Here is a 72089-nt window from a genome sequence, read left to right on the forward strand (position 1 = left end):
AGCTGTGAAGAAGTTCAGGTCTGTTCCTTGTTCAGCTCAGGCTTATTGCTAATGGCTAATAGGCAGTCTACTGTCAGCATTGGATTTTTACCTGCCAGAGAATATCTAACTCTGGAATGAGAACAAGCACTGCTACCCTTAAAAGGACACCTTTTGCTTACCTAAAAATAGATGTGGTATAGCTCCTCCACATTTGTTAATTCCTGTTGTTGACTGAAAAAACTGACATTCAAGAAATAACATGCCCACTTTTCTGTACATTAATAGGCTATTATGAACAAAGATGAGTTTAAATTCTTGAATTACCAGTCTACACAGAGGTCCCTATGTGCAGAAAGAAATCAGTGCTGGAAATCCTGTAGAATCTTTTTTTTATTTCATGTTTGTTTCTTTACTCAGAAGATGAACAACTTTAGCATAGGCAAAAAAAAACAAACCCCATCATGTTCTAACACAGAAGGATTTTCAAAGCAAAACAGCTGTTATTTATCCTTATTTTTTAATGTAAAAACTATTATGTTTAGTTTCTTCAATACGGGTGTGGAAGTCTTAATCCAGATCATTCATTTGAGAACAAGAATTCCACCTTAAATAATTTTTTCAAGAACTTTCTGAACAACCAACCATATGAAAGCAAAGGAGGGACGTTTTTATCGTTATTGAATTCTGTAACCTGAAGCAGAGAAATTACAGGTTGGTACTAATAACAGACAACAGTTTTGAGTCTTTCTGAGATGTTTTTGCATTTTCCAGCTATCTAGGAAGTCCACAGTGAGTATCCATGTAGAGCAGGCATATGCCAGAAATACTGCAATGCACTATTTCCAATTGTAACGTTTCTAATACAGTAAAAAAAAATCAGGAAAACTTCTTGATCTTGAACTTTTCCATTTTGGATAAACTAAATTCTTCCATTAAAATACTAAAAATCAATTTCTGCTTTTGATTCTTCAGAATTACTTCACTGGTCACCAGAGATCCTCTAACCATGTAACCAGGAACAGTATATAACCCAGACAAACTGTAAACCTGACGCCTCACAAACATGGTTAGCCCTGAAAGTCCTTTTTCTTTTCTCTATTGTTAGCTGAATCTGTTTTAAGATGTACATATCTACAGTCTGTAGCAAATTTCAGGCTGTTGGTGTATTTTAAACTTTCATTAACAGTAAGGAAAACAATAATGTTTTGACCTTACCAGCACATTTCATACTTAAGAAAGAAAAACTGCAAAGACTGCATATCTGTTTTGCTACTCTTTATTAATCCACCTGTGTGGTTAGCTAAATAACTACATTTGAGTCTAAGCATTGGCCAGATTGAGTCCAATAGCACAACTGATTTGTTACAAGGATAGTTTAAAAGTAATTCTTGGGCTTTTAGTAAAGTCATGAAGCATTAATGTAGCACAAGGTCTTGTTTAGAGATATGTTCTCTTTTGTCAGATAACACTGTTTCTGTTTCCAGCTGATGTTGGAAATTCTGCACTGACTTCTCACCTCCACCCACCAGCAAAGTGTGCCCATCTTTTAGAAATGGGAGGGATGAAGGAGATGAAGTCCCACTCTGAGACTTTTGACCACAACCACAACAACAGTAGTAATAATGTTTGGCAGAGTGAAAGGCAGGAATGAATTCAGTATTTGAGGACTGCTATTTCAACAGCACTTAGAGAAAATCAAAAGGTTTGTGAAGAATTCTGAACATGTTATGTTTAGTTTTCACTATGAAGTTTGTTCTGAAATTGTTCAGATGAAGTCATTAAAATATTGCTTCTTGGGTTTTTGGAGAGGATGGGCATTTCTTTTTCTAATATCCTCAAGGAGACTAAAAATTATCCTTAGCTTACCTTGAAATACAGAAAATTTGACTGCCAGGAGCTTCCAAGGAAGCCTGTTGGAGGCTCTACATTTAGTTAAAAAACCATGGTGGTTGTTGATGAAACACTACAAAATGCAAACATTTCAGTTTATTTTTATTGTGTAAGGACCTAGTGAAATCTTTTTTTGAATGAATGGAAAGTCCTCAGGTTATTTAATAGATTTTACTACACAGAAATTTTCTATTCTGTGTTTAAAGTCATCATCTGCAGATTTTGGCAATTGCACAGGCAATTTATCTGTACTGAAACATAGACCAGAGGTTTGTAACTGCCACAGTAGGCAAAGGTGCTTCTTTCTCTGAAATCAATTCAAAATCATAGTTGAATCAACAGTTTTGATAAATTATCTGCTTTTTGTTAGATTTGTGCCTTAAATTCCATTTGACCTGTTGATATACCATAATAAAAAATACTTTGATCAGTACTTACTTTACTTTTATAAATTAATGGAAAGATATAATTGTGGAAATGGATGTAATATCTGAAGTGTTTTTCACAATAGTGGAAGACTCTAAGGGGATCTAGGATTAAAATCTTCCTGGCACAGAGGCCTGTGCATAGTCACGAGAACAGTGACTGTAAAAATAATTTAGTTTCTGACTGCAGTCTTGTTGTTGATGTGTTTCTAATGCTTGGGAATAATATACAGAATTCAACAGAAACTCTTTTCTTGGAAAGCAATTCTTGTTTCTCCAGGCTGTCATCATTTGTAAAGCCTTTAATAGTAGTTGACATCATGTGCCATTATGTGTCAGACTGGTTAGCAAAACCTTTTGATACGTAGACTTATTTGTCAGGTAGCAGATTCCCCATACTCCTTTTCACCTTTAAACTGTTATATCCTTCTTTGGTCAAAAATATCTGAAAACACTGCTTCAGCATGAATCTTGTCACATGAATTTGGTGTTTTCTTCTTCTTCTTTTTTTTTATCAAGCAATTTATTTTTAAATACTTGTCATGCTTGGCTTGTTACTGCTGCTCTACTTCACTAGGAAAAAAAATCACTAGGTGCTTGTAATTCATAGAGTGATGTAGTAACTGGTCTGGATTTTTAGAAGGAAATCAACTGCAATGATTGGTTTGTGTTGAAAAATAAATATATGATTTTTTTTTTCAGTGAAAATGATTGTCAACCATGGCATATAATTAATTCTTTGCTTTTTCTTTTTCATAGAGCTAATACAGCCTTTGTGAATAAGAACTTGTGAATAAGAACTAATTAATATGGCTAAGCATGATGCAGCACACAAAGTTTAGCCCTATATGCTCATGTTAGAAACTCAATAATATGTAAAAGATTAATTTCTAAATGCAAATAGTTCAGATTTTTCAATCACAATAGATCAAATAAGCACTTCAGTCCTATGGCCTTATGGTGAATATCCAGAATGTGGACTTGATTTTCCATATGTGGATAATCCCTGTGATTCTCTTGCTCTAATGATGTAGCATGTGTAGTATCAGGCAGAGTTAGCAGGGAGGAAAAGCAACTCGAGTCTGACAAATTGACTTTTTGTTGCATTGTGCCTTAACTTTGTAAAGTACAACTGTACAGATGTCCTGTCCAAAGAGAAACTAAGTAGTGAGACAGTTTTATTTCTAGTGCTAACATCACTCTGTATTTTCCTCAGTGTCTATATTTGGACACAAAAATACTATGTATAATTCTAAAAGTCTAAGCTAGGCTACTACCTACGGATATTTTGTCAACTCTACATGTTTTTAATGTTTATCTCCTGACTGGGACAACTTGAGTAGTTTTGTCTTGTTCTATACAAATTTTTATGGCTGTTAGAAATTTTTTTTATTTAAAGAGTACATTATAGCAGCCATTTTCATCCTGGATTTTCTTCAACTTTGACTGCCTTGGGATTTTTTGTTTGGAACATACTTCTAGCAGCAAAACTAAGAGTAACGAATTGAATTCAGAGTTAAATAGATGATAACAAATCACGAGATACTAAAATAGCAATTTAGTGACACAGAAGTAAGTATCTTCCTGTATTTTAAGATGAAAAAAATCCAAGATTTATTTATTCGTTGAGGCATAATGTATATAGGAAAGAGAAATGCTTTGTCAACAAAAGCACAAATAAATACATATCTATGAAAACTCCACTGATCTGAAAGAACTTCATCTGCTAAGCAAGAAACAGATGACTAAAATTAATGTCTTCGCTTTTTTCCATGCAGTTTCTATTGTTCACAACAAGAGCCATTTCAGTGACTTAAGAGACTGGCTGGTAAAGGGTTACTAAATCAGAGAAGTTCAGAGACAGATTAGGGTTTCCCAGCGGCACATATCTCTAGCAGCAAGTGTGGAAGCCAACTCAGAAGAAACACGTTTGAAGTGGCAGAACTAATCATGCAGAAGCAATTTGCGATTTTCTCTCTCTCAGCCTAGATAAAGCAGAGCATTATGACATTGGCTGCGTGGAACAAGGTCAATTTACTGTGAAAAGGCAGCTATAGTCTCCAACTTCAAATAAACTTTCATCCTGAATGATGAAAAAGAGGATTTTACCCTTTTGCTTATACCATAAAACAGGCAAAACCAAATGAACAATTCAATTAGGACAGCCTAGTTTGCATATTTTTTCCCACCACTGACTCCCTGATTGTTTTAGCCATTCATAATGTAATTATATCTCAAGGTATTTCTCTTGACATAACAGAAAGGGAACTGCTCAGTTGCTGATAGACTTGACCTCAACTGAAGCTGTGGACTTTACTGAAAGTAAAAGGATTAAAGTGCAAAATTTCACATGATTACTTCAAAAGAGCTTGGGTTTCTTTTTCATGTTTCAGATTTTTAAAATGTCACCAGAAGTAAACTAGCCAAGACACCATGTGAAACAGTTATTGTATATATTACTTTAATTTTCATTATTTCTCCATTGTGACCTGAAATTTTCATATGCTAAGATCAGCTCTCTGCTTGAGTGATATTGCTGCACACTCAAGTCTCAAAGCTACGTCATTGGAACAAGTTGTGATTCTTTCTCTGGGCACTCCCTGCTTTGAGCCAGTGACTGATATCCTTCAGTAGGAAAAAGGTTCAGCATACTTTCTGTAATGCATCAACTCAAATCTGCTTCCTGGGACATGGAGAAGCAAAGCCAAAAATTTTAGCCATTTCCCATTTTCTTTACCAATGACTAATCCATAGATGTAGTTTGTTCATCTCAGCTCCTTCTTAACCCACAAATATATATTTTAAGCAGTACACTTCTTCTAATTCCTCTGCATTGCAGACTTAATATCAATCATAGCTTATTTCCCAACACACAGAGAATAGATACTCACCCCAAAAAGAATATAACCTTACCTATATTGCCTATTTCATTAGTGAGACTGTCCAGTTATGATGAATAATTTTGGGAGAGAACGGTCAAAAAAGTACTTTTGGTCATGAACTCTGTGACTAAGCACAAAGTATCCTCTATGCAATGGAAAAAACACAGGCAAACTCTCTCTTACCTATTGCTGGCAGGTAACCAAGGCCAATCATTCTTGGGAAAAATTAAACAAGGCTTCATTTTATTTAGTTGTCCAGGGATTCAGCCAGCTGTGATGTACTTGTTTTTGTGCATTTATGTTTATTAGTTGAATCCAAAAGCCTTCCTCTTTCCTCCCTTGCTCTTCTGCAGTAGTTTGTAGTTATATTGATGGCAATAATTTGGATATAGAGAATTTTGTATGCATTCTGAAATCATAGTTGGAAGGTAAATGAAGATATGATTGAATGCTGCTACTGCTATAGTTCATGTTAAAAAATGCACAACCAGTCTGAGGGCAGAGAGGCTCAGTGAATTAATGCATTAGTCTATTAGTCTTCCTGTGCCAGACTAGGACTCCAGATTGAGTTCTGGTGAGCGATGAACCTCTATAGGGCTGACATTTGCTCCTGGAAAGGAGTAGAAAACAGTTCATTAACCTTCGCATTGGTATAAAATCAGCTACTGAATGCAGGAGCTGCTGGACAGCTGGGTTCAGCAGAACAGCTGTGTGGACAAGTCTGTCCTTTCACTACTAATATAGTTTCAATGAGCGTACCATCAATATGGTTGGTACTTCACAGGAGGAAAAAAAAAAAACGTTCCCTCTAGTTCAAATAACTTTTAATCAAAGGACAAATACCTTCCCCTCCACTCCCATCCTCTGCCCTGCTTGTAGTATTTCTGCATAAACTAAACAGAAATTGCAGTTTTCAGTGTTCAGATTTCTGACTGGTGTTAGACTTTTGCAGAACAATCTTTCCTCATTTTGCAGTCTTGGACAGAAGGGATGTGAGACATAAAGAGACTTATCAGAGAGAAAAGATAAAACTGCCTTTGTCTCCAGTTATTGTAGTTCCTATGGAATAAGCCTCCAGTCTTGATCCCAACACTGAAGTGGAAGAGTGTTACTGTAGATTCCTTTGGATTCTGCACAAGGAAGAACCTGAGAATGGTTGGCCACTGCTGCTCCATCTGAAAACCTGACAAATTCACAGCCCTTGCCAAGAGACTTTTGGCAAGGACTCGGAAGTGAAGTGGGAATGTGCTATAAAGGGCTTCCACCCACATTTTATGCTCACTGTGCACAGACTCATGGGGACAGAAGCTTCCACATACAAAGAACAGAAGAATATTAAGTCCTGGCTGAAAGCTTGCCCAGGCTATTAGGGTTTCTGAGGATGCTGAGTAAATTTTGACTCACCCCTTAAAAGGTGATATGAAAAATCAAATCTGCATGAAACATATATAACATTACTGAAGTAACAAAAGAATTGCAGTTGTTAAAAAAAGTAAAAGGCAACATCACAGACATGCCCTGGCTTAAGGGGGATTTAAGACTGGGATTTCTTCAGGACTAAGCCTCTCTTTTGACTGCTTTCAAGCATTTTAAATTAACATGAAACACATAAATGTTCTCTTTCAGGGGCTTACTGCAGAGCTTTTACAGCTGTATAGAAATGAGAGGCTACTTTAGATGTGTTGCAGGTTTCTTCAGTTGTTACACCAAGTGCTCTCTTTATGACATGCTCAGAGAGTGCTTTGCCTGGAGCACACTGAAGGATTCAGTAGAGGTGAGCATGCCTCTTCATTACTAAGAATTACGTATTTTTTCATTTGTTCATTGTTTGGAGCTGGAAAACTCTTGCTTGAAAACTGAGGAACTGCTAGGCAGATCTGACTTTTCACCCTAGGGTGCTGACTGCTGGCTCACACCCATTTCTTAACCATGAAGTATTGCTTTGTTCTGTTTCTGGAAATGCAACAAGATACGTCTAGGCTTCCCTTTGAAATGGAAAATTTGTGACAGATTTCTCATCCATCCAAACTGTCAAGAATAACTTGTTTGCCCCAGAAACTCCTGTACTATATGGAAGCCATATTAAATTTCTGATAAGTATGTTTCGTACATTCCAGGTGTCACTATTCTTGTCGTAAAACAGATACCACATGATAAATGGGCAGATATGCAGGCAGACATAGATGGATTCGTGTATTTTAGGTACAAAAGGAGACTAATGGAGTGTTCTAAAATTGTTGCATATAAGGGCATCAGAGTCTTTAACTTATAATTTTAGCTGATTGCTGAGGTCAGTGAGGAGTACCAACTTTCAAAGAATACAGCTTTACAGATAAAACAAAGTTATTGCCAAGTCACTCTTTTTATACATCTGAGAGAGAAAATTGCAAATTTTGAAAAATGCAAGAAAGCTAAAACTCCAGACTTTTACTTTCTGTTATATTCTCAAAGATTTAGGAACTACCATTGAAACGGCAGACTGGAACGTGAACGTGAGTCATATGGATGGTGCAAATTCATCTTTTTGTTCACAGCAGTTTTGCGCAGGGTTCTAATTCTGATAATCATGTGAAGACATTCAGGAAACAGCAATGTATTATTTGATATTTTGTGTCTAAAAGGACCTATACCCTAATTTATCAGGATTAATTTTCTAAACCCAGTGTGTACTAGGTCTGTATAAAAACTTGTACTGACTTAATGGGAGATTATTTTACTTTAATATAATTTCTTACACTGACATACTGGCTTAAACCTGATGTCTCCCGATTTTGACTGTGTCCTTACATTAAGGTTTCTGACTTTGTCAGCAGATCAGTATTAGAGGGCTGAAATTGTTCCTGTCCCAGCTGTTGATGTTCACCCTTTAATGATCCTGTAACACAGTCATCAGAATATGGACCTGCACCCCATTACCATAGCTTGTCTATATGGCGTATTTCTGCAAACCCAATGTTGTTACTGCTCTCAACTCCTACCAAGCAAATACAAACAGAGAAGGAAGCGGGAGTCTGTGAGATAGCAGCGTCTTCCGACTGCTCCATTTGGGTTCAGCAAGGCTTCTTTATTAAAACCTGAAGGCCTTCATTCCATTTTCACTTACAGGTGCACTCATCAAACAGTAAATCAGTTTAATAAATGCTACTTTGGGTTGTCACCGACAGGTGGTACTGACTGGTGAACTTGTTGTCTATCTCCCCCAGTTCGTGGATACAGAGGGAGCTGGTTGGCTCCCACATGGCTATCACCGATTACAACACAGTACTTTAAGGTAAAGTTTTGATGATCTATATGTCAGCAATTTTAAGAAAGAAATTGGCTCACCTGCCATGGTGTAGAGTGGGGGCAGACATCTGGGGAAGCAGCCCTAAGGTAAGCCATCTATATGGTCCTCACTTGGTGTAAGTTAAATATCTAGATTGTTTTCATACCAACTTGCACATGGATACTTGTCCATCAGAAGAAAACAACTCAGTTAAAGTTAAGTGTGCAGTTTGATGGAATAAAAACTAATATTTTTCATCTTAATGAATATTCACATATGTTTAAAATAACACCACTGCTTTTGGTTCACATTTTTTATTTGCAGTTTGTGTGCAGACTTGATCAAAGGAGATTGAATGTTTGCATTGTTTATTTACTTTTTCTTATGTTTTATTTAGTTTCAATATCAAAACCTTACATGTGAACACATTTTTACCTCCAGGAAAAAAATCTCTTCAGGGTCAAGCAGACTCCAAAGCTTTTCCTTGGCTACTTTGGATATTAGACTGGGAAATGGGTGCCGAAGTGCTGATAACAATCTTGCTTTAGTGTCTTTAGCAGTATTCCCAGTCAACTATATTATGGCCTGTGAATAGTCCCAGTAATTGGAGGGGAGTGAGGGTGCATTACTGGTAATAAAGCAGTATAGGCATACTTCAATTTAAACAACTTAGTATCCTTTATTGTTTTGTTGTCCTGAACTGTGTAAATCTAATCTCAATACTCAGGGTTTAGGTTTTACCACCAAAGAAATCTGAAATACAGCATCAGTTGACACCGGAATCAAAACTCTTCAAGACTCACAAAGAAGAGTTTGTAATTGCTGCCTGCTGCTAATCCTATCAGCTCATATTAGTGAAACATGCTATAGTGCTGTAGGGAAGTTGTCAGGATCTGGTTGCAAGACTCAGCCTTTAGGAGAGGATTCAGGCTAAGCTTAGGCTGTACATCGCCACCCATGAGTCAAAGTACTTCTATTCTGCTGAGTGACAGACCTCTGAGGGAGAACAATGTGCATGAAAAAGAAAATACCTCTTTCACTTCAGTGCTATTGTTACTTTGGTTTAACTTTTTAACCTCCTTCCTATTAAATCTTCTTTCAGTCATAAAAAGATACCCGTAGCTGTTTTTTTAAATGTGTTCTGAAAAAATGCATGAAATAATGCTTTATTCCAGGTGATATGATGAAGAACGAATTCTTTATCTTTGCTTTTAGACTTTTAGACTTATTTATATTAGGTCCTTTTTTAAAAGTTTTATTTAGGCTTGTTCTGAAAGTAAGTGAATGATGAAAATTAATTAGTCTTCTAACTTAATCACACTAAAAAATATGTTAATTAGATTTTGGTAACACCTCCAGCAGTTACAAATGATTGTTTTGCATACGTAATAAAGAAGAGTGCTTAATCTTTCAGTTACTTTGTGATTTACAAATTTTCTTTATTACTTTTTCCGTTTGGACCTAATAATGAAAATGTTTGTTCATCTGGGTGCTGAAGTAGACGTAGTCTTAACTTGGACCATGACAGTATTGTCTTAAGTAGAATTAAGCATTTTTTATGAAGTTCAAATATTTACTATAAGGGGAAAATTTCACGCATTTGCTAATCAGCAGAATTCTCTGATTGTGGGCATGGTCATGAGCTTAATAAATTCCCATCTGAGCTAGGCTCTGTTATATAAAGCCACAATTTTATTTTTATGGTTGATGTCTTAGGAAATATTCTTATATATAGTAATAATGTAATTTTTTCCTTTATTTCCTTTATTATTTCTTTTATAATTACAGCATGTATCGTATGGGATTCATTTCTATCTTCCAATCCTTACTGCCTTCCAAATTGTCATGAGAGGCTACTAAATGACACTGAGTCCAAGACTAAATACTTGGGGCGATGCAAATATGTGAGATTAAGATAACATCCTTATATTAATTTATCTCTCAGACTATGCTCTATAAAGTCCATTTGTTCTGTGTTGCATCAAAGAAATGGCCCAGTCCTACAATAAGCTGCTGTTCAATTGTTGTCTGAATTTGGGTGGAGGGATCTGGTGATCCTAGCATACGTATGGCCTACAAAGGCTGCATAGGAAGGGTCCTCAGAGGGCTTCAGGGATTTTGAAAGGAGATTATAAACCACATCCTGAACTTGTTAATTTGGTTTTCAATGTAAAGGAAAAATGTCTCTTTTTAATATCCTTTTTTCTTGTAAATTGTGTAATCCCACTTTGAATGGTATGAAACCAGTTTGAAGGGCTTCAAAAGAATAAGTAAGTCATTGGAAAATAAACAACTGTGCATTTTGGAAGTCTTTTTAAAAATAAAACCACTCCACTAGAGAAGTTTTATTTTAAGTTTTCCTAACTTATGTCCATGTTTCCCTTCAGTAAAGGAACAGAGTTTTTGTTATATGTTTCCATTAACGTTGAGACCGAGGCTTGGCATTTTTAATTTAGTTGCGTGAACATGAAAATGATATTTCAAAGCACTAGCTAGAGCCAGCATGAGTGCTGGCAAAGATTAACCAAGCTTCTTAAAACACTTCTACAGCACCTTGGCCATGACCTCCGATACCCAAGTGAATCCAGAGCTGCATCTATTTAGAGTTGAAAGTAGAGATAGAGACAAATTATAAGACGCATTTTGCAACAGGCTTTATTTATGGGCTACTTAAAAACTGGAATTTAGATTTTTAAAGCTTGGACTATGGTTTTTTCCTGGTCTTCCTTTTCAGATTGATACAGTATGCCTCTTGCAGTTTAGATTTGAATTAATGTACTCTTACTGCTACAGAAAGATATCTGACTGTAATATCAAAGGCAACTAGAAAATACTACTTTTCTCCAAAATATTTTTCAAGCTATAGGTAATAAAAAATCACAATTGCAGAAGATTATGTGTGTGCTTAAATTTAGGTATGCAAACTGCACCACTGCAAACAATGGACCTAATCACATGCTTGAAAGTAAGCATGTGCACAAATCTTTACAGGGTCGTGACCCAGTTCTCTATTGCTCCAGTTCACAGGAGGCCAACCTCCTTGACCTTGCAAGCCAAAATCCTCTTGTCATTGAGAGTTGTGTGATGCATAGCTCACCCCTCTGAGAGCTGATGTGTACATGCCCCCACCCAGCTCCTTTGATGGCAGTTAGTGTGAGCTGGACAAACTGCTGGTGTCTGTGAGTGAAAATGGTCTTCTACTAATCTGCACATCAGTGCAGCGTGAACATTGTCATGTTCAAGGGAGTAAGTCTTTGCCAGCTCAAATGTACCCACAGTCATCTAATATTCCCAGTAATACCTACCTGCTAGTCAGTCTTGAAAGCAGTCAGGAGTTTAGTAATTCCACACGTCTAGATGAAGTTAAGCAGCTGCTTAACCTGAGGCTCCACAAAGTACCTCTGGCACATATTTGGGATGGACCCTACTTTTTACGACATCACCAGAATAAATCTCTCTGTGTTCCTGTGTTAGATGGGAACAAGGGATTTTTAGTGAAAAAAACAAATCAGACCATCATAACTTAAATATTTCTACTAAAGCAAGTAAATGCCATATATATATATATATATATAATTTATCCATTTTCCTAAAATAGCCACCATTTATTTACTTTCTACATTACATGCTTAAATGTTTTGTTTGATGGAAGCTTATATACTTCTAAAATGAGGGTTTCGGTTTACTTAGATCACATGGCTGTTTTGACATTTATAAGTTATTTCTTACTGTTGTACTGAAAGGACTCCAGTGACAAGGAAATGACCAGATACTAAAAGGGCAATCCCTCCCACCTTTTCTTTTTAATAACATGAGTTCTGTGCTGGAAAATAAAGCAGGTTTTGCTTATATTGGGCATATTAGTATGTCCTCAAGTAACAGTCCTTTAGATTGTAAGTATTTTTGCTGATCAATAAGCTAAATCCAAATGCTAAACAGGAACACGCATATGTGTGCAAAGCCTTGAAGTGTGATGATGTTAAAAGTATACATACAAGGACATCATATAAAGCAGCTGGGTATTTTAGTTGTTTTTCCTAATTAGTATAACATTGACAAAGAAATAGATTAATAAACAAAATTGCACTCATAAATAAAAAAATAAGTTATAAGCATATTCATATAAACATGCACACTTCCATAAGTATTGGAAATAAAATACTTACAATATTTAAGCATAAATGTCATACAAATGTGTTTTCAACCAGAAATGTGGTAGTCAGCTTTATTGTACATATTTCTAAAAATAACAACAAATGATATTAGCAGAGTCCAATACTGAGGCAGATGCACTAGCTTCCATTTCATGTCTCCCATCTACAGTTTGTATTTCTGCAGTATAGTTTTTATTTGAATGGAGTAAACACAGTATAAAAAAATGAATGAAAAACCAGACTGATTTTTTAGTTACCAGGGAAAAAAATCTCCAGAAATATGTAATTGAAACGTGCAGACCCAGATTCTCCTGGTTTATATTGGTGTAGATCTAGAGAAAGGAAAAACAGTGGTATTAGTTTGGCTTTGCTCATGCAGCTTAGAACTGAATCTGGCCCATAAAATTTAACAAGCTGCATTTTGCATCAGATGGCATTATATACAGGCAAGTACTTCATGGTTTGTAAATAGCATACATATTGTAAAAGGTGATGCAAATATGGCATTTCATGTTTTTACCACTCACATTATTACCATATCCATAGTAATATTAAAGCCACTTAAACAGCTATCTTTAAGTATACACCTTTTTTAGATGCCTTTTTTATTTACTTTCATTGAAGAGCTCATTCAAGATACAACGAAATAGCTGATAAAGGCTGTGCTGGAGGAGAGACCAGTAGGGAAGGATAACGAACTCACTTTTATGAATAAGGTCTGCAATCTGTCAGTCCAGAGAGTATACAGTTTTTCAGAAACAAGAGAGAAAAGCAAAAGATCTCTGAAAGCAAGGCTGCACTGACTCTCTGTGCCTCAACCACCAGTTATACACTGAAAAGTACAGAGCTCCTTTCAGACCACAGTGCTCTGCAACCTCGTCTGGTCCAGCTGCTGAGAGCAGGGACCTTTGGTTTTCCTTCTGCTACTCACTCACTAGCTTGTAATCCATAAATCCCTCCATGGAGCTGGTCAGAGGTCATCCCTGCAACTCTCTGGGCAGTTTTCCACAGCCCAGGTTGTTGCCTGCCTCCTCTCCTCCCCATGGCTACTGATGCCAAGAGCAAAGCAAAGAGGAGGTAGAGAAAACAAGCCCAAGAAGAAAGGAAGAAACCGAGAAGAGGATAAGAATCAAAGGAATTGTGAAGAGGGGAAGAGGATGGAACTATTATTATTATTTGCAATACTATATTAATAAATATAATTTATATATTAATATAATGAATAATAGTGACAGTAACAACAGGATGAACCTCCAACAAATGGCTCCTGTCCTTTTACCATTGCATCAGAAGCTATGCTGCAGGGTGTCTGAAATGAAAACAATAGACAAAGACAGTGTTTGCTTACACCTGCATTATTTTGCACTTGAAATATTTCAAACTATTAAAAAAAATAATATTAATTAGCTACAGTAGACTTTCTAATTGACAGTCCCTGCTATGAAAATCATCATTGTCATGATTGGTTGTTCTCTTGCTATTTTTTTTCATATTCCAAGTGAAACTCATAATGCTCCTTTTGTGCTGCCCCAGACTCTAGTGGCTGTGGAAACATCTGCATTTATAAATTTTCATACAAAATTCACATCTGAAGTCCATGGATCTTTTCCCCCAAAGTCTGTGTAAAAAAACCCCATATAATTTGACCCTACAAGACAGGTCAAAGTTAGCTAACCATGTCTTAAATAAAGTTCCTTTTTGAAACAGCCACACTGGTGATTGCAGGCAGTTAAACATGTATATAGTTTCAGTGTCTCATCTCTTCTTTCTCAATTTTACACTGTATTCATTAGATTATTGATACTTTAATACTGAAATATAGCTCCACATAGAGTGCATATATTGATCCAGTGTAGTCTGTCCCAAATACAACCTTACAACGGATGTATACCTTTGTATGGATATATCATGATCACCTCAGACTCTCAGTGTTCAGATAAAAATAGTAAAGTCGCAGTACAAATCACTGTGGTTTCAGGTATTTTTATATGTACTTAGATAGTTAATGTGACTTTCTATTTCAGAATCACCTGGATTAACATTCTGTGCATTTATTTGGGTTTGGTTTTTAAGCATAAATCATGCAAGCAGCAAAAAAATCAAACACAAGGTGTATAACAAGCTCTTCCAATTTTGGTCATCGATCTCCTCAAATTAGGAAGCAACCAGTTGTGTTGAAATTGGAGATTGGAATATTTCTTAGTCTCAATAGTTCCAGGCAAAAACTTGTGCAAAGGATGTGGAACTCAGAATAAAGAAAACAAAACAAACAAAATAGTACTAAATAGACAATGGCATAGCTTTCCTTTATTTTTTTTTTTTTCCATTAGTCTGGTCTTTGGGCCTGAAACAGAAGCTTGAAGTTTTTCAGGATGGTACAGTGGCAAATGTAGGAAAACTGATTAGACCCAATGTCTACAGCTTCATTTACCTAGGCTGCTGAGTCATTGCTGCAATGTTAAAGCTGCAATTGACACAGATGAAAAGTCGTTCCTCAGACTTCAGTGGTTTTGTGGTGAAAATATGTCCATACAAAAAGTGCATCAGTGCAGACAAAGGGTTGCATTTCCAGTGTTTCCAACTCATAATTTTGTTTCTAGTCATAAAGGAATCAGTATTCTATAAAAACCTCCCACAATTAGTACGAAGCATTAGGATCTGCTCTGTCATCTCTGTCATTTACTGCTGGGAAGAAAAGGAAGAGAATGAAAAATAGTGCCCTTCAAAGGCTCAGAAATTACAAGGTAAACACACAAAAAAACTTCAAAAAAGACAAAGAAAGGAATAAGAAAACAAAATCAAACCAAACAAGTAGTGATTTTAAAGAGTTTTTTATGATCAGGAGAGGAAACTCACAATTGTTCTCAGAAGTTCTACACACTTTTCTCAGTAAACATGAACTAGAGTCCCTAATGGGACTGATACTATAATAATAAAGCTCTCATATGTTCATATCAGTAAAAAATACATGCATGGTGATTTACTAATGGGAAAAACTGCAATAAAAGAATGCTTAATGAAAAAGAAATATCTGCTTAAATTGTAATATTACATATTTAAACTTAAAGATACCTTAATTAGAACTTCTAGGATGATTTTCTTTCTATAATTTTCAGTAACTCCTCTTTTTAATAGTGCACATTTCACAGGACAGCCAAGTGACAGAAACTATTCCGAAATTTGGATCATACTTATAAACAGTTCTAGTTAAAGAGAGGAAGTAAAGGAAAAGGATTTAGAAAATACCAAATATGAAATGCTTTAAAAATTAATTTTCTTTTTTGAAAGGACAAGGATCCAGAAAATACTTACTGTGAAATGCTTTAAAAAACAATTTGCTTTTTCAAACAGCCATTTTTAATGCAAAACTGCCAACATAAGTGAATACAGATAATGTAGAAACTTAAAAAAGTAATCAAATAAAAGATTTCATTTTGAAACAACAAAGCAGTTTGTTTAACCTGGGGCTATGTATTATTTTTTTTCTCTTCCATTTTACACCCATTTTGCCTGGAAACATTTTACTTTCCTGATTAGGCAGGCAGCCTGAGAAAACAGTTATTCCTTTAATGACTGTTTTCTTCGAGCTACAATCTTTTTGATGAAAATGCAGTACACTATGTGCCTGTCTTTGCTGTGAATTGAGCATGGATTGATACCTCCGAAGGCAGTACATTGGGTTGGATTCAGGAGAGGGACTGCTGCAGCAGGAACAACTGACTGAGTTACCATACCTTGCTGACTGGGAGAAAACATAGCCTTGGAGGTGGCATCAAGCTTGCAGGGAATGCTGCTTCCTGACCTATTTGTTTGTTACAGTAACACCACATTTTTATGCCTCCAGCTCCTGGCTTGGGTAAGAGTGAGCTTGTACTTTTATGTGCATGCGCTGTCTTCTTGGATCTAGCTTGTGTCTCTTCATTGCATATTATAGATACATTTTTATGGCACACCTTGGAATATTAGCCTCTAGATATATACCTTTTGTCTTCTTTGGAGGAAGTTATTTAATTGGATTTGATGTTCTGAACTCAATTCCAATTTAATACAACTCATAGGATATCACTCTTTGAGAAAACAGAACAGTTTATATTGAATGAGCAGATTGTTCCAAGACTCTGCCAGGGTCTGCACACCTCAGCCTCTTATGTGAAAGCTAGAAAATCTCCTGCAAATGCTTACGTCCCTGGTTGGGTTTTAACTGAGATTAGTTAGTGAGAGAATTTTTCTCTTTTCTTCTCTTAAACAAGCCCAGAATAAGGTATTAATATCTGTTGGTGTCATTCTGTTGCTACTACAGTCTAGTCTAATATTTCAAACTATATCTGCATTGCATACAGCTGTGTTAAACAGCTCCAAATGCACGTGACATGCAAAAGAGATGATTCAGGAGCATGGAGGCGTCAACACGTTGCTCTGTTGGACTAAAGAACCTGATTCCTTCAGAAAGCCAGAACAGTAACATTGCTGCAGATAATAATAATGCCACTGCAGAGAGCAGCATTAATCCAACAAATGTAATTTTTAGTAGCAGAGCATGTGGCATGTGCACGGCTTGCAGTTTTGCCATCCTGTGTACTGTGCTACTTTACATATCCATTACCTGCTGTTTGCCAAACCTGAATGGGATGAGAGGAGGTGTGGGCTTATCCCTGTGCCTGGGGCTGCATCATCACGAGCACATCTTCTCTTAAGAAAAGACATTAAGTGTAAATGAGTATTATCTCATTACCTCTATGTTTATTGGTCCCTGCCTTTCCTCAGAAAAGAAAAACAAGAAGCCTCTTTCTGACAAATGTCCTGTAATTAGAGTGCTTATTATTAATATCAAAACACATTTAGATTGAAGAACATTTATCACGTTTACATATATATATACAGAACTTCTAAACAGAAAAGTAGGTCTATGGTCACTTTGCCAAAACTTTTCCAATTGAGTTGGAATCAAATGTTTAGTTTCAGGCGAGGCTGCTGAAAGGTTATAATTTGGTTTCAGTTTGATGCCTGGTGCTGTATCTTCTTGGGCTGTGAACCCTGTTGCTTGGTGGAGTACCAGAGTCAGACCCAGTGCTTCGCAGAAAGGAAAGCAGCTGCCTCCTGGGAACTCCAAAAACACACACAGCCACTTGTACTGTGTGTAGCCAGAACTAAGGAATAAAGGCCAGTTTATGCCTCCTGTTCCCCTTTATAGATATGTGAGGTCAGGTCTGTAAAGAATTACTTAAAAAAATTCATTTAGCAAAATAGGAACTTAAAATGAAGTCTGAATATACCAATAATGAAGCTGAGTGTACATGTCAATACAGACTGTGTATCTGTGGAGAGACAGATAAAGACATGAAAGAAAATGGGAAAATTCACATACAGTTTACAGCTACTCCAGGTGCTCAGCACTCAGCTGTGGTGTTGAAAAGAAAGAGAGGCAGAATTACTAAGGTTTAGTAATAAAATATTGTCATTAGGTTTTTTTTTTCTTCATCAGAACAGTTTTCAGTGATTTATAAGCAAGAGAATGATAAAATCTTTATTATAGCAGAGTACAGAATACCAGGAAATACTTTATATCAACACTAGGAAATTTTTAGTATTTAATACATTTAAATGAAATTAAACTCTTCAAATGGTAGATTGCATATTTTTCAAGAAGTCTGAATCTGAAAATTAAAGAAGATAATAGTCTGGTCTCAAATACAAGGAAATTTTTTCCTTGCAGCAGCTAAGAGGAAGAGAAAGAGATATAATGATGTAATTTAAAGTATTTTTAAATTAAAAATAAAACAAACAAACCAAACATAAAACTCCTACTAATTCCCCATAGTATTTTAATACAGATATGGTGATATTCACCAAGAACAATTGAGACCATGGTGAAAGATAACCAATCCTCCTGATCTGTGGGGTTATACACCAACATGTTTCAGAGCCAGAAGCCGTCACACCCCAGAGTGCTGAGAAACTGACGAGTAGTTCTTAAAGTAACCAGGTCTTTTCCAACCTTAACAATTCTATGATTATATGGTTCTGCTATATTATGAACAGCGCTGGCCTGAGCAACTGAATCTGATATAACGGGGCAGTGTTGGGTGCAGAAACTCTTGCTGACTTCCACTATCCTGTCAGGAGCTTTCCCGTGCTGGTCCAGGGTTGGTGGGATGCAGAGGAGCGTGTGAATTGTTTAAGAGCTGTGGACAACTCAGAGCCAAAAGCTAACCATCTCCACTAACATTTTCTCCAATCTCAACAGTCAGCAGTAAAGGAAGAGGGTATCTGCTACACTGGCAATATCAAGCTGAGTCCTCATTGTGTACAGCTTTCATCGCTGTTTCACCACGCACTCTGGGCATTCCTGAAGCACAGAAAGAAACAGACTTGTTCTTGCTGTAAATGATTGATCTCCTTGATCTCTTGAAATGTTTTATTTCTGGGGGAGGGAGAAAATTTTCTGACAGAGAATGCTCTTTAATTTTACATTTCAATATTTTTCAACATTTGTTTGAGTTATTTCTTTTGCTCCAACTTTTTAATTTCATTTCCTGTTAGCACTGGTTTTATGTTAAGTTCTCTTTTAAAATATTATTTGTGTACATGGTATATCAAGATTGTATTCAGAAATGACAGTTTTTCAGGATATTGTCACTGAGAAGCCTTTTAGTGAGGCTAAATTCAGACAAATTTAGTGTAATTTTCCTTGCACAAAAAAGTGTAAAAAATGTGGGCATTCTGTCAGTTTATTAACTGCTGTTAGTGGTGAAACTGTCTAAGCAGGTAAGGAAAGAGAAGAATCATTTATTCATAAATTACTGGCATAAGTGAGGAATAAAGTTTTCTGAAAACACTTTTTATGATAAATTCAGGAACTAACTGTGGCTTTTACAGCTGATTCTACCAAGGCAAATTGGGTTGTGCCTCAGCTTGGCCTTGTATTTGGGATAAACTAATTTCTGTCCAGAAATTGGAATGTTAAATGTAGAAATAAATCTTTATCGATGCAGCTATGCTACCAAATTGATAAACGTTATTTTAGCTTATGAGAACATGGTAGCTGATCCTTACATTGCTATTTATAACTGATGCAAGGAACTTATGTTTTTCCGTATGTATCAAAGGCTGTCATAAGTAATAAAGTTATGGAACAAAAATATGTTAAAAAATAAAAAATATGTTAAAATATAAATATAAAACAAAATAAAATATAAAACCAAAATAAAATATAAACCAAATATTTGTTAAAATATAAAAGTCTAAGTCCCCCATGGAAGGAAAGCCAAGAATAATAATAAAAAAGGATTGTAGTATGCAAACAAACATGGAATGAAATACAGCCACACACAGTTAAAAAGGGTTTAGAAGTTTTCACGGGACTTGCTGGAGAATATACATTGCTACTATGAGAAGATTTGGTTTATTAGTAATAGTCTGGGTAAAATTTCAGGGTTTAAGAGAATACTAATAAAGCGAAGATGGACATTAACCAGACCATGCTATAAATACCACACAAAGAGACCAAACAAGCTCTCTACTGAGAGACATGCTTGATGTTCTGCTTCACTACTAGCCTGTAACAATAGGAAGAAACCTGTTGTCTTTGTAGAATTAATTCAGTTAAATAAACTGCTCGAAATGCTATTGTTTAGGTCTGACAGTAGCTGCTTACTGTGGTTCCTCTTTATGCGCGATCAGCTGATGCAGCTTAGAGTCTGCTGCAGTGTGCCTGTAGCACACGTACATTTTAAACTGTGCCATTTGGCATATAGAGCCAGTCCGTGCTACTTTGCATAAATTCCTCCTGTTTTTGTTCTCATGAAGTGTTAACCATAGCCCAAGATGCTATACAATACAAGTTGCTCATTTGAGGGGGACATTTTCAGAAATTCTCTTCTATGAAGCTGAATTGGTTTATACCTGCAATTTAGTAACAGGTAACTTTTGGAGCAATTACGTGTTTTGTATTTGACTGCAACTGTAAACCTGAGTTCAGATTGTAGCATAAAATCTATACTAAAAAGATCAATTATTTTCTGAGTATCGGTAGGAAGGCATGTTTTATTTTTTTTTTCTGAATGGCAGACACAAAGATTAGGAGCAAAATTCTCTAAGAATACATTATTTTTACAATGAGACTGAGTTTCACTGTGACAAGGAATATGTCTACTGTTAATAAGTGTTCATTTTTTAAATTAACAAGACAAGTTACATTTCTGAAAGCTCTCTGCTCTAGATATGTATGTAATCACATATAAGTGTTTCATTTAGCAGTTGGTTTGTCTTTTACTACCATAGTGGTGGACATTCAAGTCTGGTAGATAACACAGCTATTGTTAAATATGTTGACTATATCATTTAGGTGAAGTCATTCAGCCATTTCAGAACTGTGACCTATAATATTTTACTAATACAAACTTTGTGCTCACTGGTAATCATGAGATAATAATTCACTAAACAGTTTAGCTAGAAGAGAGCTCAGCTCAAGCTCCACACAGACATATGTCAGAAACAGATTATAGGGTAAGAGGCAGAGAAAATTAAATTTTAACTCCCTCCCCTCATACATAAACTCAAAAGACTCTCCAAAACAAACAAACATATCCTCAGCTGTGAGGAAGGATAGAAATCAGTACTGAAAACTGGATTAACATGTTGGTTTCATGGGGACAGCAGGGACCAGAAAGCAAACTTCCTATTATCAGTTGACTTTCACTGAAAGCATGATCTTCTAATCTGATGCAGAAAAAGCTTTAGCTGAAGTCAACAAGGCTGGACCTTTTAAAGTTCCCGAAGAGTTCGCAATTCATATTAAATGAATAACTGAATAACTGAAAATTAATACCAGCATTTAGGCTGTTCTCTCTAGAATAAAAGAAAGAAAATGTGAGACCCTTATGTCTTCCAAATTATGCTAAGACATGGAAATCTATCTTCTTAACTCTAACATGTATTTATGAGTTTAGTAGCAGGAAATTGCAATAAATGTCATATTATTATGCAGAATGTATTCGTAGCTCATTTACATGCTTATAGTAAATTTGAGGGACAAGAATCAGGATTTAAAGACTAGCAGTTTTTATGAATAAAGACTGATGAATCAGGTTCTAAACTCTAAAAACTGACACAAAATAAAAGCAGTTTTTAGGTAGGTTTTCAGACTAGTAAAGATGAGATTCACAAACTGAAGAATTATATAAGTTATCTAGTAGAATAACAAATGTCAGTGTTTCCATCTTAGATTAACAAAAATAACATTTATGGTGCCACAAGTCCTTTGTGATTTATCAAGCAATAGTATTTTTGGGGATGAAGTGAATGCCACATTTGGTGCTTTTGAATCGGAAAATAGGTTGGTTTTTTTTGTTTTAGTTTATTTTTTTTCTTTAATTTAAAGATAACCCATAGTCTTCAACTGACAATAAAATGTTTCACTTAACATCAAATTAACATCAACATGCTATTCAGTAGCACAAGATATTCAGAATAAATTCTTAGTGTGATTAAAGTATTCACATGCTGAACATGACATTTAGTTGAATTTCAATTCATTAAAATACAATTAAAAGACCAGACAGTTGAAATACCAAATCAAGAAAATTTAATGGCTTTATTCTGTTTATTTGCATTCTTCTTTAAGTACTGAGTGAGATGACTGCATGTATTTGAGGATTTTTTGAATGAGATTGTTTACACCTGTAAATAAGAATATAAAATATAAATATAAATCAGAATATCCCTCAGAACTGTATTGCACCAGCATGCACTATTAGAAACAAGAGATCTCAAAGAAATTTACCAAAGAGGCTAGAGTATTAAGTCAGCTAAGGCATTATAAGGCATAGGAAAGTAGTTTAACCAATGTTCTCAAGTAAACGATCTGTAATTGCAGGATGTAGTATAGCTTGCTTTTTTTCCAGCTGCTACCAAAACACACAAAGCATTACTGCCTTTCTTCTGGACTGGGGAGAATTCATCCAGAACAAGGCCAAATTCTTATCAAGATAATCTCCATGAGCTTAGAGCAAGGAGGTTTTGGTCTATGTTTAATTAAAGCTGCATTACAGTACTTAGACATCTGTTACATTTGTACATTGTAGGTCAAGGGCTCAGCTCAAGCCTCTCTTCTGAGATTTCTATGGCCATTGCTGGGCCTTTTTTCTGCTCCAATATTTCTCATGGCTAAGTCACCACTTCCATGTCCAAGGACACTTTCTCTCATTAGGGAAAAGCATGTGATTTAGTCCTTAACTTGTAGCATTTTGAAATTTTAAGAAGAACATTTTCAGAGAAACCTCCTAAAAACTCCAAAGAAGTTTGATGAACCATACTGTGCAAACAGTAATGCAGATGGATGCAAACTTCATCTTTAAGTCTGACTCTCAGAGTGATAAGGTGGATACCTAAGTGTTGCAGTTAGGTACATCATTGTAACATCTTTAACTGAACACCTGCAAACCGTGGTTTTCCTATATTTACATAATTCTTTGCTATTTCTATCTTTTACTTTCTATCATAGGTTTTGGCACTTTCTTTCATTCCTTTCCTGCACCCATCCAAAACAACCTTATACAATAAATTCAGCTTTCTTTATGATCCCTTAGTTTCAATCAATGGAACTAATCACATGACTAAAGATTTGGACATATACTTTCTTAACAAATATCTATGACAGTTTAAGATTACCTTCTTTCCCCCTCTTAAATTACTTCTGTCATGGTTTTATTAATAGGAGAGAATATCTGAATGCCCTGCAGGCACCTCAGGGAAAAGTCCGGCAGCTTGTACCAGAAAATTTTGCTTTAGACCCATATAAAAATTGTATATGTAATGTTATGTTAAACTAGCTCCTCTCTGACAAATTTATTAGAGTTTCTGTGACTGAATCTCTTCCCTTCCACTAAGTGGAAGACTGTCACAAGTAGCTGCTTAGATCTGGAAAAATTTTAAGGAAAGATGCAGTATTCATCCTTCCACCATCTACAGAAGGTCTGGCTAAGGGCTCACCACCACTCCAGCAAGGGGGCAGCATAAGCCTCTTGAATGTAGATAGGTCTTTGGAGCTAGATGGAGCTAGTTGGGGGTTCAGGTATGCAAAAGCTCATATTATTTACTATCTGTGCCCCAAATCATCTTCTTCTAACTTACATTACCTCATGTTAGGTCTCAGTCAGGAATGGTGGCTATTTCCTACTGTCAGTCCTTTTAGAAAAGAAAATATGTGTATGAATAGATATATATTTGAATATGTGTGTGTATATGTGTATGTATCTATCTATCTATCTCTCTCTCTATAGATAGGTACTAAATGATATTGTGTGAACACAATTTTGTTAGGAAAAAAGAAGTTGTTTATCATGAAATCTTTAAGTTTTAGACCTGGTTTATTCCAAAAAAATAATGAAAAATTAATTTCTTTTGGGTATATATCAATGAAACTAATTTTCCATCTATTGTTCACACATATATGAGCTTCAAGTGATCCTGCAATGCGTTTTTATACTTGTGTCCTCATTACCCCCTGAGAAAAAGAAAAATTTCCATTCCCATTTTGGGAAATGCTTCATCTATGGTAAAGAATCCTTCAAAATAACAAGCAATCAAGGCACACCTATGCATATAAATAACTTTTCTTATAAGCAACTTCATCTGTAAAGTTTTGGGTCTTTTGACCTAATCTAAAGGAGGACCGAACTCTATATAATGACGGAACTGCTAGGAATACTCTTCAGCAGCTTTTCCCATGATTTTAGGAAAGTGATATGTTCTGGCTCAGTAAAGACAGAGTCTGAAAATTTTGTAGTGTAAGGGTTTCTATTCTAGAAGGGTATAAACCCAAAGATATATAACCTAATCAGTTTGCTGAACAGCAAGTGTATTTCTTTCAAAGTAAATAGCTTCTGCAAAATATTATTTATATAGTTCTTGCAAATTGGTTTGAAGTGTTGTTTAGACAATCTTATTATGTATAAAGATAAAAACTTCCATCAAGAAATTATGCAAAAGAAAATGGACACACCAGCTGGATAAATCTATCATACATCGGCAAAAAGCAACAAGCACTTTTAATTAGCTGAGTGAATGTAGTTTGCTGAATGTTGAAAGCACAGACTCACTCATATTAAAATGTGCCTAATTTTCTGTGAAAAAGTCCCATCTGAACAGCCCTGACCATAGTCAATCATACTAAAAGCCACTGGTGCTTTATTTGATTTACCAATATAAAATGCAAATGAGGTGATTAAGTGGAGTGGCAGACATAGTAGGGCCTCTTTTAAACCATCAAGTTAAATGCAAGCAGACAGCAAACTGGCTGTGCAAGGAAAATTTTAGCATATTCGTTTGATTAGTGCTACAAAAATTTAATTAGGTTGGCTAATTACTTGACAAATTACTCTACACTAGAGAAAAGGCAGAACATGTTTTATTCCTGCAAAAACTCTGTGTGTATTTTAGCCCAAATGCTATCTGCCAATTTGCAAAAGCATTATTAAATGAAAGAAAGATGGTACAACAGTCTCCAACAATGGCAAATTGTATAATGCATATAATTAGAGAAGGTGCACACCACTATATCCATATGTCCATGATCCCTCATGTCTAAAATATTTAACACAATATTTTCTAGGAAAATACTGTCAAAACAGATTATTACAAGGTTATCAGTTCTTCATAAGAAGCAATATATAGAAAATACTCATTAGTGGAAAACACAGCTCATTTAAAGCAGAGCCTCTTCACCCAAATGAACTCTATCAAACACAGTAACAGGGATGCACTTTATCCACACGTTGCTGAAAGGAAATAATGTACACTGTTCAGTTAAAGGCTGTATCTCTCTATTTATTGCTAAACAATGCCAAGAATATTAGTTACGTGGCAAAGAAAAAAAAAGGCAAACTTGGAGGAATTTAAAATTTCACAATTTTGTTGATGTGAATGGGCCACATAAGAAGAACATCAGGACTTTAGGTAGAGTAATACATGTCTCTTCTTGTTTGCCGATTTGCATTCACATGCCACAAAAGCTGCCAATTTTTATTCAGGAGACTGCATTTGCTTTTGGCATTCAATGTAACTAATCAGCCTCTACAGACTCAAACATCATGATAATATAAATAGATACTCACTTTATCTACTCAAGTGGAAAAAATAAGTATCATATTATATAAACATAATGCTTTGCAATTGACAATTAGATACTGCATTTAACTCAGGCTAAAACAATGTCTTAGGAAACCAAGGAATATATGAGATCTGTTTTAACAATCACCATACCTGTGCATGTACAAATAAAATAGTATTTCTTGCAATTAGCAGTTCTCAACTTCTGTTCTACCATACTAATGTGTTTGTAAATGTACAGGCTTAGCAAAACATCAAAAAATTTAAATCAAGTGTAAATTCATGTTACCTCAGTGTAAGTATTATTGTGTGTGGTTGGGTTTGTTTCCAATATATTATATGTTAAAACCAATTTGAACCCCTTGGCAGTTTGTTTGAATAATTGCTAAGCTCAATTCAATAAGAAGATACACAGGTTTTCTAATGATTTTTAAAAGAAAGTAGCCCAACATGGTATTTCAGTCTTTGTTTATGTTCTGATACTTCAAAATTCCAGATTTTCGGAGGATAATGCTCATTACTGCATTTACACTTCTTGTATCAAAAATTAAAAGATCTGAAATCCCTTTGCATTTAGAAAAGATCCTCAGTTTATAGTGAAATAATCCAGAAAGAAGATAACAGTTGGTAGGTTTTGAAACCAGTCAGATGAGGATAGAAAAAAATACACTCAGCTACACTACTACCATCCTCTTTCACAGAAGCAGAGGAAAGGCAATGCATGGACTAGGCTCAGAAAGCACTCCAGCATCAAAGCAATTAGCTTTGACATATCCAGATATTCAGTAGAGCCATCTGTATTGAGGTAAAAGTTAATATTACCTGGACATTGAGAGAGACATGCCACAAATTAATTATCTAAGACAGATTCTTAAAAATAGTAAATAGAAAGGGGAAAAGATAAGCTTAATTTCAATCCTGTTTTGTCATGTTTGCTATAGGTATGAAAAACTCTTCAGTGAAGCAAGTTTTTTGTGAGATGCTTCAATAAACTGGAATTTTTTAAGGAACACTAGACTGAAAAATCTCCATTTTTTGAGGGTAAATATTTAACCAGCTGTTGAAAGCAGAGATTGAACAAGCAATCTTGAAGATTCCTTGAATGTGTCAATGACAACTTCCTTATACAAGGGATTGAGGAGCCAACAATGAAAGGTGTGATGCTGGACTGTGCTCACCAACAGGGAGGAGCTAAGGGGGAATATAATCCTCTAAGGCAGTGTTGGTACTTTACCTTGTGCAGTTCAAAGCCAGGTTGGATAAGGCCCTGAGCAATCTGGTCTAGTGGGGGGTGTCCCTGCCCATGGCAGGTGGAGTTGGAACTAGATGTTCTTTAAGGTTCATTCCAACTCTTAACATCCTGTGATTCTGTGATCCTATGATTTGAACTACTATTTTCTTTTGCCACTACACATTAACAAAAATGGACAGAAGGGAACATCTTCAAATGCAATAACAGAGAAGAATCATAGAATGTCCTGAGCTGGAAGGGATCCACAGGGATCACTGAGTCCAGCTTTTAACCCTGCACAGGACTATACCCAGCACTTTCACCATGTACCCAAGAGTATAATCCAAACTCTTCTTGAACTCTGTCAGGCTTGGTGCTGTGATCACTTCCCTGGGGAGCCTCTTCCAGTGTCCAACCAGCTTTTGGGGAAGAACATTTTTCTAATATGCAACCTAAACCTTCCCTGACACAACTTCAGGCCATTCCCTTGGGTCCTGTCACTGGTCACCACAGAGAAGAGATCAGTGTTTGCCCCTCCTCTTCCCCTAACAAGAAATTATGGTTTCTCAGGAAACTCCAACCTAACATCAGTGTAGTAAGGAACACAAGCTAAATAAACCACCTACTTGATTTTTCCTCCATGTTTTGTGAGAAGCAAGGAGCAATTTGTTTAGAAGTATTTCAAATAGATATGCAGAGATGAATAACTATATATGGAACAAATATATGTATAATTATGTATCAAATAGCTAGATAGGGAACACAGCACGATACAGAAAAACTTTATTAGAACATGGTCCAGAGACTATAGCCCTTCCTACAGCCATTGTAGAAAGGAGTATCTTAAGGATCTTGTCAATATAGCATAACAATTCTCAACCTTCTTTTTAAGACTTTTTTTCCTTCATAATTTAACTCCTTCTGCCAACAGGTGAATATGGTCACAGTCTCTAGCCACCATCATCATGGCTGGGCTTCGCGAACGAAGATTTGGGAAGGCTTTTATCCACATTTGTTACAGGCACGTTGGTGACTTATGAGGCCAATACGTGACAGACATATCCGATTGCAAAAGGCACAACAGAAAGACTCCTTAGATGGTGTATTCCGCAAGACACGGTTCTTCCGCGTTGCCTTTTCTCCTCGAGAGTGATCCTGTGTGTGTTCTCAAAGGCATCCGTAGCGTTATAGATGGTGTGTCTCCAGGCCTCCTGATTTGAGGCCAGATTAGACCAATTATGGTGATCAATATGGCCAAGGCTGAGATGTTGTTTCAGGGAGTCCTTGAATCTTTTCTTCGGGGCTCCTCTCATGCGGCAGCCAGTGGCAAGTTCACCATAGAGCAAGATCTTAGGGAGGCGGTGGTCCTTCATCCTGGAGACGTGCCCTGCCCATCACAGCTGTGTTCTCATCAGCATGGCCTCTACACTTGTGACTGCTGCTTGTTCTAGAACAGATGTATTGGTCACATAATCTGACCAGTGGATGTTTAAGATTGTACAGAGGCAGCGCTGATGGAAGCGTTCTAGGAGATGCAGGTGGTGGCAGTAGATGACCCATGATTCGGAACCATACAAGAGGGTAGACAGCACTATGGCTCTGTAAACACTGATCTTGGTGCTTTTCTTCAAGTGTTTATTACGCCATACTCTTTTGTGGAGTTTTCCGAAAGCACTGTATGCCTTTGCTAACCTGTTGTCTATCTCCCCGTCAATCTTACCATCCGAGGAGATGAGGCTGCCTAGGTAATTAAACTGCTGGACTGATTTGAGCTCTGATTGGCCAATGGTGATATGGGGATGATGGAAGACTTCCTGAGGTGCTCTAGCCACCACCAATCCTCTAAATTTCAAACTCTCACTTTTCAGCTTTCATAAAGTGCAATTATTTGTCCTCTTCTCACATCCTCAAATCCCTGGTCTCCCTAACTGCCCTGATGACTTTTTGACTGACCCAGGTACACTGAATCAGAGCAAATGAAGCACCTTTCCTTAAGAGGAACTTCTATGAGAAAATTGGGAGACGGGGCAGAAAAATGTCAGGAATGGTACATGTATGAGAAACAGAGGTCAGAAGGGATTTTTGAAGCCTTATCTCATCTCTGAGGATGCATGCACCAAACTGAGAACAATGCAATTCCCTTGGGATACCCTGAACAGGCCACCAAAGTGCGAGTAACCGCATCCCTGGAGCCAACAGCAGAGGCATCAGAGGCAGGACTGTGCATGAGGAAAGCTTGAAAGCTTTCATTTTCAGCTTTTTGCTTTGGACTTTACTAGCTGGGGACATGCGCAGAACAGTGCTTATCCTTATGCCCAAGTGACAAATGTAGAAGCACAAAACAAAAATCTGACAAGTACAGAGCTTCTTGTCTGCCCGATTTACTTCTCATTGTTGCCTTTCTCTGTGTGAAACAGCAGAACAAACAAACAAGAAAATAGGAACCTAAATGTTTGAAAAGACATTTGCCACAGCAGAATTGAACATAAAGGATAACAGGCAGTTTTCCTATTCTGAAAAAAAGAAACACTTCTTAAACAAAGACACAGTTAAACAAAGAATCCAGTTACTACTTACATCAGACAATTAGAAGCTGGACCTTGCTCAAGACAAAATAGCTGTTCATTTTAGTTAGTTTGTTAGGGAGACACACAGCCCTGGAATTGACATTAATGAGATTAAGAAAAGCTTTGGTTTACATGCAGATTACATAGCTGGTGCAAGATTTATACCTTACTGTTTTTTAAAACTCTCCGTTTAGAAAAGGACTATATTTTAAAAAATTGTTGCATTACTGGATAATTTACAATTTATTCCTTGCTAGAGCAAAAAGTTGTTAGACTTGGTTTGGACTTGATCGTAATTTCACATAGTCACTTGATTTTTTTTTACAGTTTTTGTGGTTTATACTCATTTCTCATTGTTGTCTTCTTGTCCTGCAGACAAGACACTAGACTAAGCTGCTATGTCATTCCATTCTTGTGTATATAACAAGATGATAAGACTTAGGTAAAAAGGTTGAAAAAAACCCCACTTTGTTTCCTGTAGGTCCTGATCAGTGAAGGATATTGCTTTGACTTTGAGGGACTGTCACTGTTAAGCTATGCATAGTTAAAATTTACTAACTAACATTAGATTTTAGCTATGGGTTTCTAGAATCAAATTTTGGGTGGCTGCATGACACTGAACAGACTTCTTAACTTTTCAAAGAAGAGATTATTAGTATTATTTATTTGCATTTAGACTCACACAAATTAGTATTTTAATAATCTCACTGTGCATCATTCTAGAAAAAAGGTGATATGTGGGAAAATAAGTGTACTAGTATGATAATTATTAAATCAGAATATTTCCTCTCTTGAGCCACTTTTCTAACCCCTTCTGTTTCTGCTCTTTTCTGACAGTTATGGTTTACATATTATTTTTTTCCTTACTGATGGTGTGCACTGATGGTATTAAATAATGTGTTTACTTCTGAAAAGTTATTTCAGTGCACTCTGAAATCATGGCAAAAAAATCTGTTCTAGACACACTTGTGTTACCTTTCTGAGAGAGTTAAGACATCAGGAAAGGGTCATGATAGCAAAGGACCACCTGTATTGAGAATCTGAAGGGAAACAGTGAAATTTAATGCTATCATGATAAATAGCATACTCTAATCAGTCTCTCCTTTCGTATGAATTTGAAAATCCTTCAACCCTAGTACTTGCTAAAGGCAATTATGCAAGAACAAATCCACAGTGCTACTGGTGAAAACTGCCAGTAGATTCTGAAGTGTTTCAAACAAAGATATATTAAATTGCCTATGCACTTGTAAATTATAATAGCAGAGGACAGCAGGCTGATGAGAATAAACAGAAAGCTTCCCGGGCAATGCACCTAATAAAACACAATCATAAGTTAATTTTTCAGCGATGGTCTTTAGTCTATGCTTATGCCTGAGAAAAATGCCTGTTTTCTTTTGTTTCTCAATATTCCTCAAGTATTGAGGAATGAAAAAAATTCACAATTTTTCCTGATCATAGAAGGATTTAATTTCCACTTCTGAATATATTTCAGCAGTTAAATTCAAATCTTTGATGTTTGGGTTGACCTTTTGCCCACCTTTTAACAACAAAGAATTCTACTTTACATGTGAGCAGAAGAGAATTGTATTCTATGAAATGGTCTGGTTTTACGTTTTGGACACTGTGATAGCAGGCAGAAGCATGTGAACAAGCTCTGAATATTAAATTATGAGCCACAGGTTTTTTCCCCTTTAATTAACATATCTGATTAACTGATGAATGCTATATGTTTATTCCTGGTTCAGTGTAATGCAGCTGAAAACAAAACTTTAACTTAATACAACTATTTTTTTAACCTTGGTGCTGATATTGTATAACCTTGAAGTTGATATATATAACATAATTAATATATGTGTTACAGATGATGCAGCAAACACAGGTGACTTTCTTTCCTTGTAGGGATTGAGTCCTTGGAAACTTTACAAGTACTCGTTTGTGATAAACCTAGTCTTCATATGTGCTATCTTACTAATTATAAGTAATAATTAGAAAGTATTACTAGTATTTTCATTAAAACCTTGCTTCTCTCTAAAGCCAGACAAAGTTCCTGGAATGAATAAGCCACACCATGACCACATGTGTGAGTTAGGTCATGATATTTAGTTCTCCTTGACAGACTCATGTTAAAGTACTGATGATTCTACCTGTCTTATGTTCAGGCTGGTGACACCACTTCAAACTTTAGCTTACTTTAGCTTCAGATGAAAGCTCGTTATTCTGGTTATTTTTTCCCAACTTGACCTTCTCGATCTGAGAAGGTCAGATCTGATTGGATTTTAACCTATTACAATGCTGTCATGAAATAGAAAGGGTTTTTTCCACTTTCTATTCTTAATCACAATATTCCATGTTAGACAATATTCAGAATAAACTTCTTTTAAGTTTATGACTAAATTCAAAAACAGATTTTAAAGAAAGGAATGTTGATACCTCTACTTTAAAAACAATGCAGTTATTCAGATCCAGTGATAGACCATTAGCAGTCGTTGCAGTTTAGCTAAAAACCACAGGGATCAACAAAGTCAGTAGATGCCCAAGGCTTCCAGAACCCACAGAGTTCTGCTTCTGCACACCCCCAAATATCTGAGTTACGATAGTGCTGAGCAGCCAAGAGAAAGATCTAAAATGATATTTATCAACTTGAAATCCTGAATCATTTACTGAAAATATATTGAATGCCAAATTACTATGAAATGTGTTTCTTTTATGAATGAAGACACTGTATATAGAATGTATGTAAGGTATTGAAGTGCACGAAAGACAATAACTGAAACAAGTATTTAAAAATTTGTTGAGCATATCTCAAAGAAAGTATGTGCATGTGCATGTGTGTGTGTGTGTGTGTGTGTGTGTATGAGTGTGTATGAGTGTGTATGAGTGTGTATGTGTGCTTTCTGCCAAAATAAAGTGATGAATTTGAAATACAACAATTTGGTACATTAGTGTGATGTTTTTTGCTTTTTTTTTTGAAGATACTCAGAAGACGGAAGAACTCTTACATTTTCTTTCATCTATTAGAAGATGATAGGTGCAAGACTCCTAAACTGGGAAGTAGTAAAACAAACTGAAAATGAAAATAGTTTTTTGTGGGAGCACAGTTCAGTCACTGACAGAGTTAAACCAAAGAGATGGTGAGGATCAGAAGAGTCATCTGCTTGTAAAACTGAGAAGGGAATTGTGGTAGAATAAGGAAAATAACAACATTCTTGGACCATTCATTATATTGTTTTGCTTCTTGTGTAACTTCTATTCTTCTCTTCCCTCCACTAGTCTTCCCTGACATAATGATCAGTTTAATCGGAGAAGTGGTACAATGTAGAGAGGAAAGGAGATAGGTCCATACCCTTCATATCATGCTGCCTGCTGTTGATAACAGTGTCTTGAGAAGTAGGAAACTGTGTGGAAAGGTGTTGACAACAATGGGCTACAGTGGTGGCCTCTGAGGGAAGATGTTGAGGCTGTCCCATGCTGATGCAAATGGATCCACCTAGCTCCAAAGCACCACCACAGGAAACAGCTGAGCCCCACTCTCATGTATGTCATGACTCTGGGAAAGCATACTTAAGAAAGGTCAAAAATGGCAGAGAGGCAGAGAAATAAGGAGAAAAAGGGTGAGAAACAGCCCTGAGAACAGCAAAGTCATTGATAGAAGGAGAGACAGTGCTACAGACAGCAGTGCAGGTAGCGCCCTACAGCCTGTGGAGACACCACACTGGAGCAGGGGAAAGGTGTGAGGAGGAAGGAATACCAGACAGGAGCTGTGAACAAGCTAGCCCCTTGGCAATGAGGGAGTGAAGTTGAGCCTGTGAAGAGGGGTTGGAGTGGGAGGAAGGTGGTTTTTAATTTGTGCCCTGGTTTCTCACCATCCAGATATATTTTAGTTGATAATAAATTAAATTCATTTTCCCCCAGTTGAGTCTGTTTTGCCCGTGGTGGTAGTTGGTACATGATCTCTCTGACTTTATCTTAACCATGAGCTTTTTATCTTATTTTCTTCACTAACCTACTGGGAAGGAGGAGCAGTGGGAGAGCACCTCGGTGGGTGTTTGGCCATTAGCCAGTGCTAACCCACCTTAGAGATACAAGTGTACACCCACTGAGGTAGGTGAGGTCGTCAGAGGACATTATCACTGCTCTTGGTTGAAAACAAGGCTGTAAAATGGAAAATTAACTGCAGCATATTAAACTGAAGACGTTAAAATGAATGAATTTAGCAAAATGCTTTTGGCTGTATTTGGTCAACTGAGCACACAAACACGCTGTAGCAAATTTGAAGCCCTGCAAAAAATATATGTATCAGTAAAGGTAAATTCAGAATTTACCAAGGTTTAGTCTTCTACATTCCACCTACATGTCACCTAAATAGTGAGCTGAATGGATGTCCTCCAACACTGCACAGTCTCTACTGCCCTGAAAAAGTTGATTAAAAGCATCCTGTGCTGTGGCAAGCAGGGCGGAGGATGCGCAGGAGGGGCTAGAGCTCCTTGGTGTTCTCAGGCACACACAAGTCCCCACTGCCAAGCTTCTGGTAGGTCACAACTTTGACTGCTGCTGTCCTCTGCCCTCTCCCTCCTGCACTGCTGGTATGGTAGCTCTGCTGCCTATACTACAGTGTCTCTTACACAGATGAGTGGCACAAGGCAGTGAAATTATTTGTAAATGTGTTTTATTCCTCTCTAGCTAAATCACTAACCTGTTTTTCTCCAGAATAGACTGGAACTAACACCATGATTTTGTGCTATAAGAAACCTGGCAAGTGCCAGGCATTTTACTGTTCATACCCAAGTTGCTTTCTTGGGTAAAAGAACTGGGAATGCTTCCCTGCAGACCTGATGCATCTGACAATAAAAAAAGTCTTTCCTGTCTTTCCCTCCCTCCCAGAGAGAGATCACTTCATGTTCAGTAATGCCTTGCTATTACAAATACTAATTGATATTAATTAGGTTCTGTAATTAAATTAGAAATTTGAAAAGTAATGTCCTGAGTGTATTTTTTTTAGTTTTTGTTTTTGTTGGTTTTTTTTTTAGTTTAAAAGAAATAGCTTAGATAGACGGAGAAAAACCAAAAAAATGGTTAGCCTTATCCTGCTGTTTAAGTGATTCTTGAGTACTGACTGCAGGCCTCTGTCTATTAAATTATAGTTTGAAATTTAAAATCTGTATGAAGTGACATTTCTATTATAACTACACATGTAGTGAAAAGATGCAGTAAAGCTTTGTTCACTCCACCTTTGTACTCTAAGTGAAAGCATCTTATCCTTAATACTGACATTCAGTGTGGGTGGTGTAATTCTACCCAAGACTCTTTGAGGACTCCAAAGGTAGAAATGGCATCTTTGACATCATAGTCTTGCATTTCTGAACTACTAATGAATGGCTGAACCCATGTCTTAGTTTTGATTTGGCTCCCCACCAATCATAACGGCTGGAAGCAATTGAACAAAGTTCTCTTGGGAGAGACAGTCTATCCAAAAGTCAAACCTGGGGAAATAGTTTAATTCTAGTTGTCCTGATAGCTGATCAGATTATAGTTGAATTATGAAAAATGAGTATTTCTAGTTTGGAAAACTGAAAGGTGTCAAAGTTGCTTGTTTTGTCTCACATACAAAGACCATATTTTTTTGCAGCTTTACCAAAATTATTATTTATTTGGGGAAACTTTTCATTGTGGAGAAAATGCATTTTCAATTGAAACAAAAGCTGGTAATATATGAAACTTTATTCTTCAACTGGAAAACAAGTATCTGCATATTAATTTTCTAACTCTATATCTGTTATATATCCTACGCCCACAAAGATCTTGAAGCTGTTCACAAACACGTTAACCTTTGAACCCTATATTTTTCTGATGGCACATTGCATCTCCCAATAGAATTGGAAGAGAAAACCAGATACTTTTGTGAGGTGACTTTGATTTCATAGAACATAGATTCACAGAATGGTTAAGTTTGGAAAAGACTCCCAAGATCATTGAGTCCAACCTTTGATTGAACATCACCATATCAACTATACCATAGCACTAAGTGCCATGTTGAGTAATTTCTTGAATACTTTCAGAAATGGTGACTACACCACCTCCCTGGGCAGTCTATTCCAATGCCTGACAACCCTTTCCATGAAGAAATTCTTCCTGATGTCCAAGTGTAACTACCCCTGGTACAGCTTGAGGTCAGTTCCTCTTATCCTATCGTTTGTTGCCTGAGAGAAGAGACCAACCCTCACTTGGCTACTACCTCCTTTCAGGCAATTGTAGAGAGTGATGAGGTCTCCCCTGAGCCTCCTTTTCTCCAGGTTAAACAGCCCCAGCTCCCTCAGCCTCTCCTTATCGGATTTGTTTTCTAGACACTTTATCACCTCCATTGTTGCCCTTCTCTGGACACGCTCCAGCATCTCAATGTCTTTCTTGAAGTCAGGGGTCCAGACCTGGTCACAGGATTTGATGTGTGGCCTCACCAGTGCCCAGGACAGGGGGATGATCATTGCCCTGATCCTGCTGCCCACACTATGGCTGATAAAAGCCAGAACTTCATTGGCCTTCTTGGCCACCTGGGCACACTTGCTGGCATATGTTCAGCTGCTGTTGACCAGCACACCCAGGTCTTTTCCCCCAGGCAGCTTTCCAGCCACTCTGCCCCCAGCCTCTGATGCTGTATGAGGTTGTTGTGATCCACGGATATAATCCAGCACCTGGCCTTGTTGAAAGGCATAACACTGGCCTAAGCCCATCAATCCAGCCTGTCCAGATCCTTTTGTAAAGACTTCCTACCCTCCAGCAGATCAACACTCCTGCAAACAAGACTGGGCCCAACACTGAACACTGGGGAACCCTACCAATGACCAGCCACCAACTGGATGCAGCACTGTTCACCACCACTTTCTGGGCCTGGCCATCAGCCAATTCCTAACCCAGCAAAGAGTGCCCCTGGGTACTCTTTGTACCAAGAGTGGGCTGCCAGCTTTTTCAGGAGAATGCCCTGGGACATGGTATCAAAGGTGTTATTTGAAGTCCAAGTAGACCACATCCACAGCCTTCCCCTCATCCAAGTGGGTCACTTGGTCACAGATAGAGATCAGGTCAGTCAGGCAGGACCTGCCCTTCCTAAACCTGTGCTGGCTGGGCCTGATCCCCTGTTTGATCTGTATGTGCCATGTGATCACACTCAAGGTAATCTGTTTCATAGCCTTCCCAGGCACTGAGCCCCTGACAGGCCTGTAGTTCTCTGGATCCTCTTTTTTAGGTGACTTAAGTTGCTTTTGAATTGACTGTCTCTTTCCATTGACTCCAAAGACAACCAATCATAAGGCATACAAAGCTAATTGGAACAAGCCCACAATCATATCCCATTAATTTATCCCCATTTTTTCAGTTGCTTAACTGAGGAAAAGAAAAATACTTCCATACCTGTTAGCTTCTCCTAAGACATATCAATCATCATGGCTCAGAGGATTCATACTGTAAGGATTTCAAAATTACCAGTGCAGAAATTTTGTGATTTCAATTTTCTTTCATAGTATCAAGAATTAAAATGACCTTTAGATATCATTAAATTCCCATAGATATGTTTAGATAATTTTCTAAAAGCTGTTTGACCAAATATTTAGATGGTGTGACAGACTGGCTTTTAATGCTGAATACTTTATAAGTGCTTCTGCACTTTTAAAGATCTTTATTAAAATATGTCTTTAACCAAATTCTCTGATTAAAAAAAAAATATATGTAACTGAAATACTTTCTTTTTTTCTTCTGACAGTTATTTTTCTAGGGGGGCACAAGGCTGAAAAAATCTCTGACAGGAGCAGTACTTTCTTTGTTGAGGTAATCCTAACAGACTAATTTATTTGGCCATGAAGGTTGTTCTTTTTATAAGACTCTGAAAGCATAAGCAGAGCAGAGAATGCTTGAAAGAGCCTGAAATTTGATTTACATTTTTAGAACAAAGAAACAAATGAAAATGTGACTATTGTCTTTATCTTCAGTGTTATTGTATGTAGTATCCTTCTATAATCTTCTCTTGTAATGATACTTAATAGCTGCCTTTGAGATATTAATGGAAATTGTCGGAGGCAAGAGAGATATTACTGCATCTAATGAAGCAAAGGAGGACTGAAAGGAAAAAAGAACAATAAGTGAAATCTGAACAAATAAAAGAATTTAGCTTATTTCTGAAATTTAACCCTTTACATGGTTAATTGTCATAAAATCTAAGTGAATGTAGTTACTACTCAACATATTAGTACACTTCATGAAAACTTACAGAGCAGTTACAGTACATAGATTTGGATGTAAGAATTTAAGTGTATATGATTATAACGATACTACTAGAAAATATGTCCAATTTTTCATACACTATACTAAGTGAATTCCTGCTGACTGGAAATCATGTTTGCTTCAAGTAATTCATAACTAGGAGGATAAATAAAAACATTTTATAAGCAAAAATATTATCTGGGTAGAAAATGTAACTCTTCAAGTGTCAGTATATAAACATGGGCATTAAACATATTTCCCACTATCTCTCCACCCATCTTAAGTCTAGAAACATTACTATTGCATCTCAAGCATTTGCCCTGGCCAGCTAAACAAGAAGCATATAAGAGGAAGCTATAAAACATAAATTAATGTTCTAACAAATGTATTAGCATTTTGTAGAAAATTTTCAACTATGTTCATATTTTGATAATGGAATGTTCAGTGAAAGACAAACAGAAAATACCACCCAAAGAGAAGATATGTGACTTGACAACAGTTTGCTCAGTATTTGTTTGTCTGACACAGAGAAAGACAAAGTTTTAAAAAATTAACTGTTCAGTTTTGGTTAGAATGTATTTTATTTAAACTACATTTTTAAATAAACCTGAATAAATTCAGTTAAAAAATAAATAAATAAAAATTACATTAAATCTGCATTAAGCTCTAAATTTCTTGCAATTGACTTGAATAATTTCAATTAATGGAAAAATACATTGAATATGTTGAATAGCCTACATTTGGCCATAGTTTTGGAGAAAGTTAGATCATGGAATTGATAACAGTTATTGATTTAATTCCTGAGAAAACATTTGTTGAAATGATTAATCTGAAAACAATTGTCATTTCTACAGAGAAAAATAATTTTTTTTACTATATTCAGCGTATGCAATTAAATAGTTCAGGATTGTATGGAAGGTCAAAAAAAGAATCAAAACCCAGAAACCAAGGAAAGCTGGTTTTTTTTGGTTGGTTGGTTGGTTGGTTTTGGGGTTTGGTTTTTTTTGGGTTTTTTTGGTTTTGTTTTTTTTTTCTTTTTAATCTGTGAAATGGCTATGGAACAATGAGATCTACTATATCTATAACTTGAAATTACACTGATTAGAAAAAATAGGTGGAACTTCATTAAAACTTGTTCCTTTGTTTTATATGCAAACAGAAAAACATACCTGCAAACCCAAGAATCTGATGTATGTGATGTGTGTGTAATATTATTTTATACATATAAAAATGTCAGAAAAGATGATGTGTATTTTAATTGAATTACAATTTTCACCCAGCTGGAATTTTAACGTATAAGAAATCATTACTTAGCCACTTTAAAAAAAAGATTATCATGTGTCTTTCTGACAAGAAAAATAAAATTCCTGAATATTATTTACGGAATTTACTGCCTGTTCAGATGCATATATTTAAACATAATATATCCATCTACAATTAAAAGAATGCCAAACTTTTTGTGAAGGCTATGATTACGAGACTTATCAGCTGATAACACCAAGCAATAGAAATAAATCCAAAGATAATAATAAACAATTATATATGCCTACTGCTGCCACATTTATACATATGAACATAAGCAACTTTCAGAAGCAAATGAAAATGCGATTGGTTAGGTATGATCAGGAAGAACAAAAGGTTAAGAAAAATAAAGTAAGATGAGAAAGACTAAACCAATATAAGTTTCTAGATGCTCAGATTATTTATTCAAAATACTCATTAAAATTATTGGCTAAAACCACTCTGATTTAAATATACAGTCAGCAATGCAACCACTGGAATACTTCTGCACCTAGATCTAGGATTGAAATGGTTAAAATAACACTTTTTCCAGGATATTCACTTTTTGATAGATTCTCAGACCAAAGCACAGAGTTTGGCCAATCATATGCAGTGCTCTTAGAAAAATTGTGCCATATGTTGCTATACAGAAATCTGAAGTTTCTGTGAGAAATCTTTAGGTATATGTATGAAGTGTGAACAAGAAAACTTTAGGGAGTATTTATTATGTCCAGAATATTCATGCACAGGTTTTAATGAAAAATGAAAATCCCAACTGTTTACAAAATTCTAAAAAAGAAAGAGCAAAACAGATTCTAAGCAATCACAATTTTTGTGGCTACTTTATTTTTTTAATTTTTTCCTGACTTTGAGTCAGGACATTGTCTGCAATTGTTTCCTAGATAATGTTTTAAAGGAAATAAATTTTGAAAAACCAAGATATCCCAAACCTGTACTCAGAAGATTCCTAAACCATTCTAGTAAACATGCATTATAATTTGTACCTGAAATTTGTAACAGGCTACAAAGATGTACCCTTGATGACTCGTGAATCTGAAACCAGTGTTCCAATTAAATAACCTGTGCTCTCACAGAAGAAAGAAAAATATACATTTTCCAAGGCTTTTTGTCGATTCTAAAATAAGTTACAGAACATTCCCTTCATTTCCAGACTGTTAATGCTTATCCCTGGCTTAAGTAAGAATACTTACTTTTCAATTGTGAACATTACAAACAGAGATTAGTGGTCTCTCACTTCAGAGCTGTCAAAGTGACATGAAGCTATTAACATTCTGTTGCAAGTGGCCAGAAGCTTCCTCTGAGCTTCCTCTGGTTTTTGGTGTTTGTTTTCTTTCTCCTTTTCTTTTTTTTTTTCTTTTTTTTCCCCAAAAGACCACTAAACCCCTTAGTCATACAACACGCCTGTTGGATTTATACTTCACTACCTCAAGAGCTCAGCAAAAATACTCTGTGAGTGCGCATCTCCTAAATATGCAAAGAATTCAAACATTAGGAGAAAAAATGGACAGGAATCTGGAGACAGATTAAGGAAGGATACATATGTTGTGTTTATTCTTCTGTATTTTATTACTTCCCCCTGCCACTACTACATGTTCTCATAGCTGTTGTATGATCCCTGAGAAAATGAAGTCATCTTTTATTTACAGGGTTTTTCAGTACAGCTTTCAGAATCTTTGGATAAGATTTAACCTGTCTGAAAATTTGTCCATTTTATAGTGAACACAAACAGCTACTCACATGTTATAGAGGCTTAGAGCAAATGACCTTCACCATGACTGGAATTGAAAAGATTTTTCACTGTGAAAACTCTGTCAGGGAGCATTTTCACTGCTGTGAAAACGTGAAGCAAAACTTTTAGCTCACTGGATGCACTGGAAGTTTTGATAACAACTTTAGGAAGTACCTCACCAAGTTTTATGAGTTGCATATTAAAGATCTCTTCCTGTAGATATAAACCTGAAGGTTCCTATCATTTGCCCATCCTTCTGCACTGTTTTACTTCTTGTTCCACTCTGATATTTCTACCTTCGAATAAGATTTCTTCTTCTTTTCTTAAAATTCTATAATAAGTGTTTCAATGTAGCTATGTTGATTTAACAACTCATAAATGCTGTTAAAGCTGTGATGTTTTTACTTGCAGTAGAGCTTAAGTTTGCGCTTCTAAAACACTTAAAAATTTTCAGCTTCAATAACTTCGTGTATTGATTTGTACATAATGTTACTATGAGAACGTAGTGACATTTGAATAGCAGTCCTAGTGAGGAAAATAGAGAAAATGTTCTTATTTCTTGTTAAAAACTAAATGGCGTTTTTCAAATTGCAGAGCGGCATTTCACATCCCTTGATCATTTAGGAAATTATGGTTATAGTTATTTGCAGGTACCAGATTTTAGTGACTTTGAGCTAAAATTCTTGACCTTGATCAGAACTTTGATTTTCCAGTGTTTAGTGATACTGGATATATCAGTAACCATTTTATTACTTTTAGCCTGCCCTTAAAAAAATAGACAAAGCCTGAAAAATCTTTCTAAAATACAAGCACAAAATTGAAGGCTTGTCTCTAAAATTTAAAATTCTTTCAATGCAAAAAACTTGACTGTTACATGCAGAAATAAAAAAAAAAGCTGGAAAAATCAATTCAACTGAGTTTAACACAGATAGACAAATCTATTCCAGCTAGTTAATTCATATAAACCTCTAAGAAGGTGCTATCACACTTACTCCATAGGTGAGGAGAGAGAGAGATGGAGATGAAAACCTAACATAAAAAGAGATTAAAACTCAACCCTTAACATAATAGACCCCATTAATGAATGCATTTGGATGTTGCAAAGTAATACCTTGACGTATCTGTGAAATAAAAAACTAAATAAAATTGTAAGTTGAAATAGGATCTCGAAAAGCAAATCCAACAACCCACTTACAAAGAAATATACATTTGTATAAATGCAGAAACTACTTTTATAGTTTTGAACTATCTCTATAGGTAATTTCTTTGACATTGGGATAAAGTTTGAAAATTATTTTAAATTAGTTGAAATATATTCTAAACTTAAAATGCTTTGAATAAAAATAAAGAGCCCACCTCCCACAAATTCTTGGGTTGGTTTAATTGAAGCAGAAGAGGTATCCAGGTGCAGCCGAATACGATTCACATGAAACCTCAAGAGTCAGAAACAAAATGACATTCTCTCCTTCTAAAAGTGTAGGGAAAGAAAGAAAAACAACAGCCCTTTCTGTAAATTATCATCTCTGATTACAGAAAAAAATAAAAAAGGAAAGCCCAAAGCATGTTGCAGTGTAACGAGCACTACCTGAGAGCTGCACTTCCCTGCACATGCCCTCATTTTGTACATAGTGAAATCAGTAACAAGGGTTCTTCTTGACTTGAGTGGATTCAAGATTCAGTTTACTGGCGCTGTGCCCAAGAGGCATCATTGAAACTGTAAGAGCAAGGCCAGAGACTCCAGTGGGAATCCATGCATTGACTGAAGCATGTCCTTAAGCAGGCATCTGAGTTCCATAACGTCAGCAGATTTAAATATGTACTTTAAACTGAGAACATACTTTGCTGAATCTTGGCCTTTAGGAATTATTTGAGACATCAAGTTTTACTTACTGTACAACTAAGCTGCTAACACATTTGGGGAAAAAAAAATAATGCCAGTGACAATTTTAATTATGTTTTTACACAAAAAAAAAGAATTCCTGAAAGTGTTAATTATTAATGAATTGACAAAGGCATACTTAGTTTTGTTGTACTATAGATTTGTTCTTGTCATTCCTGGAAGCATTGCTGTATCAAGTAAATTCAAAACTGTTATTAAACAAATACAACATCAAAAAAACTAAAAAGAAAACAAGCTTGAACAAGCTTTACAGATATAAATTGGCCTAGCTCATAAAGCTATTATTCTAGAGATCCCTATTCTGGAACAGATGAAGAACATCCTCACAGACTCTTACAGAAATCTGAAAAGATGTGGACTTAGTTTTGCAGAAAATGGAGCAGCAATGTTGCCACTTTATAAATGTTTAAAATTAACTACATTTGCTAGATGTTCACGATATTAGAAAACCAGAATATTTCTCAAGATGAATTGCAGTGATTCAAGAACTTAATTTTTAATACTCATTTTAAAAGGGTTTAAACAGGCATATGTGTAGAGACATGCAGATGTCTATTTACATGTAGATGCAGACAGATACTGCTTTTTTTGTTTGTTTCATTTTAGGTATAATTTAGAAAGAGATAACAGTCCAACTGTTACAACTGGTTGAATTCTTAATTCTCAATTTATTTTTATATACTTTATATGTTCTTTTCCCAATCACTTGTGAACTTCAGTTCCATTGTGTTTGATGACTGTGAAAACTAAATAATGTCTACTTTTCAAAATATTTCATAGCTAAAAATTTGAACTAAACTGAATTATGAACTAATCCTCACTGATACAGAAAAAATTAATCTCAATTATTTTTTTCAGATGCGTAAATATAGATATAAATAATCATTTGTTCTTATTTTTGAACTGATTTAACAAATACTTTTCAAAACTCCCCTGGCTTCATAAGATAAAAATTTCCTTATTTACAGAAAATTACTTCTGGTCATTCTTTTTTAAAAATTACATGCATTTTCAGATTTTTCCATGGAATTTCTAGGAATATAAGTTGCTTGTTAAGGTGAAAACAAAAACATTTTATTTTTCTTTGTTTCAGTGTTCTGCCTTTGCTAAGCAATGCTGCTTATTGTCCCCAAGAAGGGACATAATGGTTTGCTTAAAAAAAGAACATACACTAATCCCTTTTCCTACAATATCCTTAAGTAATTTATAAGTGCTTATTTCAAACTGAGGAGTTTGACAGTGCCCCTAGTGAATCTTGATATACATGTCTTACAATTCATACACAAATGATACTGCATGAAATATTCATTAGAAATACTCTAAATTATGTACCAAACAACAAGGGTACTGTCATTGTCACACTTTTCATCTGGTAAATATCCCAGTGGACACAATGAATTCACTTATATCTCACAAAGAGTTTCCCAACATGTTTCAATTATTTATCTTATAGCTGCAATCTTCCATGTGCACATGCATGTTTTTGTTTTTTCAGACTTTTCTGAAACATACTCCCATCTTCAACACTGTAAAATACATAAAGGCTATAAACAAAGGCATTAGCTTGTATTTCAGTTTAGTTAAGTATATTTCAAAGCAGTTTGTGTGTTTAGACTGCTTTGATACCTGGTCACAGCATAAACAGAAAGGACTTCAAGGAGAACCAGTTACGTGTTTTTAAAACCTCCAGAAGATTTCCCTGTTAATTTAAAGTGAAGCACACAAGCAAGAGAATGCCGGAAAATGGATCTCTACCACATTTAGAACAGGTAGGCATCACATAATGACAAGAGGCAACAGGTCTGTCACGTGATCAGATGAATGGTATCATTTGTAACTTCTTAGAAGACAGATGAAGAGCACGTGGTACTTCCTTGACACATGATGCCAAAAGACACTTATCACTTGAACAGCTAGAAATCTCAGACATAATAGATCCATTTGGAAAGTGCACAGCATGATGCTAACTTCTTACAAATATTTAACATCTTCTGATATACCACATTTCATTATTCAGTATTATAAACTAATGCAAACTTGATTTTTAAAGCAAATTTAATACAAACTTAAATTCTTCTGCCCACAATTTTCAGTGCCTCAAGCCATTTTAAACTAGAGATAGACTACTGAGACACTGAAGATCCTGTATAATGGAAGAAAAAAGATCTAAGCTGTGTAGATGCAGTAAGAAGCAGTTTTTCTACTGTACATTTTTCTTGACCCAATGCTTTGGTTATACACAAATAACATGTAGGTAAACAGGAGGCCAGGTTTGAACTTGCCTGGGCTGACGACTGCACTGAGGGTAGAATACAGACTTATGACACTACAACACTAGCAAAATAATTCCATTTTAATTTTCTGGTTTACCAGTGTTCCAGGGGAAATGCTGGCTTAAATGTTCCCTGCACCAACCTGGTTAGGCACCTCTACTACTGCTGCATAGCTGCTTCTCCTCACAGTTTATTGATTCAACGCTGAGGATGCTGTGAAACCACATTAGGGTTTTAAAGAAACTTGTTGATTTTTAGTAAAGGAGAGGGACAGATCTAACCAGGATCATCTTCCTGGTGGAACACCCAGAATGACGCAGGCAAAGACAGTAAAGTGGGAGGTGGGTTTCACTGCCAAGCTTGCACAGAGACTGCTTTCAGAGTTTATGTAATTGTCTGATTTTTGCTCGAACTCATTATTTCCTGCCAGCAACAGGAGCATCAGTTTGAAAGAGTATAGACTTCTAGATTTTATATAGTCACAGGTATTAGCATTAAATTTTGACAGTTTTGGAGAAAACCACACTTTTCAAAGTGATGAAAAATAAATCTTTCTTACATAATTTATCCTTCTGTGTTCCGATAGCACAGCAGAGTAGATTTTCTTTGGTATACGAAAACTCCCTCCATGTAAAAAGACCTTAATTCTTGTGTTTTTAAGAACAGTGTTGGAACCTGAAAATTCAGATACCAAAAAAAGAAACTGTTGGGTTTAAACAGAAACCTTGGGCTACAAAAGCTGGGGAAAAAACCTGCATTTGAGGACCAGACAGGATGTCACCTGTCTGGAATGTCCTGTCAAGATAAGAGAAACTGTGCTATGATGTTATCAAGTCCCTGCATAAAGTCCATTGTTGTTTTCCCTCCCTCTGTGTATCCTGTGTATCCTGTAAACATTGAATATCTCTCCCCCATGTAAATCCCCAAAAATATAATCCTAAGATAAGTGTCCCCATGATGTAAGTGCTAAACCCAAAAGGTGTAACTTGGGTTTTTCCCTTACCTCATTCTTGTAAAACCCCCTGTTTATAATAGCTTGCCCCCCCCGTGCATATGTAGACTCCAGACCCTTAAAATATCAGCTTGTATGTCCAATAAAGGACTCCAGTTTTTTGCCCCCACCTGGGATCGTCTTAGCATTATTGACCTGCTATAGAACATGATTCTTACTTCTCCTTTTCTGAATATGCCACAAGGAGCAAAAAAAAGTCTCAATATTATATTTTTATTTTCTTTATTGCAACTACTAGTGCTCAAAACTGTGCTCTAGTATAAAAAATTCAACGATTTAATTTTATCACTGTTGCCAACAATTAATTTAGTTTTAAAAGCACTTGTCACAAATAGAACACTATTGAACAGTGTGTTGTAGAAAGATGTAACAAAAATAGTATTTATAAAAAATGCCTAATATAGTCTATTTAAAAAAAAATCTAAAAATAAATTATAGTAATATGTCTGTGTGACTGTTAATCTTTTCTGATTTGTGGATTCTTGAACACTTACATCTCCTTAAAGAAAATCACATATACAAACTTCTTAGTCACCTCTTGTGGACATTTTGAAGTAATATATTCATAGAGAAGAAAAGACAATGCAGAAAGAATCATGCCTTGCAGAATACACCATCTAAGGAGTCTTTCTGCTGTGCCTTCTACAACCGGACATGTCTATTTCATATTGGCCTTTTTAGCCACCAACGTGCTTGCAACAAACATGGGTAGAGCCCTTCCCAAATCTTCGTTCACAAAGCCCAGCCATGATTCCTAAAGAAAAAAGCTGAAAACTGAGTTTAGCAATACTGGTATTTTCATTTAAAAAGACACAGTTCTGACCTTTATGCAAATAGAGGACAGAAAAAATATAATTGTTTCTAAGAGATACTTAGAGCAATAAAACATTTTATTAAAAAATTGTTTGGATTTACAGATTTTGTCTTTCAAATGCTACTTCTACTCTCATTCTTTACCCCTATTAAGAAGACAAGATACCTCAAAAAGGTGAGTGATACATAAAAGGTTTTGCTGTCTCTTTCTTTTTCTGTATCCCCCTTTTTAAAACTAATTACTCCCTCTCACAGCATGCTGGGCAAAGCACCTTGGCATTATATTTTCACTAGAAAGAAGGGGAAAAAAGTCCAACAGCTATCAATACATGCTATTAAATTTCAGGTGGGCCAGAATACTTCCTTTTATCTAACACTTTACTACTTAACAGATATTATGGCTATTGACCTGTCTGTCTAAGTTTAAGGTTAAGGTTATGCTAAAGCACGGCACTTTTTCTCTTACAAAACTATTTACTAGACTAGCAAAAGTTGTGAAAATAAGAATGTAAAGCAGAAGGTAAAGTATCTTTTCCTAGGTAAAAAGATGGGAAGAATAAAATTGTGTAGTTTTGTTTTTTAAAGAAAACAACTATTTATTTAATGTTAGATGGGATTTGTGAGTATGTGCATATAAAACTATTTATAGACCCTCTGTTATAAACTCCACTGACTTGCAGCAGCAGATGACAAAGAATTCAGACTTTGGAGCTCTGTAACCAGTTCTGTCACTAATTTCTTATGAAACTTTGTGGAAGTGAACAAGTTGAGATGTCAAGGGTTTAAATCAGCATTTAGTTCAGTGTCTGGTGCTTTTTTCCTGTGGCAGAGATGACAGTCTACAGAGCTGATCTGTAGCCCTTTGAGGAGTCCTAAAGAGCAGGTATGTGGTTAACTTCTGGTTGGTCCTACTTCAGTTTGGTGACAATGTCAGCTTAGGTAGTGCCTGATGCCATTCATTTCTGCTCCCATCTTGCCCCTCATTTCCTCATGAAAAATGTTTGCATATTTACACAGCAGATTGTCAGACTGGTTCTATTTTTGATTTTGGTTTCTGTTTCTCTAGTTTCCCTAGAAGACCTAGTGGGTCTTCTCCACACAGTGCAGCCATTGCCACTCAGAAGTACAGTGAGTTGTGGTTCTCTGGGTAACTGCTGAATGACTGGAGCAGTTAAGTGCCAAATTTCTATTTTAGTTGAAAATTATTCTATCTCAACTTTGTTACTGGACCCTTCCTAGCCCATCAGGGGACATGAGACTAGAGATGACGAATAATTGATCTATTTTTAGTATCCATTTAGTAGAATAATTGAATGGTTTGTGTTGGAAGGGACCTTAAAGATCATCTAGTTCCAGTGCCTCTGCCTTTGGTAGGTATACCATTCACTAGATTAGGTTGCTCAGGGCCCCAGGCAACCTGGACTTGAAAACTTCCAGGAATGGGGCATCTGTAACGTCTCTGGGCAACCTGTTCCAGTGCCTCACCACCCTCTGAGTAAAGAATTTCTTCCTAACATCTAGTCTAGACCTCCCCTCTTTCAGTTTAAAATCATTTCCCCTTGCCCTACCACTATCACTATCTACCTGCACAAAAAGTCCCTCTCCCTCTTTTTTTATAAGACCCTTTAAGGTAGTGAAAGGCCACAATGAGGTCTCCCTGCAGCCTTCTCTTCTGTGGACTGAACAACCCCAACTTTCTTAGTGTGTCTTCATAGGAGAGGCACTCCAGCCTTATGATCATCTCTGTGGCCCTTCTCTGGATCTACTCTGACAGCTCCTTGTCTTTCTTATGTTGAGGATTGATGGGGTTAACAGCAGGTCTATTAGCTCCCAGGATGGAGATATCGACTGGGAAAAGTTTTGGGTGTATCCTTGATGATAAGGAAGTCAGTATGCAGCCCTAATGGAGAAAACAAAGGCAGGCTGTAAAGTTGGTAGGCCTAGGACGTGGGAACTGCAATAAGGCCTTGAGCTTTGCCAAATGTATTGCCCACAGATCCTAGCCAATGAAAACGCTGTTGCTTGCTTACCTAAAATAAGGATACTGCTTGCTGCTAACAAAGGGTATAAAAAGCAGATGAAAGAATAAAGAGGACATCTTTCCTGCACATAACTGACTCCTTGTATCTTTATCAGCCGTCATGACTCTACACTGACAGAGGACCACAGAGCTGGATGCAGCAGTCCAGGTGAGGCCTCACAAGGACGAAGTAGAGGATGAGAATCACCTCTCTCGACCTGCTGGTCACACCTGTTATGAATGTGGTGGGTCTTCTGGGCTGCCACTGCACATGGCCAGGACATGTCCAGCTTTTCATTGATGCCTTAAGCCCCTAATGGTTTTTTATTTTTCTAATATTGGTAAGCCTTATAAGTTTTATAAGTAGATTCTAAAAGCAGCAACCCTCCCTCCTTTGTCCCTTGTCCCTTATCCTTTTCCCTCTAGCACCCTTGTTTACACATTCCTTAACCCTCTTACCCCATTCTGTGCTCCCCATATCAATCCTACTTCTGAATACAGCAGAAATGTTTAGTCTTTTGTCAAGGCAAGGCCGAGATGGTTGACAGAACAGCATATCAAGGCCTAAACCACAGAATACGGTCAAGAATTAGGTAACTATGTACCCTTTGTGCTCTGATGATGGTGAAGATGGGATGACTGGGGGGTCCCGAAATACACCCCAGACCCATTTTAAGGGGGTGGACCCAGGGCGGACCAGAGTAAAGGCCACAGGGTGAACACATCTGGGATTGGATGGATGGTATTATAAAATGTAACCTCTCAGGCACGGCACGCGTCTTGTAACATCTACTGCCTTGGCAAATAAACCCTTTCTTATCTCACCCCTAATTAACTGCTCCAGGAGATTTTCAGCACCTAAATCCCATGGCAACATAATCCATGAAAACCCCCAAGTCCTTCTCAGCAGGGTTCCTTTCAATGACTTCTTCTTCCAGTCTGTACTTCTCACGTCTGGGGCTGCTCAGATAGTGATGTGACACTGTGCACTTAGACTTGGTGAACTTTATGAGGTTCTCATGGGCCCACTTCTCAAGTCTGTCCAGGTCCTTCTGAATGGCATCCCACCCTTCTATTGTGTCAACTGCACTGGTCAGCTTCATGTCATCTGCAAACTTGCTGAGGGTGCACTTAATCCCACTGTCTACGTCATTGGTAAAGATATTGAAGAGCATGACTCCCAAGATAGAGCCCTGAGGGAGGTGACTTGTGGGACACCACTTGTCACCGCCTAGACATAGAGCCATTGACTACACTCTCTGGCTGTGTCCACTTATAGAATCCCTTCTTGTTCTTCATTTCCACAGTTTGAGGAGCAGATCTTTGCTCACCCATGGTGGTTTCTGGCCTGCCTTGCTCAATTGCTTATACACCTATACATTTCCACATAAGCATATTTTGTAAGTTCGAACTTATTTTATTTTATTTTATTTTTGGAACAATGAAGTTTAAGAACTGCGAAAATACCTAAAATCAAAAGTTCTAGGAAGAAGGACCTACTACTATCATGCATCTTTGGGCCCAGTCTTGCATTTTGTACTTGAATGAAATTCCCCATTGCATAGGACAAAACTCTCTAATGTCAACAAAGTTAATCCGCTCAACATTTTTTCAGACAAAATGTCTGGTTTCTCAAAAATCAACTGATTTCAGTTCTTAAACAAAACAACTGCTTCCTTCACCTGATTTCAAGAGGAACTTTGCCAGCAAAAAACCTGCAAAAGTGGCCCCATTGTGTCTACCTACCCTTGAATGATTGCTGCTTAGCAGTTTTTCTTAAGAAAACTGTGCATAATCGAATTTAGACAATAGGAAAACCAATGAATATGAATGACTCTGGGATCTCTGAGAGCCTTTGTTACACTGCCACCAATGTACACAAGAAAGGAGCTATAAACGGGATCATATGAGGTGATCAAAATATTAGCCAGACATTCTAACTGTTTTTCAATATTCTCAGCTCCAAGTGTGTGTTTGAAATAAATGTGCTGCTTGGAGCAAAGCCATTTTTTAGTGTGTGTGTCCTTTGCTTACTCATGACTGTAGTGGTGACAGTAGTGCTGATGCCGGTCTCAGAAGCAGCACTAGACATACCTCCCTCTCCCTTCCTTTCATTCAAAGCTAATCCAGAGCCCTCTGAAAGAAAGATGTATACTACTATAGCAGCTTGCTTCTACAGAAAGTAGTACTGAAATGCATAACTTTATGGTTGGCTTTCCTAAAAATACACTTTAAATGATACACTTTAAATGATAAAAATACACTAAATATTTGAGGGCCAGGTTGTGATACTGTTCCTTGACGTGACAGACAGCGCAGCCAAGGCTGAGTGTGTCCTGTTCCTGTGGGACATGATGGTGCCTGGGCTCCCCTGGGATGGACCACCACTGGGTGGGAGCCCTACCCTAAGGGGTTGCAGTTCCTTGCTGTGCCCCTCTGGGTTGCCTCACTTTTCTTGAGCTCTCTGAGCATATCATAAGCTGAGCTGTAAACTCGCTCACCCTGTCTGAACTGCAGACCTGCTTACTCCTGGATGCTGCAGGCAACTTGAAGGTTGAGCCCATGTACAGCCAGATGTACTGCCCCATCTCGAGGCTGTGTGTATCACTGTTTCCAATGGGAGACTCATTGTATTTCATGTATCTTAAACTCCCAGTTCCTATGAGCCAACTTATTTACAGGGTGATATTTATTTCCAGCTGTTTCATGAAATATAATACACCACAAAGCATAGTTGTGTTTGTGTGCATGTGTGCCTGCCTGCTTGCATACACATACAAATCAGAGTATTAAACCCATATCTGCCAAGTATGTGAGATTATTTTCGATCCATTAACTGAATCTGAAATACTGGTGAAATTAAATAACGTTTTTCTGTAAGGAAAATTACTGAATGGGTAATTGTTGGAGGCATACTACACAATGTACTTGGTGATATCTGAGTCAGGTTTATTAAGAATGTTATTTGCTAGTCAGTCTTTATAAACACGGTATGTTTTGGTTGCTGACCTACTGACTGCTAGGTCATGTATCTAGTTTCTAGTCAGGATGATTTTCTTTCTGGTTATCTGTACAAAGCAGCTGTTTCTGAGATCTAACAAGATCAAAAAACATTATGGAATAACTTTAAATCAGAAAATAATGTATAACACCATGCCGTATGGTTACTTTGAGGTACTGCTTTCAAAAACATGGTAACATAAATTATTGAATGATACTACTAAATTTGTAGTAATACAGCCATTACTACTACAGTTTGGTAATATTACTACCAAGTAGTAATACTACAGTATTACTACTACTACTACTGCTGGTAATTATAATGGTAGTGATACTGATCTGAAGCCCAGCTTACTGTGTGTACTAAGTCACAGTTTCATCGTTTAGAGAGGTAGTTTCTGGCATAATTTGACAAAGGTTACGAGATAAATCCAATGAGAATTTTTCCTTCCAGTATCTCGTCATAACTACCTCTTACTGAATCTCAAGTATTCCCTGACAGTAGCCTCTGCATATAGTGGAAACAGAGTGAAGAACTTTTAAAACTGAAGTAACAATTTCATTTGTGAAATGTGTACTTAGTTCATTAAAAATGAAGGTCTCCATCACAGCAGTTACAAAAATGAAGTACAATGTAAGCAGAATTTTCTCTAAATTACTGTATGTGTGTGACAGAAACATGGCAATTAAACCCAGTGATTGGTGACTACTGGCACAGCTGTTTGCATAGCCAGGTGCTAGTAAGCAGAAAACCCACAGGGATACTTGTATGTCTTTCCACCTGGCTCCAAATTGAAAAGACTGTGGAAAAGTGTGGTTGTGAGCAAATCTATACATTTTTATGACCTTCAGTGGCACAACATCTAAGAACTTCTCAGTGAATTGTTATGGCACAATTTATTTTTCTTCATAGCACTCTTGTGATACTAAGTTTCAGGAGGAGCAACTGTGCATATTGAGATATATTTAAACTGATGCAGTGCATGCAAGGCACTCAATAACTTTTCAGTCATGGCAGAAGCCTGTGCACCAGGCCAAGCATGCAGTCTCTCTGCTAGGCGCAGAGAAACACAGCATCCAAGAACTATGGGCACCTTTGTCTGTTTCCCTTTTCTCACTCACTCACAAAACCCACATATTAGATCACATTCCATAGTCTCTTCTTGGATTTTGGTGCAAAGCCTCTCCTTTTTACACCATGAAGACCATGAGCATAGGCAGAGAGAAACTAGCAGCAAGAAAATAGAATAGAGACTAGGGCGGAAAAGTCAATCCATTCTTTAAAAAGAAGGCTAGGGAAAGGCACAGAGTCACACACTCAAAATATCTTAAGCAATTGAAATAAACTTTTCAGTCAAATTATTCAGATATAATGGCGTTCATTGTAATATGACAACTTGCTACTGAGTATAGATATTATCCAAACTTTATTCATTTATATCCTAATTTTACTTTACTAATCCGATTGTATCAACATGCCAGGTAGGCATCAAAGCACCACATTGATATCAGAAGGAAAACATACCATTTTGCTATGGGATCTCATAGCGAAGATGGTGCAAATGAAATAATAAACAGAAAATTAACGGGATCTTTTAGCCCATATGCTGTGAATTTAATTGATAGAGCTATTTCAGGAGTGACCTACATTTCAAGCCACGTACAGTTCTAAAACCTTCCACCTAATCTCTAACACAGCCAGAGAAATTGGAATTTTAGAACAGTTACTACATGGTATTATTGGCAGCAGTTCTACAAGCAACACTTATTAGACTAATTACCATTAAACTATATCAGTTTCTGTTGATTTCCTGGCTAAAAGTTCAGAAGATCTTACCTTTTTCCATGTGATGTGCTTGCCAGGTTTTACAGAATTCTCAGGACTTCCTAAGTAATATAACACCTGGTGTGATGTAATTTCAATACAGCAATTGTTTATCACAGAAATGATCCTCAACCTGGCTCTGATCCAAGAATCGTTTGTGAATGCCACTTTGCCCTTGCCCACCTGTTTTATGTTTCTCCTCCTCCCCTTATCTATCTTTTCCACACAACAAGACAATCCAAAGTGTGGGCCATTGAAGTATCACCAGGTCTGCAAGGCTCGAAAAGCTCTGCCAGTTAACATAAAACAAAATCGCTGTTGGTTCCATGGAATCGCATTTCTCCACCACAAAGAAAGATGAGAGGAGAGGAAAGGTAGCTTTCGAGTGGGGGTTTGAATGAGGACACTTTGTGAATGTGAATGGAAACTCTACATTCTTTGTTATTTTAACAGGCTGTGTCTGTTCTCCTTGAAAGAAATTGTATGAGAGAAGATTGGATTAAGTAGTTTTTATTTTATTTCAATGCACTTGTGCACTTTTACGAAGATCAACTTACTTAGCCATGTAATAAACTCTTGTTTTACAATAGTACTAGTGCATATTATACCACTGTAGGTATCTGTAAAGCTGGGAATCAGAGCAGGAAAACATAACATTTGTTTCTTTGGTGAATGAAGTGTATATCGTTACCTTCAGTCAGTATGTCAGATATAACTTGAACTTTTGCGAGCCAGCCGGAGCAATACCCAGATGCCAATTAATCAACTATGAGCAGATTGTACCTGTTCAGATTACTGCCTAATTCTTTGAAATTTAACATTTGAAAGGTTAGTGTTTATGATAAAAATCCTGAAATTTTCTTGGAGCAAAAACCCTTTTCAGTCTACCAAATGCATAAAAAAATCTGCCTTTTAGTGATCAAACACCTCTTCATTAGAGACATTTACAATTTTGCACAGATGTAATCTGAAGAAATAAGTATAAATACTTACACAAATATGAAAACAATCTGTTCCGCTATTTAATTTTTTAAAAATATATCTTGTAAAGAATAAATCTAATCTTTCACTAAATTCTAAGGCTTTTACAGTTTTAAAGTTTCCCTGTGTTCCTTGTATTTCTGGCTCCATCTAAACTGGTTCTAGTGTAAACATGCTATTCAAAGTTATTGTATTAACTTACAATTGAATTTTACCAATGTGATGCATTGGTTATAGACTTTAATGAAAGAAGGTAGTTGAGAAACCACATAAATGTGAGTACTAAAAAGAGCTTAGAGAATAATTCTGGGTAAAATATGTACATCTAAAAAAAAAGCATTGAAGTGTAGTAAGTTTCATAGATATCCTGTTTTAGAAAGATAAATGGGGTTTTCTACGTTGCATAGGCTTTATTCTGTCCTTTTTTTTTTTTTTTTTTAGTTCTGAGAACAAACTTCTTCTTTTGGAATCAGAAATTTTAAACTTTTCAAGTGAACACTAAATTGTATCTAATAGTGTTTAATAATTACCTTTGACTGAACAGAAAATTTAAATCAAATTCATTTTCACTGAAAATGTCCTGAACCACCCGAAAGACTGTTATCATACAAGAAGTTCCTCATATAGTTATCATACAAGAACTGATGAATAAAATAAGAATAAGAAATTCCAGGAAGAAGTTTAGAAGACTGTTGTGATAAGCAGAATTATGTAATTGTGAGCAGAAAAAGGAGAGAAAATCAGGAAAAAGCTTACATTTAACAGGAAGCAACTTTAAATGAAGTTAATTTGGTCTTCCACTAAATGGGAAGATGAAAATGCTGACATGGGATGGAAATATTTTACTTGAATCATGGAAAAAAGCATTAATAGAATCAAGATTAATAATGACAAATTTGCAGAGAAAGAAATTATTGGATGCTATTAGAAGAATGTTTCTCACTGATTGAGGCATTCTAGAAAGATAAAGTGTCATGTAATCTTATGGAAAATGTATCTGTGAGATTTTTCCAGCATAATAATGGATATTTTGGGAAATTAACATACTACAGAGTACATATTCTGGGTTCTATGGTTGAAGATGGATAAAATGCTTGCTAACTGGAAAGCACCAGACTTTTTATGTTTACTTCCAGGAAGTTGCAACACAGGAAAAACATTCATATGCATTTCTTCATTTTTCTGGTCTTCTGCTGTGGCTCTGTCACTTCATTCTTAATCTGTAAAATTTTGTCCAGACCACCAATGTGTTCAAGTCAGTCAGAGAAGCATTTATGGATTTCACAGAACTCATTTTAGTTGTTAACAGATAAAAAATTTCAATGAATAGGTTAATTACAGGATTTTTCATGTACTGTATTTAAATTTTGAAGATTTCCAAAATTTTCCAATAACTTAAAAGATTTGAAACTATTATAAAAATTATAAATGCATATAACTAAAATGATTTATTATAGATATGAGAATAATTTAATATGTTAGATATATAAACAGAAAAAAAACTCTGTCACAAAAATCATTACAAATAATTTAAAAAATCATTAGTGAATGAAAACCTATTAATGTATTTGATGCCATGAGAGGAGAAAATATAACTAGGTATTTCACCTTCTAAGCCTACAGCTACATTTCTTTAAAAAATACTTTGCATGATAAAGAGACATATTGGAGTCAGCACTCACAGATCATTTATAGAAGCAGTTAGGACATGATTTTTTTTTTCCCGTGCCATAATCTCTTCTACTTGTGTTTCCCCTTCCTGTACATTCTAGATATACATATTCTAGAATCATCTACATATTGATGTTAAAACACTCCTTGCTATAACAAGAGCCTGGGATATTGGTAGTACATTTTGCCCCCCCATTCTTACAGTGCATCATTTGTGTCACTTTCAAACTCTTGTTTTGTTGGTCTCACTTCCTATTTTAGAGTACAGGGAAGAATTCTCAGGGTTGTGCTATGAACAGTGCTATCCTAATCATCTATTAATTTCAAGGTTGAAAGTACTATGGAAATTTCTCTTTAATGCCTGATGAGGTTCTCTCCACTTACATGTGTCAAAATTATGTTAGATCATTCTGACATACATGCATGCCAAAGAGGAATGTGTTATCACTGCTGAAAGATAAAACAATAATTTGAATGAATGTGTATGCAATCATCTGATGGTAGAGGAAAAAAGGTATTTTAAGGAGAAAAGACATGAAAGTTTTATTTTCCTGGAGGAGTTACTTTTGAAATTTGCCTCTTTAAAAGATGTCCTATATCTTCACAAAACTTATATTTAACTTCCAGTTAACTGTTGCCATTTTTTTTGCACTAATTTTAGTAAATGGTTGTGGCATTGTGTGAATAAAATTAGCATGTATAAACTGAAGAATTTCTCATTTGAAAAACTTAGATTACACAAATTTCTAAATGTGTAACAGCAAATTTCTAACAACATTCTAATGTCAGATGATCTTTTCTATTAACTTCTTTGTTCTCCCAGTCAGAACTACTGAACTCTGATATGTAGCCATCAGAGCAATGACACTCTCCATCTCCTAATTTCTTTTAGCAGTGTTCTGTAATTTAATTTAACTAAAAATAATTCATTTTTAAGCAACTTTATCATGAAGGACCATGACTAACTGCAGCTGTTCCATCATATTGCAGCCTGTTCAGGTGACACTCAGTGTCTGTGGAGCCTGGAACATGAAGCTGCAAAGTCAAAAGGCTCACTTTTTTCCTGTGTCTGCTTTTTGTTCTGGCATTGATGGTACAGAGTCAGTCAAATGGGTGACTGGAGCAGTTCAGAGTATTCAGCTCAACTTTGCCTGTGGTCCTCACACAGCTTGTTCAAACTCTAGTGTTTATTGGTTTGAACCTGGATTTTTTACTGACTTGACACATATGCAGCAGGAGTTTTGCCTGAATACATGCTTCAGGATTAGCCCTAATATTAAGAATCTGCGTAATGAACTGTCACAAAGAAATGCTGGCTTTGTCAGCCTTGCACAGCTGTACTTTGCATCAGCCAAACAATAAAACAGTCGCTGTTGCCTGGTATTCATGTGCTGAATGACGTCTGCCTGTCAGTTATAGAGCTTGCAAAAACATATACGAGTGATGTGGTCGTAAGTGGCTGCTGCAACTGGTGTTTAGCAGAATAGTCTCATGAAAGAAAAAAACCACCATTCCTTACACAAGCATCGATAACATTTTATCCTTGAATCAAACTAGTCTAGGGGAATGTGATTTTTCCTAAGATAGAAGTATTTACTTCAGTTTTTAGCACATTATTTTGCACTCCCAAATCTTTAGTCTTGTCTGTTTTAAGGAAAATAAGACTAAAAAGTTCAAAATTATATTATAAGTTATTGATTTCTGGATCAAAGTATTCAGAACTCATGAAATTTGACGAGTCAGATTTTTAAAAATTTAGACATGTTTATGACATGGGAATGAAGAAGATCTCGGAAGCAGAAGATCTGGGAAGTAAGAGCACTTTCACTTTCTATTATAATTTCCCAAGAAGCTTTGTGGCACTTGCCGTAAAAGAACTTTTTTATTGCTAAATAGTGGAAACCCTGTAATTCTGATTTGCAAGTAGTGCGATCAGTTTACTGAGTGACTATAACCACTAAATATAAAAATATTTTCCCAATTGTCATTTCACATGGTAAGAAAAAAGACTGCAAGTTCATGTCCTGTTTCTGTCTCCTGTTTCATTTCACTAAAACTCAGAGATATGCTCTGTACTCAGCTGGTTTCCTAACTGTCAAAGAAGCTTTTCTCTAGAAAATGTTTCACAGACTGACATTAAAGATGATAAAAAAACCCCGCAAACAAACAAAAACCCACTTTCATTCAGTTATTCCTGGTCTTCTGTTATTGCTTGAGCCTCCATTGTACAGGTGCTTCAATGTGCACAGCTGGTTTTCAGGCCCTGCTAAGACTAGTTGCAGAAAATAAAAATATTTGCCAGCTTTGCTTTAACAAAAATAACATCAACAAGAGCTTTTACTTCTTTGTATCCTATGTACATTAAAGTAACAGGTCCACACTGCCTCCATCACAGGAATCAGGCACAGGGAAATTGCTGCCAAGTATTTTGTGTAGACTGCAACTACCAGTAACTGTTTTCATTGGCAGAGAATTTATTTTCAGTTCAAAGTCTGCCACTTTCTTCCTTATGTTGTGTCCATTAACCCCATCTGGAGACTCTCAGCTCTTCTCAATTAAGCATATAAACCAACATAGGAAACTAACTCCTTTCATTTGCAGCAGTTCAGCTCTGACTAACACTACATCACTTTTATTACTACTTTAAAGAGAAAGTAGCCCTTGATTGTAAGAGTTTTCTGTTATTGCAGTTCTTGAAAAGAGATTTGAACTAGAGCATCACTTGTCCAGATCAGCTCAGGTGAACACCTAGCTTTCTGATCTGCACAAGAATAAGAGGTGAGGGAAAACCAAATGAACAAATCCTTTAGGAATAAAAAAAGTCCTCAAACCATTGATTTATTTTTGAGAATGAGACAAAATAATCTCCTATATTATTATGAGACTGCTTTCTCCCTCTAGTGTCAAACTTGAGACGTAGGCTCACGGCTTGGAATGTTGCCTGCACCTGTGAAATCACCAGAGCTGTGTAGGTGTTTAGCACAGCTTTTGCGGTACAGCCAATTCCTTTAAATTCTAAAAGTAGATCTCTTCTTCCTCTTTAAAATGTATAACGAGTACTCTCATATATGTCTTTTTAAGTGCTCTCTGTAGCTGAAAGGCAATTTCTGTAACCCTAGCCCTACACTGGGATAAACTCAACATCCCACCTGATGCTCATCCTACCTCTAATTTTTTTAGGAGGAATTATTTCATCCCCTAAGGCTGTATGACAATTCAAATCAAGTATATATGAAAGTCTTGAGATTCAGGAACATTGTGAAGAAGAAAATTTAGAAATGTCCAGTTGTAAAAATGAATGGTGAATAGCAATCAATTAGTTCCTTGTGACAGTGAAGGATAACAAAACTCTGAAATCTTTCTAAGGTTGTGTGTGTGTGCATTTTTACCCTAGTTCCTGGTCTGGGAGATTTATATTGCTAACTTTTCTGAAGCCAAGACTTTATATCAAACCAATTCTTCATGAAGACTTCAGGACTTCTGGATGGGAAGTAAATTGCTTGGAGATATGCAACTTTGTTGTTGTTTTTTTTTTGTTTGTTTGTTTGACCTAAATAAAAGAAAGAAAAAATGTTGTCTCTCCTCACTCACCAAAGATAAGACATCTTCAACAGATGCACTTTGGCCCTATATCACACTTCTCAACCCACACTTTTATATCCACTTATTTTCCCAGGAACTTCTTCTCCAGGCAAAGGGCAGAGGGACCTTTAAACATCACATCTCTTAGGCATTAGCTGTAAATATCAATTATGTTTATAGTACCAAAAGAAGCCAAACTGGAGAAATACAAATCTGATTGGCAAGCCCTTTTGAATAATCTGTTTAATTGTTTATTCTTACCTAAGCCTAGAATTCCAGTTTCTAGTTTCCATTTCCCATAAGGGTTTGCATCTCTATTGTTTGTGACACTGAGACATTGCAGGTTATGGGGAAGGACGAGTTGATTTACTCACCCATCAGGTTTTGTCCCCTCTCAATTGGCTCCTTCAATATAATTACATAGTAGGCAGCTTTAGGTCAGCTCACAAACATCATTAACTCTTACCATCCCTTATGATAGGGTGGCAAATCTTTGCAAATCACTGAGAATCATACATATACTTTGATAATATAACTTTAATAATATAATATATAAGCTTGCTCTTGGTAATTCAGAGCATATACCAGCATCCACAACACAACTGAGTGATCTAACAGAGATTATGTATACATACACGCATTCCTGTTTTCAAGGTCACTTGCAGAGGAGTCCGCCTAATCAACCATAAGCATACAGAAAATAATATAGGTAGAGATTTCACTATAGAGTTAAATACATTTTACTTTGGGTTTGTGAGATATTACAACCTATTAATATCCTTATAGAAGACATTTGTGTGAGAAATTTCACCTCTAAAGCTTTCTAGTTTTGAATGATGAGACACAGACCTAGCATTTTGTTACACGGATTTTGTTAATCCAGTTTCAAAAATGAACTTTACTTTAAAATGCATTTACACAGTAACTTATCCTTTAATGTTAACATAATGATTTCACAGGATTTATTCATTGATTATAATAATGTATTTCTTCCTATCAAAAATTCATGCATATTTTAAATACACATATATCTTAAATACATATGCATCCAAACCTAAAACCAATCAAATCATCTCGTTTTTTTCAAGAAATAATTAGAAACAAAAGACTAAAATAAGTGTTTTGTGTCTACAGAATCCAACCAATGCTAAAATCAGATGCTGAATTTACAAACTCTGGACTGTAAATAAGTGTCATGAAAGATTTTCCCTATTGTAGAACATAAAAATCTAAGAAAATACATTATTTTTCTTTCTTTAAATCAGAAATGTTAGTTAGAAAAGGATATTCAAAGCTGATTGGTTTTTTTTTTCTTTCACAGATTCAAAATACTGCTGATGAGTAGAGACAATGCTTTACAATATAACTGAGCTGAAAAGCTGAGACAGCTTTCCTATTTCGAATTTGTTTGACCTGGCTAGGAAGTAACAGAGTTGCTTGAAATTTGGAAATCCCAACTGAAGAGAAACTTGACATTTAACTTTTTTTTTTACATGCTATTAAATAAAATTTGAAATTATCAACATTAGGGAAAACTTCTAATAGTGTTATTTGGCAATATCAGCAGATTTTGATCTAGATAAAATGTCAGACATTAAAAAAATTGAAATATTTCATTAAAATTTGTTACAACAATTAAAAAAACTAAGTTTCTCTTTGTCGTGTTGCTTAGAGGTTTTGGAAATCTTAGATTTCAGTTCTCTCTGCTGGGTCATGTCTTCGGGGGTGGCTCTGTGTCTCATAACATATTCCTACAGCCCGACTATTATGCACCTGAAATTATGGACTAGAAAGATATGTACCATGACATCTTTTTTCTACTGCTGTGTGGGTAAAGAAAAATACAAGTTTGACTGTGTATTTATTAGTTGTGGGTGCTGTGTTTTACTGGAGGACAAGAAATTACAGAATATTGGACACAATCTGAAAAATATAACAATATTTTAAAGTGCATAGGATTACAATTCAGGTTTTTAGGAATTTTTCACAAAATTTTTATGAGGTAATTAATGTGGTTGAATCTTTTAGCTTAATGTCTTATTCAGCAAAAACTTAACTGACTGTATATAACACCAATGTTAACTAGCAAACAACATTTCTTGTATAGAAAGCACTATAAATGTATAATAAAATAATATTTTCTATATGCTATACTTGACTGCAACATTAATCTGTGGAATTGACTCAGTATCAAGTCATATCTTACTAGTTGCTTTTTCTTACTGCCCCTGAACAGATGCTCCACTCAAACTGTTTTCATTGAAGGAACTGTATTGTATATGCAGGAAATAATTCAAATTTCATTTAGCTAGATGACGTCAAGAGAGGTCTCTGTTTCAGTTGCTAGGATAGACACTTTGGATATGGGAAAACATCTGAATCAAGCTTTAGTGATTTCTGCAACTTTAGTGAAATTGAATAAAATAATAAAGTAAATCAAACTGAAACAATGTGAAATATAGAAAAAAAAATAATTAAAAAAGTAAACAGTGTGAAGTCCAAAACATAAACTTCTTTCCCTACATTGCCCATAGTGTCCTGTTCACTTAGTACAACTCAGATTGGATTTGGGGCTGCAAGGTATCTCAGGAGATCTCTAGAACAGCATCCTTCTCAAGGGAGAGGCAGCCAGTGAGTCAAACCAAATTACTCAGGGCTTTATCCCATTGTGACCTTTTTAGTCCAGTCATTCAGTCAGTGTTCTGTTCATCTGGTTGCCAGTGAAGCAGTACATCTTGGATAAAAAAAGTACTGTGGGAGAGGGGTAAGAAAAGAGGGAAATAATATTTATCTCTCGTGCCCTGGGTAAGTTTCTTAATAACAAAACTTTTGAATTTGGAGTTTCAGAAAATGGTGAGAATTGACAGCATAATTTCATTTGCTTTATTTCCAAGTTGTAGTAGCATAAGTTGTCCAAAACAGCACTGGAAACATCTTCCTGACTTTCATCACTTCAGCAGGTTTTGAGGAAGGAACATGTAACTCCTCTCCCATGGCTCATACAGGCCAGGACCTGCTCTGCTCTGTTTTTTCAGATGTGGGGGACTCCCTGGTTGTACATAGGGACAGAGATGTTAGTGTCTGAGAAGCTAATGTCAAAATGCTTGTCCATGGCTGCCTCTGGATTTATCAGTTTTCAAGGTGGCTCATTTTAGGTTGTAAAATTATATTCACATAATATTCTGTCTATGGCACCAAACTGTGAGGAGAGAGACCTTAGTCTTTGTTCATTGAACACCATTTTAGAATCCAAATAGTCTGTAAGTAAACGGAGAAAGCAATCAGAGGGCTGTTTACAGAACAGAGATTTCCATTTTACTGGATGTGTTTTAATGGAAGATTTGTAGCTAAATGCTTACCAAGATGTTTAACTTTTGTCATTGATATTTAAAATAAATCTTCCAGGCCTCGAGCTGTAACCAAACTGAGTTATATACAATATTATCTCTTTGCTGAAGTGTTTCAGCACAAAAAAAACCGGGTGCACTTCTGGGGAGAGAATGAAGCTGTAATCCATTCTTCTTACAAAGAGAGGAAGCTCCCTAATGGGAAAATTAAATTTAAGGAAGTTTGTTATTGAACTGACCATTTATAACCCTTTAATATGAATTTTCCACGTGAAAATCTCAAAATTCTTGATTTGTTGGGCTCTGGTTCATACAGATTGTGCATACATGATTTTCAGAAACTCTTGAAATATTCAGCAAAGAAAGTACGCTTCGGCTTTAAAGCCTGAAAGTCTTGTACAGAAGGCTCTCCCTTTCTGCATCTTACACACAATGTAATATATAAAAATATATATTACATTGGTTTATTCATACCTTACAGTTTATAGAAGAGGTCATCTCCATACTAAGCCTCATTAAACATATCAAATGCCTTGATTTATATTGTATGTCATAGATTGTATGGGTGCCGGGCCATGCTGCCACGGGCCGTACTGCCGCTGGTGGGGGAGAGGAGATGGGGAGCTTTGCTGGTGGGGATTGAGCCCTTGTAGGAGAGGAGAGGGGGAACTTCATAGCTCACAGAGGCTTGCTGGTCCGGTTTGGGGGAGGGGAGGGGTGTTGGGTGGGCCGTGGGGGTCCTCAGACTGACGGGAGGGCAGGCGGGGCGGTCCTGTATGGAGTGGTTGGAGTGCCGTAGGTGAGCAGTGCGAGGGAAGATCTGTGGTAACACAGTGGGGAGAGGATAAGGCCAGGGTGGATAGAGGGTTATTCTGAGGGGTTGGGGGGTCTTGACCAGGCTGGGGCCTTGAGAGGTACCCAAGCCCCAGGTAGGTGCGGGGGCCAGAATGGTTTGGGTTTAGCTCACCTGAGGCTACTGCCCAGGTTCAGTTTGTTTTGTATTTATTTGTTGTGTCCTGTCAGGACAGAGGGATGTTCCTGGGTATTTCCCTGGGGTTAAGTACAGATGGGTGGCAGAAAAGTAGGGAGTGAAAGTCTTGCCTTAATCGTTTTAGTGGGTAAGAAGCCTGTGTACCACCTATGCGGTTGCGAGCTATGCTGGCGATGGTTCATGCCTTTGTCAGGGTCTCCCATGCCAGACAGGTCAAAAACAAAGGGTCAGATAAATCATGTCCATGGGTAGGATGAGCTGACTAGCCTTCTGGCAGTCATCCTAGGAGAAGGACAACTCTGTTTCCAGACCTGGGCAGATGGAGCTTACTTAGCCCTGTAAGGCCATCCATCTAAGAGAAGGATACTCTAATTAAACCTACATCCTGATGACCTCGCTGCCACTGTCCAAGCTGGCTAGGACCTGGCAGATGAACCTTAGTATTAACGGGTGGGTCCAGTTCTGCGCATGCTGCGTCTCACCTAAAAAATCCACTGCGCAGGCTTGAAGGCTTTACCCACTTTTGTAAAGCCCTGTAGCGATGAGCAAGGATCAAAACAGCAGGTGATAAGATGCACTGGAAGCCGCAGACCCAACCCTGCATGCAGGTGGTTCAGGACTTTGGTCGCCTGAGACTGACCCATGGGATGACAGTCTCTTTCGGCAGCACCCTGAATGACCAAGAAACCTTTCCAAGGAGAGCACTGCTTGCTACACTCGGAGAGGGGCTTAGAAAAGGTGGCATAAACAAACTCATCTCCACCCTCCACCCGATTGGTTAACCGCAGCCAACGGGCATCTTCTAATTGCAGTTAAACAAATATTAAGAGACAAAGGTATACACCTACCATTAAAGGTGTGCCCAAATTGACACTAACATGTTGGAACATCAGAACCATGCTTGGTACTGCAGACAGTGGATGTCCTGAGTGTTGCTCTGCCCTAATTGCCCATGAACTGTCACATCTCAACATTGACATTGCTGCTTTCAGTGAAGTTCGTCTTCATGAGGAAGGCAGCCTCAGAAAACATGGTGCCAGTTACACACTCTTTTGGTCAGGTAAATCCAGAACTAAAGGCATCTCTCAGGAGTTGGCTTCATGATTAAAAACTCTATTGTTCCTAAACTCGAAAATCTGCCAACAGGTCATTCTGATTGCATTATGTCCCTACGCCTTCCACTACACAACAAGCAACACGTTGTCCTCTTTAGTACATATGCCCCAACTCTCCAAGCTGACCCTGCTGAAAAAGATAGATTTTACACTGACCTGCGCACCTTACCCAAAAGGTTCCTGCAGATGATAAAATCATTATCTTTGGTGATTTCAAGAGTAGGAAAGAACTTTGAAGCTTGGAAAGGAGTATTAGGCAAGCATGGTGTTGGAAACTGCAACAATAATGGTCACCTTCTCCTAGAGTTTTGTGCGGAGCAGCAGCTCACCATCATGGCTAGGCTTTGCGAACGAAGATTTGGGAAGGCACTATCCACATTTGCTACAGGCATGCTGGTGGCTTATGAGGCCAATACGTGACAGACATATCCGGTTGCAAAAAGCACAGCAGAAAGACTCCTTAGATGGTGTAATCTGCAAGACACGGTTCTTTCTGCGTTGCCTTTTTTCCTCGAGAGTGATCCTGCGTGAGTTCTCAAAGGAGACAGCTGCGTTATAGATGGTGTGTTTCCAGGCCTCCCAATTGGAGGCCAGAGTAGACCAGTTATGGTGATCAATATGGCCAAGGCTGAGATGTTGTTTAAAAAGGCTGAAGACATCCTGGATGCATCCTAGATCCAAGCATTGGCACCTCATTGATTATGTCTTGATGTGAGAGAGAGATGTTCACAATGTCCACCATACCCATGTGATGCCTAGTGCAGAATGCCAAACATTCAATCAACTTGTGTGCTATAAACTCAACTTCAACCTTAAGTTCAAACCTAATAGGGGCAGTATTCCAAGGAGGAGACTCCAAGTGAAGAATCTTCAATCAGCTACAGTGAGAGACAGCTTTCAGACAAACCTTCAAACTAGGCTCGAGGATCATTCCATAGATTCCTCTCCTGAACGACTTTGGTAGCGTATTAAAAATAGCATCCTGCAGTCCTCTGAAGAATCCTTAGGATTCTCCTTCAAGAAGAACAAGGACTGGTTTGATGAAAACAATCAAGAGATCCAGTAATTCTGGAGGAAGAAGAGAACTGCTCACCAAGCTCACCTTGCAAAGCCATCTTGTCATGTAAGAAAAGCATCCTTTCGTCTTGCATGCAGCAAGCTCCAACAGAAACTTCATGGTGCATCACTCTAGCAGGAAAAATTCAATTATGCACAGATACGGGTGATTACAGAGGATTCTATGGGGCCTTGAAAACAGCATACGGGCCAAATGCTTCTCACAGATCAAATCTCCATTCTGAATTGGTGGTCTGAACACTTTTAGACTCTTTTCAGTACCAACTACATAGTTCAAGACTCAGCTATTCAGTACATTACACAACAACCGGTGAAGAATGAATCGGATACCGCCCCTAGTATGGAAGAAACTCTTAAGGCCATACAGCAGGTGAAAACTGGCAAGACAGCTGGAGTTGATGGAATTCCAACTGAAATCTGGAAGCATGGGGGCCAAGTACTCCATGCTAAATTTCACAAGTTCGTAGTGCGCTGTTCGGAACTAGGTGAACTACCGTCAGACCTTCGGGATGCAGTCATCATCACTTTGTATAAGAAGAAAGGAATTAAATCAGACTGCTCAAATTACTGTGGTATTACTCTGCTTTCCATTGCTGGCAAAATCCTGGTAAGAATACTTTTGAACAGATATAGCTATAGCAGAAGAACTTCCTGAAAGCCAATGTGGCTTCAGAGCCAACAGGAGTACCACAGACATGGTGTTTGTTCTCAGACAACAAGAGAAGTGTAGGGAACAGAACAAAGGTCTCTGTGTAACCTTTGTTGGTCTTACAAAGGCTTTTGATACTGTGAGCAGAAAAGGTCTGTGGCAGATTCTGGAATGTTTATGATGTCCCCCCAAGTTCCTTAAAATGATCATCTTACTTCATGAGGATCAGCGCTACCAAATCAGATATGGCGATGCACTTTCTGAACCCTTTCTAATTACGAATGGCGTGAAACAAGGCTGCGTTCTTGCACCTATTCACAATCTTTTTCAGCATGATACCCCAAAGGGCCATGGGGGACCTTGATGAAAAGGTGGTATCTACATTCGATATCGTACTGATGGAAGCCTATTCAGTCTAAGGCCCACACCAAGACCTTAAACCATCTTGTCCAGGAGCTGCTTTATGCTGATGACGCCGCCCTTGTTGCCCACAGAGAAGTAACTGCAACATTTAACATCCTGCTTTGCAGACGCTGCTGAGCTTTTTGGACTGGAAGCCAGCTTGAAGAAGACAGAAGTTTTCTATCAACCTGCACCTCAGGAAGTCTTCCTTCACCCCCATATCACCATTGGCCAATTGGAGCTCAAATCAATCTAGCAGTTCAATTACCTAGGTAGCCTCATCTCCTCGGACAGTAAGAATGATGGAGAGACAGACAACAGATTAGCAAAGGCATATAGTGCTTTCGGAAGGCTCCATGAAAGAGTTTGGCGAAATAAACACCTGAAGAAAAGTACAAAGATCAGTGTTTACAGAGCCACTGTGCTATCTACTCTCTTATATGAGACCAAATCATGGGTCATCTACCGCCACCACCTGCGACTCCTAGAACACTTCCATCAACGCTGTCTCCATACATTCCTAAACATCCACTGGTCAGATTATGTAACTAACACATCTGTTCTAAAACAGGCAGCGGTTACGAGTATTGAGGCCATGTTGCTGAGAACACAGCTACATTGGGCAGAGCATGTCTCAAGGAGGAAGGACTACTGCCTCCCCAAGATCATGCTCCAAAGAGGAGATACAAGGCCTTCCTGAAGCAACATCTCAGCCTTGGCCACATTGATCTTCATTGCTGGTCTACCCTGGCCTCCAACTAGGAGGTCTGGAGACACGCAATCCATAATGCTGCTGGTTTCCTTTGAGAACACACGCAGGATCACCCGAAAAGACAATGCAGAAAGAATTGTATCCTGCCGATACCATCCAAGGAGTCTTTCTGCTGTGCCTTTTGCAACTGGTCTTGTCTATCTCACATTGGCCTCTTTAGCCACCAGTGCGCCTGTAGCAAATGTGGGTAGACCTCTTCCCAAATCTTTGTTCACGAAGCCTATTCGTGATGATGATGATGATGATGATGATGATGATTGTATGTCATAGAATCATAAGATGGTTTGGGATGGGAGAGATGTCATGTATTTGTAACAGAAAATCTGTCTGATTGTAACATATAATGGGTGATATACTCAGCTGGCGATGCTAATGCTTTATAGCAGCTGGCAAGTCAAGCTAACACTCAATATATGTGAAGTCCTTAGTGCATAGAAAATCAACAGCAGAATTTCCAATATTTAGGTGACTTCTGTGGTCTGAAGGCTTCCCTTTTCTCCTAATTTCCTAATGGAGTCAAACTCTGTAGATTTCTTTCCCAGGATTGGATTGTATAGTAACTGTTTTTCAGACAATCTTTGTAAATTTATTTATTAAATAACATGAACATTTTTTTTCTGTTTATTTAGAAGTTATTTGATTTGACCTTGCAGTGTTTACATTTACTCTCTTCCGACCTTAAGTACAAATTTCTACTATTTGGTTGAGTTAGTGTAATCACTAATGTAAGAGAATAATGTCTACATTATTGTATTTTTTCAGTGTTGAAAAAAATCCACATTTATATTATTTATTCTATACACAGGAGTCCCAGGCAAAATAGTGTAACTGAATAAGGGATTTCAGAACTGCCACAGACTCGTAAGACTGTGCCCAAATCATATACGGTTTTGACATCTTAGTTGTCTGTTACTTGTTTTTCAACATCTTTGCTTGTTATAAACCAAAGGAGTACTCAGCTTTATGAATGAAGATATTTTAATACTACCATGATAGTATTGGCAAACAAGGCATTTGTGTAATACTATCTTCACTTTCAAATTTTTCAGTCTCAACTAGTTTTTTGATTGTTTAAGGTCTTTCTGTTTCTCCAAGGATTTAGAAATGTTCAATAGTTACTTTGTTTCAGAAGATTGTAACCTGAACATTTTACGTTTTTCCATAAAGGAAAATCTTGGGGAAAATGTTTTGAGAGACTAATACATTTCATTGCTAAAAAGTCAAATGCCTGGTTTTAAATTTTTTTTCAGCAAAAAATTGGCTATTTTCAATGTTAATAACTTCTAGCATGTAAGAGTCTTCTCACTTGACCTCTTCTCATAGAACTAGGCCCTCTTGACATCTGAATCAAAGAAAGAGTTCTATTCCTAAAATGTCAAAATAGACTTTTTCATCACAGTGGTTAGTAGTTGCCTTCTATTTTCTACTTTCTCTATACTTCTCATAATGTACAAGGGAAACTGGCTGAATTTTGTGCTGCATTTGTGTTTCAGTGACTCTGTATTATCATGCTGGGTGCAACACTTGTCCCTGGGCTGCTCTTCTCTGTTCGAACCATCTGGAATTCTGTTTTGGGTGAAGGTCAAGTGAAATTGTCATTTTTGGCTTTTTCAACCTTACCTTTTATCAGTAGAACAGAGTACTACTTTGAAGGTTGAGCCTGGTAAAGGAACAATCTTTGTGAAACCACAACATTTTTTTTCTCAATAATATACAACTGAGTGATAAAGAAAAAGTGTGTCTCAAAATCTAGGAAAATCTTGATTTGCTGTCAGGTCTATGATAGGCATTAAAAAAGCCTAAAAGAAGGGCTAGTTTGATAGGTTAAATGAAATGATTGGTAATACATCAAAGTGGAATTTCATACAATTGAAAATGGAGCAAAGTTTAGTGTTTTACTATTCCGATTATTTTGGTTTTATATATAAAGAGAAATCGTGTGAAATCTGCCTTGTGCACTGAGGACATTTGTTATGAAACAGAGTTTGAAAGAGAGAAAAGGTTATTTTCAGATAGACCTTTTCAAATTTAGTAGACTTAAAGGATTTTGAGCTATTTTAAGTGGTGGATTAAATAAATTACAAAGAAAAGGTGGGCAGTTACAGGCTGAAGAGGAATATACCTTTGTAAGTTTTGCTGTGTGATTTAGAAACATTGAACAAGATTATTAAGGTTATTTGAAGTAAGTTTAAGAGCAATTAAAAACACAAATTACATTCTGAGATATATAAAATACTTTATTTTGTCAACTATCTAGTAACACCTACTATACATAGAGCAGTAGAATAATTTCCATTAAAACTCACTCTTTCCTTATCAGTTGTCTAAAAGTGCATCCTTTGGGGTTGAATATTTGATCCTGTCTAAAAGACTTTTTTTTTAGTATCAATCATTTTTTTATAGTTGACAACTTTGTCCCCACTTCCCTAAATGCCTAGAGCAGGATAAAACAACAACAATCTATAGAAGGATTACAATTGTTTTCATTGAATGTGGCCCTAGCAAAAGAAAGAGAAAAAAATACACTTATTAATCAATCTTTCATTCTTCCTCCTCAGAATTCTGCAACATTTTATCATTCATCATTCTGGTAGTTTATTGTTAACATTGTATTCTCTCCCCCTTTTCATGTATAACCTTCTTACATTGTGGTTACTAAAAATGGACAGGTAGAAGACAATTTAGCAGCACTAAGATTAACAAACCAGCTCTTACTGTAATGATTGTAATAAGAATTCATCAAATTATCAAATTAATTTTTTTAAAGTCACATCAAAGTATAAGCCAACATGGGGCTTTCTATCTGATTGTGTTGAAGAATCATTTTTTTCAGCTTCTGTGTGTGTATTTGACTTTTCAACTGCAGTACCTTGCCTTTTTTGTTATCATGTATATTTTTTACATTTCTCCACTCAGTTGAGATTTTCTGAATCTTAATATTGTCTGGTAAACTGCCTCTATCCTAGGAGAAGGACAACTCTAATCCCAAACCCGGGCAGATGGAGCTCGCTTAGCCCTGTAAGGCCATCCATCTAAGAGAAGGTGACTCTAATCAAACCTACGTCCTGAGGACCTCGCTGCCACTGTCCAAGTTCGCTCAGCCCTGGCAGATGAACCTCAGGATTAAAGGGTGGGTTCAGTTCTGCGCATACTGCATCTCCCCTAAAAATCCATTGCGCAGGCTTGAAGGCTTTACCCACTTTTGTAAAGCCCTGTAGCGACAGGTAAGGGGCGAAACGGCAAGTGAAAGGTGCACTGAAAGCCGCAGACCCAACCCTGCATGTGGGCAGTTCAGGACATTGGTCACCTGAGTCTGACCCCGGAGATAACAGTCTCATTTGGCAGCACCCTGAATGACCAAGAAACCTTTCCAAGGAGAGCACTGCTTGCTACACTCGGAGAGGGGCCTAGAAAAGGTGACCTAAACAAAGCTCATCTCCACCCTTCACCCGGTTCGTTAACCGCAGCCAACGGGCATCTTCTAGTTGCGGTCAAACAAAGTCTAAGAAACAAAGGCATACACCTGCCTTTAAAGGTGTGCCCAAATTGACACTAACATGCTGGAACATCAGAACCATGCTTGATACTGCAGATAGTGGATGTCCTGAGTGTCGCTCTGCCCTAATTGCCCATGAACTGTCACGTCTCAACATTGACATTGCTGCTCTCAGTGAAGTTCATCTCCATGAGGAAGGCAGCCTTAGAGAACATGGTGCTGGTTACACACTCTTTTGGTCAGGTAAACCCAGAACCAAAAGGCATCTTTCAGGAGTTGGCTTCATGATTAAAAACTCTAATTGTCCCTAGACTCGAAAATCTGCCGACAGGTCATTCTGATCGCATTATCTCCTTACGCCTTCCACTACACAACAAGCAAC

The 72089-nt window shown here is 36.9% G+C and overlaps 1 long non-coding RNA gene across 1 annotated transcript; it reads right to left on the reverse strand.

The window, feature by feature from the left end:
• Positions 1-15657: 15657 nt before the first annotated feature.
• On the reverse strand, positions 15658-33655 carry LOC116781220. Its single transcript, XR_004354817.1, has 3 exons — positions 33576-33655; positions 17331-17398; positions 15658-15801 (listed from the first exon to the last, which is right to left on the reverse strand). It is a non-coding gene; the product is annotated as an uncharacterized LOC116781220 (long non-coding RNA).
• Between the last annotated feature and the right edge of the window lie 38434 nt (positions 33656-72089).

This window comes from Chiroxiphia lanceolata, chromosome Z (assembly GCF_009829145.1).
Source record: "Chiroxiphia lanceolata isolate bChiLan1 chromosome Z, bChiLan1.pri, whole genome shotgun sequence".
NCBI classification, from domain to species: Eukaryota; Metazoa; Chordata; class Aves; order Passeriformes; family Pipridae; genus Chiroxiphia; species Chiroxiphia lanceolata.